This window comes from Ipomoea nil, unplaced genomic scaffold (genome assembly GCF_001879475.1).
Source record: "Ipomoea nil cultivar Tokyo-kokei standard unplaced genomic scaffold, Asagao_1.1 scaffold1932, whole genome shotgun sequence".
NCBI lineage: Eukaryota > Viridiplantae > Streptophyta > Magnoliopsida > Solanales > Convolvulaceae > Ipomoea > Ipomoea nil.
Genome location: NW_017618360.1, coordinates 3,213,764 through 3,284,849, shown reverse-complemented (window position 1 = coordinate 3,284,849; position 71,086 = coordinate 3,213,764). Strand labels below are relative to the sequence as shown.

General features: G+C 36.8%; 8 protein-coding genes across 11 annotated transcripts; 5 read left to right on the top strand and 3 right to left on the bottom strand.

Annotated features, from left to right (window-relative positions):
* The first annotated feature begins 6,306 nt into the window (after positions 1-6,306).
* LOC109193823 lies at positions 6,307-10,062 on the top strand. Its single transcript, XM_019344649.1, has 4 exons — positions 6,307-6,845; positions 7,830-8,535; positions 9,009-9,081; positions 9,629-10,062. Exons 1-4 carry the CDS (start codon positions 6,473-6,475, stop codon positions 9,749-9,751), a joined length of 1,275 nt encoding a protein of 424 aa, XP_019200194.1. The 5' UTR covers positions 6,307-6,472; the 3' UTR covers positions 9,752-10,062.
* A 5,749-nt stretch (positions 10,063-15,811) lies between these two features.
* Positions 15,812-17,502, top strand: LOC109193773 (peroxidase P7). Its single transcript, XM_019344582.1, has 4 exons — positions 15,812-16,106; positions 16,251-16,442; positions 16,582-16,747; positions 16,867-17,502. The coding sequence occupies exons 1-4, from the start codon at positions 15,888-15,890 to the stop codon at positions 17,256-17,258; spliced, it is 969 nt and encodes a 322-aa protein (XP_019200127.1). The 5' UTR covers positions 15,812-15,887; the 3' UTR covers positions 17,259-17,502.
* Positions 17,503-21,935: 4,433 nt separating this feature from the next.
* On the bottom strand, positions 21,936-23,199 carry LOC109193832 (LOB domain-containing protein 15-like). Of its 2 annotated transcripts, none has more exons than XM_019344659.1 (3): positions 23,055-23,199; positions 22,567-22,819; positions 21,936-22,439 (listed from the first exon to the last, which is right to left on the bottom strand). In XM_019344659.1, the coding sequence occupies exons 1-3, from the start codon at positions 23,066-23,068 to the stop codon at positions 22,056-22,058; spliced, it is 651 nt and encodes a 216-aa protein (XP_019200204.1). In that variant the 5' UTR covers positions 23,069-23,199; the 3' UTR covers positions 21,936-22,055. The 2 variants fall into 2 exon arrangements, with proteins under 2 accessions (XP_019200204.1, XP_019200206.1); XM_019344661.1 differs by lacking the exon at positions 23,055-23,199 and adding an exon at positions 22,904-23,003.
* A 5,456-nt stretch (positions 23,200-28,655) lies between these two features.
* LOC109193902 lies at positions 28,656-29,159 on the bottom strand. The gene has a single exon (XM_019344730.1). The coding sequence runs from the start codon at positions 29,157-29,159 to the stop codon at positions 28,656-28,658; it is 504 nt and encodes a 167-aa protein (XP_019200275.1).
* Positions 29,160-37,252: 8,093 nt separating this feature from the next.
* Positions 37,253-39,399, top strand: LOC109193966. Its single transcript, XM_019344802.1, has 7 exons — positions 37,253-37,578; positions 37,696-37,872; positions 38,307-38,394; positions 38,518-38,604; positions 38,853-38,897; positions 38,976-39,076; positions 39,158-39,399. Exons 1-7 carry the CDS (start codon positions 37,505-37,507, stop codon positions 39,186-39,188), a joined length of 603 nt encoding a protein of 200 aa, XP_019200347.1. The 5' UTR covers positions 37,253-37,504; the 3' UTR covers positions 39,189-39,399.
* A 1,080-nt stretch (positions 39,400-40,479) lies between these two features.
* Positions 40,480-43,161, top strand: LOC109193958 (CBL-interacting protein kinase 18-like). 2 transcript variants are annotated; one of them, XM_019344792.1, is made up of 2 exons: positions 40,480-40,611; positions 41,433-43,161. In XM_019344792.1, exon 2 carries the CDS (start codon positions 41,667-41,669, stop codon positions 43,020-43,022), a length of 1,356 nt encoding a protein of 451 aa, XP_019200337.1. In that variant the 5' UTR covers positions 40,480-40,611; positions 41,433-41,666; the 3' UTR covers positions 43,023-43,161. The 2 variants fall into 2 exon arrangements, with proteins under 2 accessions (XP_019200337.1, XP_019200338.1); XM_019344793.1 differs by having other exon boundaries at positions 40,508-40,611; positions 41,573-43,161.
* Positions 43,162-62,649: 19,488 nt separating this feature from the next.
* Positions 62,650-64,984, top strand: LOC109193955 (adenine/guanine permease AZG1-like). The gene is made up of 2 exons (XM_019344787.1): positions 62,650-63,451; positions 63,818-64,984. The coding sequence occupies exons 1-2, from the start codon at positions 62,707-62,709 to the stop codon at positions 64,822-64,824; spliced, it is 1,752 nt and encodes a 583-aa protein (XP_019200332.1). The 5' UTR covers positions 62,650-62,706; the 3' UTR covers positions 64,825-64,984.
* A 278-nt stretch (positions 64,985-65,262) lies between these two features.
* LOC109193954 (mini-chromosome maintenance complex-binding protein) lies at positions 65,263-70,046 on the bottom strand. 2 transcript variants are annotated; one of them, XM_019344785.1, is made up of 13 exons: positions 69,825-70,046; positions 69,268-69,381; positions 69,045-69,152; positions 68,771-68,911; positions 68,479-68,523; positions 68,227-68,343; positions 67,974-68,132; positions 67,291-67,365; positions 66,993-67,106; positions 66,667-66,869; positions 66,429-66,564; positions 66,108-66,335; positions 65,263-65,718 (listed from the first exon to the last, which is right to left on the bottom strand). In XM_019344785.1, the coding sequence occupies exons 1-13, from the start codon at positions 69,990-69,992 to the stop codon at positions 65,527-65,529; spliced, it is 1,800 nt and encodes a 599-aa protein (XP_019200330.1). In that variant the 5' UTR covers positions 69,993-70,046; the 3' UTR covers positions 65,263-65,526. The 2 variants fall into 2 exon arrangements, with proteins under 2 accessions (XP_019200330.1, XP_019200331.1); XM_019344786.1 differs by lacking the exon at positions 69,825-70,046 and adding an exon at positions 69,460-69,493.
* Positions 70,047-71,086: the final 1,040 nt, after the last annotated feature.

Here is a 71,086-nt window from a genome sequence, read left to right as displayed (position 1 = left end):
CTCGACCGAGGGACTCGGCAAGAAAAGATAGGAAACAAGGGCCCAGACCCTTAGACGTTTCCGAGAAAAAGCCAAAAGGAGTCGCCTCGACTGAGGGACTCGGCGAGTATTGAGAGAAACGACGGGGCACTGACCCTAAACTATTTCTGAGATAGAAAAAGCCTAATGGGTCGCCTCGACCGAGGGACTCGGCAAGAAAAGATAGGAAACAAGGGCCCAGACCCTTAGACATTTCCGAGGAAAAGCCTACAGGAGTCGCCTCGACTGAGGGACTCGGCGAGTATTGAGAGAAACGACGGGGCACTGACCCTAAACTGTTTCTGAGATAGAAAAAGCCTAATGGGTCGCCTCGACCGAGGGACTCGGCAAGAAAAGATAGGAAACAAGGGCCCAGACCCTTAGACGTTTCCGAGGAAAAGCCTACAGGAGTCGCCTCGACTGAGGGACTCGGCGAGTATTGAGAGAAACGACGGGGCACTGACCCTAAACTGTTTCTGAGATAGAAAAAGCCTAATGGGTCGCCTAGACCGAGGGACTCGGCAAGAAAAGATAGGAAACAAGGGCCCAGACCCTTAGACGTTTCCGAGAAAAAGCCAAAAGGAGTCGCCTCGACTGAGGGACTCGGCGAGTATTGAGAGAAACGACGGGGCACTGACCCTAAACTGTTTCTGAGATAGAAAAAGCCTAATGGGTCGCCTCGACCGAGGGACTCGGCAAGAAAAGATAGGAAACAAGGGCCCAGACCCTTAGACGTTTCCGAGAAAAAGCCTACAGGAGTCGCCTCGACTGAGGGACTCGACGAGTATTGAGAGAAACGACGGGGCACTGACCCTAAACTGTTTCTGAGATAGAAAAAGCCTAATGGGTCGCCTCGACCGAGGGACTCGGCAAGAAAGGATAGGAAACAAGGGCACTGACCCTTAGTCGTTTCCGAGAAAAAGCCAAAAGGAGTCGCCTCGACTGAGGGACTCGGCGAGTATATAAAGAAACAACGGAGCACTGACCCTGACCCGTTTCTAAGAGAAGAAAAAGCCTACAGGGGTCGCCTCGACTGAGGGACTCGGCGAGTATTGAGAGAAACGACGGGGCACTGACCCTAAACTATTTCTGAGATAGAAAAAGCCTAATGGGTCGCCTCGACCGAGGGACTCGGCAAGAAAGGATAGGAAACAAGGGCACTGACCCTTAGTCGTTTCCGAGAAAAAGCCAAAAGGAGTCGCCTCGACTGAGGGACTCGGCGAGAAAAGAGAAAAGAAACAAGGGTTCCGACCCTTAGACGTTTCTAGAGAAAAGAGAAAAGAAACAAGGGTTCCGACCCTTAGACGTTTCTAGAAGAAAGAGAAGGGAAACCGGGGCACTGTCCCTTAGACATTTCTTAAAAGGAAAAGAAGATATCACCGAAGAGTCGCCTCAACTGAGGGACTCGGCGAATAAAGAAGGAATCAAGGGTCCGAACCCTTAGAAGTTTATTAGAGAAAGAAAAAGTTACAGCCAAGATTCACTTCGATGGCTAAAGAGAAAGGGGCTCAGAGCCAGAAGGTCACATCCACTGAAGCAGTCGGTCATACGGCAGACAAAGAGAAGTCATGAGAATGGAGTCGTGTAGAATGTTGAATAAAGAGTCGGCAAAAATCGAGGGGGCAAATAAAGGAAATTTTGTGGCAAGACAATATACTTTTCCATGCCCTGCTAAGCACAAGACATAGAAAAGTGAGGGACTAGTTGATGGGGTGTGAACCCTGTGGGCTCGGGGCCCAAGAAGAAAAGAGATAAAGCCCAGACAAAGAAGGGAAGCCCAAGAAGAAAATGGAGTAAGCCCAAAAAAGATACGGGCCAAGCCGAGGAGTCGGCTCGACCCGAGTGTGGGATCAGCACGGGTAGGGGGTCGGTCTAACTAGCCGTTATTCCTACATTATCTACCCTTAAAGTCCTATTTACTACCCCACCATTCCTAACCTCCCACTTATTACCCCATCTTATTACCCCATTATTATGATTATCCATAACCCCCTAATTATCACCCATCACTACCCTACTAAATGTCCAACGGACACTTTTGGGATGGGCTAGCTATAAAAAGGAGGGGAAGACAAGAAGAAAGGGGTCACTCACTCATACATACATGAGAGCACTCTTCCTACACTACTCTGCCAAGCACTCTTCCTACACACTTGAAGACCACATACTACTCTCCCACAACTACTCGCCCAAGAAGGCCTCATTCCACAATATACAAGGTAGACTCTACCACTCTTCCATGCAAGAAGAAGGCTCCATATGAAGAGACTCCACCACCATTCCATCAAGATGCATACTCCATATCTCGGTATCAAAGATAGCTTTATCCTTACATAAGACTCTATATACAAAATAGCCATACAACATGTACAAAGACACCTACAAAATACATAGTGGAATTAGGCTTGGCACCGCCCAAAAAGGCCCGTGGTTTTCACCTTTCGGTTTCCACGTAAAAATCATCGAGTCATATTTCTTCTATTTTAGTAGCCTTATTATGAAAGGTGAATCCACCAACCACAGGTTGTGTTGGACCTCCTTGGGCCCGAAAACCCAAAAACCAACATCTTCAATAATAATAATATATACACATTATATATTGGAGTTATAAATTAGTTAAAATATAAATATCAAATTTATAAAAATATTTTACATTATTATTATTTACAATAATTTAAATATTTAACATCTAACTAAATTTGAAATTATAATATAAAGTATTAATATTGGGTACCTAATTTTGCATATCTAAATTAGTATGTGCACACGGCCGTTACACGGCCGTTTTGCTCATGGATATAGCACACGATTGTCTGTGCGTGATGCCTAAGGACTCAAATATGGTGTGTAGGCGACGGTACTCACCCCCTAAATCAGACTGGATGGCTTTGATAGAACGGAAAAATCGCCGTTCTACCATTGCCCGAAACAAATTAAATATTTTATAGATATCTGATTTTAACCGTAAGGTGTAAAACCAGAAAAAACGAGTACAGTCGTCTACAAATAAAACGAAATAACGGTAGCCCGAATTTGAAATAACTGGAGAGGGACCCCAGATATCTGTATACAACAAATCTAAAACTTCAGAACTTGAAGTATACACTCTATCTAAGGGAAAACGGGAGGATTTTCCTCGTTGACAAGCGGAACAAATTTCTAACACCGGAGCTTTATTTGACGCGACCGGACAGTGTTTAAGAACCCGTTGGAGAGCCTGTTTATGAGGGTGACCCAGACGTTGATGCCACACTGTGGGAGACGCTTTGGCTGTTAGAAACGCAACATGAGGTCGTGGCACCAATAGCTTATACAGCCCGTTTACCGCGGAGCCTTTAAGGAGTATGTCCCGTGTAGTGCAATCCTTCACAAAAAACACGTATTTATGAAATTAAAAAAAAAACGTTGTTTTCGTTAGTGAAACGGTAAACGGATAACAAGGATAATGACATATTTGGAACAAATAAGACATATTTAACAATTTAGAATTTGATGGGATTGCTGTACAACCAACGCGGGAGATATTCAAACCTGCCCCATTGCCCACTTTCAGCACAACACCACCAGTGTACTGTTCGAATTGCCCAATCATGGTTTCATCAAGCGACGCATGAGTGGTAGCGCCGGTGTCCGGAAACCAGACCTCCGGCTGGGCAGTTTCTGCTGCCGGTGGAGTACCTGCAACGGCGACGTGGGCGTGTGGCGACGGCGGAGGCTCGGTGTAGCGCCGGTTGCAGAAGACGGCGGTGTGGCCGTGACTCCTGCAGATCTGGCAGCGAGGGCTGCCACGGCCACGACCGCCGGAGTTCCGGCCTCCTCGCCCACGGCCGCGATTGTTGCTGCTGTGCCGGCCACCTCGTCCAGCGCCCCCACTCGACTGGCCACCACGGCCAGCGTACATGGCGACTGGAGCGCCATTCCCGGACTCCATCGAGAACTCATCTCCCTGGATGAATTCCTGGGCTTGCAGAAGGTCGCCGAGCTGAGATAGCGTTACCGGTGTGCCGGTCACGGTGAGTGCACTCGCCATGGCCCGGAATTCCGGGCGAAGACCCCTCAATACGTAGAGCACCTGTTCGTCTAGCGTGAGTCGATGGCCAGCGAGGGACAAGGCTTCAACGAGCATCTTTGCCTTCCCGAGATACTCCGAGGCCGTCATGCTGCCTTGCCGGAGTGTTTGAAATTGGCCGAGCAGATTAAGACACCTAGCTCGTGTGGAGGACGCCAGCGAGTCATTGATGGAGAGCCAGACCTCGCGTGACGTTTCCCGGCCAACCGCCAATGGCATGACCTCGTCGGATAACGACGAGATCAGAAGAGACATAATCAGCTGGTCCTGTTGAACCCATGCCGCATGCTCCGGGTTGATTTCGGAAGATGCGACCGCGGTGGTGCTGGAGCCGGCTGCCTGTGTCGTCGCCGGGAGGAACTCCGGTGGACAGATATGGCTGCCGTCAATATAGCCTAAAAGGCCTTGGCCACGTAGAAAGGGGATAATCTGAGTGCGCCAGAACAAGAAATTTCGGTTGTTTAATTTAATTGAAACAAAGTGATGCGCTGCGGTAAGGGAATTCCCGGTTGTGTGTGGTGGAGGGGTGGTGGTTACGGTTCATTCAGAGGAGTTTTTCGACATGTTTAGGTGGTGGAGAAAAAACAGGGTAGGATTCCTAGCCTGACGCTAACTGATACCAAGTGAAACAACGCAAATTACATTAGACTGGAAAACAGATTACACGATAGAATCCTATAGGAAAGCTATCACTGATAGCTCCTATCTAATAGCTAAGACTAGTCAACAACAATAATAACCATAAACAAATAAACCATATAATATAACATTACTAACATCAATAATCAATTTTAAAATGTGATCATGATCCAGAAAATGAGAAAAGGAATATGCGCAATAGTTATGTTGTGGGACTGTGTTCACCATGCGCATAGTGAAGACGGAATAGATCCATAATTTCTATAATGTAGATTCATAACATCTATACTGTAGATTCATAATTTCTATACTGTATATTCATAATTTCTACAGTATAAAAATTATGAATCTACAGCATAGAAATTATGTATCTACCCCTGTGTTTACCATACAGAATCATAACATCTATACTGTAGATTCATAATTTCTATACCGTACTATAGGTTCATAATTTCTATACTGTATATTCATAATTTCTACACTATAAAAATTATGGATCTACAGCATAGAAATTATGTATCTACCTCTGTGTTTACCATGCAGATTCATAACATCTATACTGTAGATTCATAATTTCTATACCGTACTATAAATTCCTCTTTTTTATACTGTAGATTCATAATTTCTACCGTATAAAAATTATAAATTTACAGCATAGAAATTATAGATCTACTTATGTGTTCACGTCTCCATAGCATAATTTGCGGCAAATTATGCCCTGGACCCGTGTCCACAGTGAATTGTAGACATAGGCTCAAAACGACGTCGTTTTTCAAAAAAAAAAAAAACGCGTCATTTAGTTTAAAAAAAAAAAAAAAAATCGCGTGCGTTTTGCCGTTAACGCCGTTATTATTATTTTTTTTTTTGTATTATGAATGTACAGTTATGCCGTTATGAATGTACAGGTATGTCGTTATGAATGTACAGTTATGCAATTATGAAATTATGAACACAGAGCTCTAACATTATGAACTTACAATTATGAACATATATAGTGATAAAATTATGACCATGGAGCTTTAAAATTGTGAATATAGAGCTTCGAAGATTATGAATGTACAGTTATGGAGTTATGAATCTACAGTTATGAAGTTATGAATCTACAGTTATGAGATTATGAATCTACAGTTATGGAATTATGAATGTACAGTTATTGATCGAATTATGAACAAAGAGCTCTAACATTTTGAACTTACAATTATGAACATATACTGATAAAATTATGAACATAGAGCTCTAAAATTGTGAACATAGAGCTTCGAAAATTATGAATGTACAGTTATGGGGTTATGAATGTACAGTTATGGAGTTATGAACGTACAGTTATGTAGTTATGAATGTACAGTTATTAATAATATAGTAATAAAATTATGAACATATACTCATATAACGAAGTGATTTGAATTTTTTTTTTTTTTTTTAAATCCAGCAAGCATGCTGGACACGGATCTAACGCATAACGATTGATAATTTGCCGAATACGCGGAGTAACAGGTTAACGGGCCTTGTGACAATCCCAAATTGAAGTGAGCAGAGACCCGAAGCCCAGCGAAGTAGCTAACGACATTACAGACAAGTGGCAATCGCGAATCCTCTACGAGTTTCTTTTATGCCCCCAATTATTTTTCCCGCCAGGAGCTTTAGCTTCTTCAACAATCATCTTCAGCTTCAACTGTCTCTCCACAGAGTTACTACTACAGTACTATACACACACTCTCGCTCGCTAAATCACTACTTAGATCAACCATGGATGCTCGAAGGAATCCGAATTCTCGGAGAGGTGATCCGAATTCTAGAGCCTCGGAGACGGAGAGGCCGCCCTTCTTAGACCTCTCCAACTTCAATCTCACACCGATCGAGACTCTACGCAAGCTCTGCTGCTCCACCACCACCGCCCCCTCCTCGGCCGGGACCTCCTCCAACTTCCACGGCGCCCTTCCGAAATCCCCAATTTCAGTCTCGAAATCCGGTTCCAAATCTTCGCAACCCCGCAATGATAACTCAACTGATGCAAAATCAGACACTAGCGTCGGATCCTCCAGTTTCGTCCAAGCTCGAAACGCCAGTAGATTTGGCATCTCTACCACGGTTCGCGTTCATCCTTCTCCTACGTCTTCAGGTACCTCTTTGTACGCACTGTGTTTTTTAAATTTGTTTGGGTCAATTTAGGTTGAGTTGAGCATTTGAAGGCGTTGTTATCATATTATTTATTGAAATGAGACGTTTATATGAAAAGCAAAATAGTATGCATATGTGATTAGAATGAGCACATCTCTATCTCTGCTTGCTGGTGATTGATTGTCAGGAAACTACCTTTTATGTTCAGTTTGAGATCATTGTTCTCATATTACTTGCAAAACAAAATAGTGTATGAAAATGTGATGGGAATGAGCACATCTCTATTTACCCTTGCTGGTGATTGATTGCCAGGGAGCTACCTTTTATGTTCAATTTGAAATCGTTGTTCTCATATTATTTATTGAACTGAGACATTTATATGCAAAACAAAATAGTGTATGTAAATGTGATGGGAATGAGCACATCTCTAATTCTACTTGCTGGTGATTGATTGTCAGGGAGCTACCTTTTATGTTCAATTTGAAATCGGTTGCTTATATCAGTTTATCTGTTTATGTTTAAGTCTTGTATATCTTTATTTTTTTTCCTTTTGATTTTAGGATATGCAAGTGCAAATGGATGTATGTGATTTTGGGTCAGCTTCTCAGCTTTGTTCTGGATACAAAATACTTTGTACTGAATGTTAGTCTTAATTGATTAATGCATCTTGGAAGAAAAGTAATGTGCAGGCACTGAATCCAATTTGTGTTTCTATTCTATCACATTCATCACTTAACTTTGATTTTCCCCTCCATTGTTCACAAAAGGTGGTTCTGGATTCTGAAGGGCATTGTTATTTTTATAGTGGTAAAAATGATGCCATTGGCATTTGAGTTCCCAAAAGTTTTTTGTTTTTTATATTGCATCCAAGATCTTTTAATTGATCTCTGATGTTTGTATTTGTCTCATTTATGAGGCAAGATTGCTTTTGCATTAGAGTAATGAGTACTTTTTTTTAAATCTCCTGTAAATGGTGAACTTGCAGCTTATGGTCAAAGAGCTACCACCAGAAAGTCTAATAGGGAAACAAAAGCTACAGTTCTTCCCTGTAGTTCTACTCTTCTTGAAAATAAAAAGGGGAAAGGAGAGGTTGTTGCCAAGCCTGTTACTTGCTTGCCTCCCAGGAGTAACAAGGAGAAGGGAAAGGTTACTAGCAAGCCTCTCAATTGCCCGCATCCTGAGAATAAGAAGGATGAGAGTGAGCAGGTTGACAAACTCGCTAGGAGCTTGCTCTCAGATGGTAACAAGGGTAAAGGGAAAGGGATTGTTGAGACTGTTAGTCTTTTGCCTGCAAAGAATAAGAAAGATAGAGGGAAGGAAAGTTTTGAGTCTCTAAGTTCCTCACCTCCCAAGAATAACAAGGATACAGGGAATGTAATTTCGAGTATTAGCAGTTCTTGTGAGAATAAGAATAAAGGGGATGATAATGTGGAGCATATTCATCAACTGTCAACTGAGAAAAAGAAAAATAAGGGCAAGGAAAGTTTTGAGTCTCTCAGTTCCCCACCTCTGAAGAGTAAGGATAGAGGAAACATAATTGTGAACATTGGCAGTTCTTGTGAGAAAACAATGGGCAAAGAGATATCTGATGTTTCCTTGAAAAGTCCGCCTCCACAGAAGATAAGGGGGAAAAGAAAAGCAGATACATTTGTTTTTAGTTGCCCTCCTTTGCCAAAGACAAGGAATTCTAGGTCTGCTCTACGTCCTATTTATTTTATTATTTGAACTTAAATGAAACTACACCATGCCGAAATTATGTGTGGTGTGTGTTTTTGTTACAACACTCTCTTTGCTAGAATTTGTACATAAATTATAGTTTTTAATTATTAATTTTTCACCTAATTAGACTTTTACATGTAATTTCAATAGCTTGATCAATGTTTTATATTATAGAGCTTAAGCATGTGTTCTTAGTTCCAAATAGTTTTTCTCTTTCTTCCAACCCAAAACACAAGGCTTTTATGCATCTTCCAAAGTTGTGGAAGAAAGATGCTGGCAGTCTGACATTTGCTTTGAGATTAATTGTTTCTAGGCCTTTAAACCAATGGACTTGACAATCAATGAGTGGGAATTGGTCACTCAAAGCAGAACATTTAAAAAAAAACATTTCTGAACTTTCCATCATTCCAATACTGATGCCCTCTATGATAATTTTCGTGAATAGGAACAAATGCAATGAAGTTGGTGATGTTGAGTTGCCAGGATCAAGGACTGTTCCAAATAAAAAGCAGACCAAGGTTTGCAAATAACCCTCCCTTTTGGTGAACATGATAAAGTTGATTCCCGTTTGTTTTTATATATTAGTAATTGGTGGTTTACAGTGCTTTTTTGAATAGGTAATTGTTGGTTAATGGTGTTCTGGAATTTTAGCTTTTTTTACCATATTTGCTCTGAATGATTATTAATCTTTTTGGAGTAATGTTGCCTAAAATTGACTACACACCTCTTGTACAAGATTCTAAATGGTCTCTGTTCATGTCCAGCAGAGATCATTGAGTTGGTATGTTTTGGCTATATATTGTAGGAAATCTTGTTTTGTTTTTACTTGCATTTTAATCCAAGATGTGTACTGTTAGAGAATGTATCAACCCATCTAAAAAGGCTAAACTGTAAATGACTTGCATCTGTGTGTATTCCTTTTGGAGTGGCCTAACAGATGAAGCATAAAATAAAAATGAAAGCGAACTGTATGCCGTGTGCCATATGTTATATGATGCCATGAGTTAACAACCAAACTTGTTATGTTTTATGAAGCAGTGTGCTAACAACCGAACTTCTTTGCAGAAGAGGCGTTCAGAGGACCAGTATAGGTTGCCAGAAGAATTTGTAGAGGAAAAGAGGGCTTATTTTAAAGAGATTGATGATTTCGAACTGCTAGAGGAGGAAGCATCAGACTCATCAGACTGATGGTTTGGATTAGAACAGAAGGGTATGATGGTAGGCAAGACGCAGGTGCAATCTAACCCGTTAACATGTCCTGCATAGTTATGAACGAGTACTTTCTAAACCAGGCTGATGCTTGCAATACTCTAGAAAAGTATAAAAGTTGATGGTAAGACTTGTATAAAGTTGACGTGTAATAGTGCTAGGCCTCAAAGGCATAAGTCCCACTCGAGTGCTTTTTCTGCAGAAGAAAAGTAGCCTTAAACTTCCTTGTCTACGTTGGTTGGTAAATAATAATAAAGTATTTGTGTAAAAATTCACAATTCAAAGATTGGGAAAATTTGTTTTCTTCACTTGGCAGCAAGTGAAGGGTGAAAAGCCTGAAAGCTCAATACATCATGGTCTGTCTTTATCCAAAGCATTTGGAAAATTTCTATCTTCTTTAATCTCTGTTTTCTTTGTGATTTAACAGGTATATTGGATCACTGGATGTGGAAGTTTTTACTGGATGGCTGTAAATATTATATTATTATATGACAAATATTTGGTTAACAACTTGGGAATGTTGAAATGCAGTATTAATGGATACTGGTTTTGGTCTTGTGGAGTTGACAGACTACACGGCAAGGCGATAGGACTTTGGGTAACTAAAATTTACTCACGTGAATTTCTTATGTCACTGATTACTCTTAAGAAAAATAGATGAGATTCATTCAAAATAAGGTAGGCAGGCAGTGTCAAATTTGGAAGGCTTGTCAAACCCAGAATAATCTTTATTATCGACATCATACTTTTACTTCAATTATTACTATATTAATATTAATATTACTACCACATTCACTAATTTTAATATTTTTAAAGTTTTTGAAGCAAAGTTGAGCATTGCAGTGTGTTTGTTGATTAAAGTTTTGTTCTTCGTAAGAGTGGCAAGGATTTTATTATACTATCTAGGAATCTACTAATTATTTTTCATGAGAAAAAAGTTATACACTTCCACATAGTGAAGTTTATGGCCCTATTTGGTAAATAATTAACCTATCAATTAATTTTGACTTATTTTATCGCTATTAGATATTTGACTTAGTTAAACAATCAATATGATTATTTGATTAATTAGCTTTTTTGTAACAACTTATTGTTTCAAAATGCTAAAATTTAAAAAGTTGTAGCCATTTTGTATGTAATTAGTTAAAGCTAACAGTTAATTTACCAAATATTTTTTTACAATCAGCTAATGCTATTAATTAGTTAAACTCATTAATCCAATCAGCTAATAGTTATCCGCTAATAGTAATTACCAAACACCCCCTATGTCTGGATTTTATATTATATACCTATAAATTGATAAGTTTAAATTTGAGTCAGTATTCTTTTGGAGAGTAGTGGAGAAAATAAATCACAAGATATACTTCAATTGGATGATATGTTTCCAAATGTTTATATATTAGTGATCATAACAAAATTATATTTAAACTATGTATCTTGTGATTACGTAAAACTTATTAAAGTTTATAAATTTATTTACTATATGACTATTAGTAAAACAAAAAATTATGAATTTATTTAGATCTATTAACCTGTTGAGTTGTGCTCTAAGTTATATATATCTAAATTCATGAATCTTAGGAGTTGTACTTGGGGACTATATATTCAAATTCATGTATCTAGCCTAATGAGGGATATGATGTTTGCCCAATTAAGTTTTCAAGCAGATAAAACCAAATGAGACAAGATTTTCCAAAGGGATAATAATTGCATGAAATGACCATGCATTGAAATTTCTACGTTGCTCACCAACCTCTAGAAAATTTGGTCGCCCCAATTTTTGATCTGAAGTGAAATTGAAGACCATGTCAATATATAGTTGGAACTACTGAATTACTCATTATGTCTTTCTTTATTATATTATATTCCCTTTTGGTCAATGCTTCTTTCATTCAATTCCTTCTTAATTCACCAATACTGTTTGGTATTCTGCTGTGACTTAGCATACAAGTTTTTGACATTTTAAACATATATGATTAAACAACGATCGATAACAGAATGAGTCAATTTACAAAGCTCTCTTAACGCTTTCGTAAAAAATATAAACTATAAGTTTAATATAAAATTAGTTGTAATTATGGGAACATCAAAACTTCCAAATGATATTTCAATATAATCTGCTTGGGTGACAAGAGAAATCTGCAAGTTGCAATCACTATACAATGATTTGCACTGAATAAATTTTATTTTTGTGTAATGATATACAAATCACACCAGAAAGATAAACCACATTAGAAAATCTGTTCTTATATCTTCTTATGGAGTACCATCCAACTCCCCTCATTGAATGCACCATTTAATGTTCTAACTACATATTGTAATCAATTATTTGCTTTTATTAAGTTTTCAACTTCAATCACGCATTGATTTGAAAGCTCAAGGGACATTTTCTAATGTTAAAGACTTTGGAATTCTGGAAAAATAAAAATAAAAAAAATTATGTGAGACAAAACACGAAATTCGAATTTAGCTACGAAATCTTTACAAGAGAACATAAAAACTTGTTATTTTGTGAATATTATTGAAGATGTTTAGTTAAGATTTTTGTAATCTTTCCACTTAGTTTATTTTTCTTTTCCTAGCCAACCTGAATGTCAAAAAATAAATAAATAAATAAAAAATCAACCAGCAAGCTAGCTCTTCAACTATACTTGAGTAGTAATGGGACATTCCTATTAAGTACTACTTCTCTAAGGGCAAGTAAAATGTGTAATTAGCAATTAAACATTAGTTAAGATTGTCGTTGACAATACAACTTATTTATGTACGAAGTAATTATATTACTTTGTCCGAAGAAAACGCTGCCGTGAATGCTGACTTTATCATATAAAAAGCATTATGTTTAGGTGATGAATTGAAGCTTTTGACTATTGCTTCCACCAGGCCACATATCCTTCTTTTGTTAATTAAATGGAATTAGCTTTGTATTTTCCTTCTCCCAGTTTTCTAATTTAGGTTTTATTTTAATGCGTATTATTCATTAGATTTCATGAAGTAATCAAAGAAAGTTTAAGAAATAATATATACTAATTAGCCTTAAAGTCAACATTTATATTAAGTCGCTAATTAATGATTTGTGATTCAAAAAATGATTTGTGATTCAGATCGCACTACTGGAAATTATGGAATTTCCGACCACCTGAAAGTGATTTTAAATCAAGTCAAAACCTTGTTCCGATCATTTTTGGTATCCAGAAAAACCTTTGTTGCTATTTCTGACCATTTTTTACTTTCGACTTGATTTAAGATCACTTTCAGGTGGTCGGAAATTCAACAATTTCCAGCAGTGAGAATGAAAAGAGGTTGATACCCATTAAATAAGATCTCAACTAAGTGACTATTTTGTGTACAAATATTAATGGGGTCCACTTCTGAATTAGGTCGGGTCAAAGTGTATTCGGGTTCTTTGTTGTTAGACAGATAGATTAATATATTGTACGCTAACTATGTTACCAAACAGGGCCTATATGATGGTAGAGTCAGATAAATAACAACATAGAAATAGTGGACAAAGAAATAATTAGAATGCCCATATTTGAAAATTAAATTTAGAATTATCACTATTCATAGAATAAGCTTCAAAATCATGGGATTGGAGAGTTAAAAAGAATATTGGGAACCTTCTAATGTGAATGTAAAATTAAGGAATATATTCTGCTGTAACTATGAAAGCTGGCAAGAATGTTCAAAATCAGATAAGATTGTTGAAGTAATTATCTTAACTTTAGGATATAGGGTGTAACCCTAAAGTCAGAAAAATGGTACAAGTAAAATGACATGTTAACTACATAAAGCCATAAAGCTTGCAAGAAGACTTTGAAAGTTTAGCTTTAGCACAATAATTAGGTGTAGTAGTACTGTATTTGAAAGATTATTTCTTTAATTTAATTATTTCTTGCAGTTCCCACGGTTTTCATGCAGATAATTAATATATTGAATGGAAATCTCAGTTGATCGTGTAGTTGGCTGGATATTTATAAGGTTTCAAGTTCGACTTTGAGTTAAAGTTGACTATATATTGGCCTTCTAGGATTTGAGCTAGTAAGCTATAAACAACTTATAATGGTTTACTTTATTGTGGTCCTTTGTTAATTAGGATTACAATGTGAACTTTAGTCAAAGTATACTTCTGAGTAGTGTCATGTTGCGTGTTTTTTCATAAATCAAAGATAATTTATTGATTAATTAAAAAGGTTTCCTTAAGAAACCAGCAACGTTTTGGGTTGTTTTGTAAATTATTAATGTAGATAAAACACTATTTACTGGCACTTGAGTAATCAAGTTGACATTGTAATTTCTAATTTAATTAAAATGTTTCAAGATTTTAACTCAAATTTAAAAACAAAATTATTTTCCTTTCTGAATTCATCACCTATTGTTATTTTTTTTTTATTTTATTTTTGTTAATCATGGTAATAAAATTATTTATAATCATTGTTCCCAAATTATTAATTTGGCATGTCTCTAGCTTGAAGATATACATATAAGGTCTTCTTGTAGGGTCGGTAGTACTAAAAAAAAAGATTAGTTTCGTTGTAAACTTGTGAGTGTAAAAATTTTTTTTAAAAAAAATTAAAAATATTATTATTTTAAAAAAAAAAATCAAAAAGAAAAAGAGCAGCACTCAATTCGTTCAAATCATTAGTCAATCATCGGCTACATTTGTATTTTTTAAAATTTTTTTATTTCTCTTCATAATAATGTAGGAAACCCCCCATCTAGCTAGCTAGTAGTCACTTTCTCCTTTATTGACACTCAAATCTATACCAAATCTATTGATAGAAATATTACTGTGTACACTTTTATTACCAAAGATGAACAAGTTGATTGTAACAATTTAATATTTCTAAACAAATTAACAATTGTTTTCAAAAAAAAAAAAAAAAAAAAAAAAAAAAAAAAAAAAAAAACAATTAACAACCTTGCAAAGGGTAGACAACGGCCTTATAAATTAAAGAATTAGGAAAGTTGGTTTGGTAATTACAAGGCTCTAAGTTTGACGTCATGTAAGAAATATTTATTGGTCTTTTTTATTTGAATTGGTCAACTATTCACAAGGGGTAATTGAGTAGGTAGTGTAGCATGATTCTCGTTAAACAAAGTTATAAGTTAGGGTGTGTTTGGTTGGCAGATTTAGCACTCAGGAATGGGGATGAAAGTGATTGTTATTGTTTGGTTGACTGATTTTTAAAACACTATTATGGGTTTGGCCCTATTAATGGAAAAACTCATTCTCTTATTTTATAAGGGTTTCATCCTTAGCCTAATCATTATCAATTCACCATACTACCAAACATGTAAAATATTTTCACCAAAACCCATTACCATTACCAAATATTTGATACCCATCCAATTCTGATTCCCATGTGCGAACCAAACACACCCTTAGATTCTTGCTAACAACGTAGTCTCTCGGTTGAGTTGTTGCATTGGATTTTTCCATTGCAATTTGCATGTATTATACATGATGAGCTGATTGCGAGTTTCTCCTAGTGCAAGATTTTTCTAAATGTACATCATCAAGTAGTGATGGGCTGATTGTGAGTTTCTCTTCTTGTGTACAATCTATGTTAATTCATCTCTTTATGTTACTTTATTGGTTATAGTTACAGGATCAACGGGTTTAACCCAAAATCAGTAGTGGCCCAAACACAAGACACCACAAATGTTATATACCACGTAGTGCTGAAAATTTCCCATCATATAGATCAAAAGACAATTAATCATATAGTGTAAGGCAATCACTTTCGCAACCACTGTTCACAGTCTCGATTTGGCTTAATAATCAAACAAACCATACGCGTCTATCCTCAACTTCACAACATAAACCGTCCACCAACACACAACAATTGTCGTAATTTAATGTTGCTTAGACCCATTCTTTTCAACGTCGTACAAAATTATATTAACCAAATCAAATTAACCCCATGCAATACTATATCTGCGTTAGGTAACCTACCTAGCCTAGCCAAGCAAATCCCCAGAGAAACAAACTTCAACACCGTACCCCCTCTCACTTCTCCTCCTATATATACCCGTGTCCGACACACTTATCGTCACCCCACTTCTTCTCCCAAACAACCTCGTAGCTTATAAGGTTGTCAGAGAAGGTTCAATGGCGGTTTCTGTTAAGGATAATAACATTACTGCTGTTTTGTTGTGTGTTTTGGTGCTTGTTGGGGGCTGTTCCGCTCAGCTTTCGCCTGGGTTTTACTCGAAATCATGCCCAAAGCTTTTCCAGACAGTCAACTCTGTTGTGCGCTCTGCAATCCAGAAAGAGGCTCGCATGGGCGCCTCTCTCCTTCGCCTCTTCTTCCATGACTGCTTTGTCAACGTAATTTCTTCTTTCTCTACTCGCTCAAATCAAGAAGGTCTTGTTGATCGTTATTAAGTTAACAGTACAGTTTGACTAAATTGGTCAGGATTGCTCTTATTATATATATAAAAAAAAAATTGTACTTATATATGGATGTTACAGGGGTGTGATGGGTCAATTCTCTTGGACGATACGTCTTCCTTCACCGGAGAGAAAAGGGCGGCCCCCAACTTCCAGTCGGCTCGTGGATTTGAGGTCATTGACCAAATCAAGTCTGCTGTCGAGAAAGTTTGTCCCGGAGTTGTGTCGTGTGCTGACATTTTAGCTATTGCTTCTCGTGACTCAACTGTTACAGTAAGTTTGTAACAATAAATTAGTTGTATAGTCTATATGTATAGACTAGCTAATAGTACATGAATGCTTAATACAATTTATTTTAGAAGGTCGGGGTATGTAATCGAGTCTAATTATGTTCGTGATTATTTATATGCAGCTTGGAGGGCCTAGTTGGAATGTGAAACTTGGGAGAAGAGATGCTAGGACTGCAAGCCAAGCTGCAGCCAACAACAGCATTCCTCCTCCCACTTCTAACCTCAATCGCCTCATCTCCAGCTTCAGTGCCGTTGGCCTCTCGACCAACGACATGGTTGTTTTATCAGGTCGAGATAATACCTAATTCACGTAAAACAAATACATAAAACGTGACATAATTACTTTAAAGTCAAATTCTTTGACCCCAAAATTAATATAGAATCTACTAATACATATCCATTTTCAGGCTCACACACAATTGGACAGGCCCGGTGCACGAACTTCAGGGCAAGAATATACAACGAGTCAAACATAGACTCATCCTTTGCCCAATCCAGGAAGGGCAACTGCCCTAGAGCAAGTGGGTCCGGGGACAACAACTTGGCCCCACTCGACCTCCAAACCCCAATAAAGTTTGACAACAACTACTACGTCAACCTCGTTAACAAAAAGGGTCTTCTCCACTCTGACCAGCAGCTCTTCAATGGCGTCTCAACAGACTCAACTGTGAGAGGGTACAGCACAAACCCAACAAAATTCAGCTCAGATTTCGCAGCCGCCATGATCAAGATGGGTGATATCAAACCCCTCACTGGGAACAATGGAGAGATCAGGAAGAACTGCAGGAGAAGGAACTAATTAATTAATATAATATATTAATCCTATTATAATTACTATAATTGTCTGTAATGGAGATTTCTGAAGCTTTAGTTTGATTTTCTTGTGTTATGTTAAGAACTATTGAGGTGCATTGGAAGTGTTGACAGCAAGGTCAGAGGATAGTTTTTCTTGAGTTAAAGTGTTAAGTGTGTGATAGTTAATGGTGTGATGAAGGTTTTCTATATATAAAAATCCTTAATAAAAGTCCCCATATTTCTTCAATTTTAGTGCGAGTATTTTTTGTACTGAGTACAACTACGTATGTTATTTATATTGTATTCAGTATTACTAAGCATTTGTCGCTATAGTGCATCGTGCAATCAAATATATCATACATAGTTGTACTTGATAATTGCTAATATAATAAAAATTCACTTTATATCATATATTAATAAATTATAAGTACGAAATATTTCAATACTCAACAATCTTAATTCAGATAAAAAAAAAATGCCGATGCCAAGTTGACCATATAAGTGTCGCGATATTCAATATATGTTAAATTAAGTAAAGAATAAGAGACCAGGACTATGTAGTCTAATGGTACCCAGATTAGACTTCCATTTAGAAGATTGTGAGTTTGAGCCTCAGTGAAAGCGTTATTGGTTCTTTGGTTCTAGTGATGGCTCTTCTAAGAAGTACTGACAGAGGATGAGGGGTCCAAGTTATTTGACCAACCATAGCACATTCAAAACCACATTGTTTTTAGGTAGCATAGTTAACGAAATTCACATTTTATATCGTATAGTATAATTATGATGCACATGCATGGTAATATTTATATATATTAAGTTTGCTTTTAATGAATATATAAAAAGAACATTATAGCCTTACTATATAGTGAATTGAAATGAATATGATGTACTTAGATTTAGTATTTATGTAGATTTAAGTTTATGAACATATAAAACAAATATTATAAATATATTATAGCATGAATATTATTAGACATAATATATAACTTAATATAAAATGAAATCGTTTTGAACTAAGGTTCACGATATAATTTCCGCACATTAGTACCACAACATAAAATGTAAAAATTGAAGAAATACTGCCCGTTTCAGGCCCAATAAGGTGTAATGGGCTCAGGACTTAGAAGACCCATGTATCCAGCCCAATTTCTTATATGAGCCCAATTTGAGCTGTGTCATAAGATCAATCATTATTCCATGAATCATGAGCCCAATTTGTTAAATGGAATTAGCTGTGTATTTTTTTTATTTTTTTTTTTGGTTGAGAAATTAGCTTTGTATGTTTTTTCTCAATAATTATTGCGTGGATCGTGGACCACGGTCTAAAAATGACGTCATTTCGCACAATATTTTTTTAACCCACTACAATATACATTTTTATAATTTAAATGTATGTTATTCTAAAGCATAATGTACATTATTCTAACTCATGAAGTACATTATCTTACCACATAAGTTTCAATATTTTAACACATAATATATATTATTCTAACACATAAAGTACTTTATTGTATTCTAAAACATAAAGTACATTATTCTAACACATAATGTACATTATTTTAACACATAATATACATTATTCTAACTCATAAAATTTAACGATGTCATTTTAGACAATAGTTGACACAGCTTTCTGGACCCTTTTTGCCATCAACATACAAACATACATGTCTTTGTCAGAGAAAAAATCCCGCCTAGACAAAAGTCAAATAATAATCATTTCTACTTCCCAAAGATCCCTATCATATTACATTTAATCAACACCATTAATCAATATTTTAAAAACGACTTGATGAGGTAAATAATAATAATAATAATAATAATAATAATAATAATAATAATGTCTGGAATTTGAACCTACACACACACACACATATATATATATATATATATATATATATATAATACGAGTAACTAATAATGTCTTTGAAAAAGTTGTCCTTAGAACCTAACGATATTCAAATAAATTAGTCTTATTTCTTCGAGTGGAACATAGCGATATTCAAATAATTTAGTCTTATTCCATAAAATATAGATGTCAATACGGTATTAAAAAAAAAAAAAAAAGTAAATAGAGATTAGTCTAGCGGGACTTAACGTTGTTGGTTCATCGTTCGATTTAAAATTATGACTTCTGGAGGTAGTAGTGTGGGGTCGGAATCCTACTGGAAACATGTATGAGAAAAAAATGTTTAAGGATAATAGAATGTCTAAATTATAGAATCTCTTGTGCGCACATAAAGACTAGAATCTGATCGGTAGACTGATTACGTGACTCACGATTTACATTCGCACAGTCTCTTAGAATGAGTCCTGCGAGTTTAGAATTAATTCCGCGAAGCTCTAATCATCTATGTTAAAATAAATAAATAAATAGTGATTAGGGTCTGAGTAATAATTCTGGCTGAGCTGGAAGATAGCGTTATTGTCGCCGAGCTCTACAGTCTACTGCCTAAACTTCACGTGGGATTAGTGTAATTAAGGCTAGCTTGCTGCAACATATATATATATATATATATATATATATATATATATATATATTAGTGAACAAATGAAAATCACTCATTAGTAATATGAATGCACACAAAGTACTCTTTTCATGGGGAAGAGTTGCAGCACCCTATATATATGTGTGTTGTTTTTTTTTTTTTTTTTTTTTCTTAATTTTCATTCTTTAATTATTTAACTTAATTAGATTGACTGATGAGATTAGTTCGCACGTTCTTATGTGATTGCTTGTTATCATCTAATATTAATTATATATATTGTGATATAAAATTGCAATGGAATGTTACTAGGCAGTTGCATCTACTTGCTGTCTCATAAGAGTGGCCAAAGATGAGATTTTGGGGCAAGTAAAGGCATAAAGTAGGTTAATATTTGTATTAATTAAAGAAATTGTGAAATGAAAAACAAGAAGAAATGAATGGGAAGTTGTGTAAAGATAAGTAAGATGCCACATTTTTAAGTAACCATGACTTTAGACCAAATTCCATCAATTCTTGCACTATTATTAGTTTTTTTTTCTTCTTTTGGACACTTGAAAATGACATCATATATATATATATATATATATATATATATATATATATATATATATATATATATATATATAACCTGCGAACTGCGAACTTGTGAAGGATTGCACTGCAATTACTACATGATTACACTACTATTGCTCCTATACATGCTATGGAGGACCTTGCAGTGCAATCGTATCCGATTGGGGTGCAATCATGTAGTAAGTGCGGTGTAATTATTCACAAGTAGTTCGCAGTTCGCAGATTAAGGTTGATTCTCACCATATATATATATATATATATATATATATATATATATAAAATAGCTACAACATTATTATTAGTGGAAGTGGTGCAACCTACCTAGCTACAACTATTAGGCACTCTTGTTTTCTCTTTAATAGGTATGCACTTGGTAATACATACTAGGTAGATCTTGTTTAACGAATTTGATCGAGAAAATATTGGCAAAAATTGATAGACTTAATTAAGAAGGTGTTGGTAAGGAATAATTGAACTTATGATATTTTATTACAAGAATCATGTTCTACCTATTTTGTCACCCATTTCAAGCGTATATAATTTTTCACGTACCTTAATATAATGTTGTTTAATGAATTATTAGTTAAACTCTACTTAACGCAACATGATTGATGAGTTATACTCAAATATAATTAAAGTGATAGTGAAAGGAATGAAGTTCCCAATAAGCTATTATTTTACATTATTAAAGATTGCTTTGCTTCTTCATAGTAAAGTTGAACTCCACACGCCAAGGAAACCCTAAATATATACAAATATGAATAATTAACAAGCTGGCAAGTTTTTTCCACCAAAAAAAAAAACTGGCAAGACTATTGACTATCTAACAAAATATATAATTCACCTCTACAAATTAAACCTTTTTATTTAATTTTTGGGCAACGAGTGAAACACATCTCACTATCTAAAAGTGTGTATTGATTAAACTTTGTATTCGTGTAATAATTGTAAACCACACAAAATATATAAACTGTAGGAAGACCATGTATAACAAATTCGGCCAGAGATAATTAATATTCACAATAGTAAAACTCCTAACCTTAGATACGAGAATCATGTTTAACTCATTTAGCCATTTCGGGATTGCACACTTGCTTTACACATACACAAATTTACCTAAAATGATGATGAGCAACCTTAATATTTGCTTCAAATGTTTACATTTTGAGCTTGTTCGGACTCCAAGAAAATAAAGAAGAGGCAACAAAGAATGGAGGAGATTAGAGAAACATAATATTTTCATTATTGTATGACGATATTTACTATGTCTCATATATAGTATCTAAAAGCCTAACTAATATAACATTTCATACTAATTCACAATTAATGCAGTACCAATTAAACACCCCATATTAATTCTTCCATTTTAGATTTATCCGACGTATTCATACCAATAAATTCAAGTTTTAATTATTTAAACATTAAAAGGGGCATTTTGTTCCACCTTCCCCTCGCTGAATTGTAGGCATGCATAACCTTTAATTTAGTTAAAGATGAACCAGCCCCTCCCACTAAACCGCACCCCAGGTTTTTTTAAAAAAAAAGGCATTTTAAACAACACATATATATAACGAAATATAACGTTTAATCTTCATGTACTTAAAAATAATGAAACATTGTTTATGGTACCAACGATCAATTTATTACCTGTAATTATAATATATATATATATATATAAATTCCGTCATAAATATATATAAGTTAAATAAATCAGAATGAAAGGTCCATAATTAATTAATTCACCCAAAATACGATATATTCTCACTGGAAACGATGCCAAAATCGGCGGCAGAGGAAGAAGACGGTGGCGGAGTGTAGAATGAAGAGGAGGAGGGCGGCGGTGCAGCAACAGAAACAACACCGGAAGTAAGAAGTGAAGATGCATTTGCATGGTGATGATGAGAAGAAGGAATAATGGTATTAATGTCATTATTGGTGCCTTCCCCAAACTTGTACCTCATAATCTCTGTCTTCACTGCATTAAGCTCAGCTTGTAAAGCTTGTACCTTCTGCTGTAATGCCGAAATTGCCCCCATGCACCCATAAACTGGATCTCTTAGCCTCACATTTGCTTCATATACTAAACTGTTCGCCGTCTCTGCCCTTTGCCTCTCTGGAACCTCCTGCAAATATAATAATGCACAAATTAAATTCATCTATATATATATATATATATATATATATATATATATATATATATATATATATATATTAGGGTTTTATATATACTTGTAGTGTACGTATAGGTACCATTAGCATCTTGGAAACGTTGCTAGCTCCGAAAACTTTGTGGACGGAGGCGAATTTGTGGGGTTCGTGGGGGGAAAAGTAGGGCGAAAAGGGACATTCTTGAGTGCAGCGACGGCGCAGAAGCTTACAGGCGGCGCAAGGAGTGATGGTGTTTAGGGTTCCGCCGGGAGGCGGCGGTGGCGGCCTTCTTCCCATCTGAGACAAGTCATCGTGCTCCCGCTTTATCTTCTTCCCTATCTCCTCGTATCTCTCCCTATACATCATTACAATCACAATCACAATAAATAAATAAATAAATAAATGAAGAAATAATTATACAAACACCATATATACGCACGTATAACAACAAGCAATACTTCAAAGCGATGATCAAACAAATTATCAAAGTAAAGAAAAACAAGTTATTTAGTTTTATAATCTCATCCCATATTTTATATATATGGGTGTGGGGTGGGGGGATTCATTATATGTTGAAGATGATGGGTTACCTTTCTCTGGACATTCAGGCATATATGCTGTATGTATATGTGGAGGGTGTATGAGGTTTTGAAGAGAGAGAAAGAGGGAAGGGGTTGAGGGGAGAAAGACAGAAAATATAGGTATGTTGGGATGGGGGTGGTGGCATGGAAAGAGAGTGCTTAAAAGGCAAGGAATACAAGAAAAGGATGGTCTGGTCCATTATTGTTTAGTATTACTAAATGTGATAAATTAAAATTACTGAAAGCAAATAAGGAACATCTACCTAGGTATATTGATATGAATTGAAATTAATGTCCGGGTGGAATCCAGCATTATACCATCAAAATGTGTGTGTAAGTATATAGAAATAAAATTGTCCGATCGCTATTAATTATAATCCGGGTGGAATCCAGCATTATACCATCAAAATGTGTGTGTAAGTATATAGAAATAAAATTGTCCGATCGCTATTAATTATAATTTGTAGCGTAATGTTAAATATGTAATGATATTGACACAAAACAGCAAATACAGACCCATCTAAGAATATGTTGCCTTTAAATAATGTATTAGTTTGTGTTCCTTCCAAGTTTATGTTGCTAAACCTATACCATGTATGTAATGTGAGATGTTTTGTTGGAATTTATATTATTTTTTTATCAGACCATAAGGTGTCATGAATAAGTCCTAATTTTTAAGTCTGTATCATACTCAGACTAATCCTCATTCACATCGGGCCAGCCCAATTAAGGGACAAAGTGGTGGCAAGATTGATTTTTAATTTCCATACGAGAGGGGGTGGAATTTATATTATTCAAACTATATAATGTGAGATATTTTAAAGCTATGTTTGATACCTATATAATGTGAGATTGTTTTACGTGGGATGTGTAATTTTTTTTTTAAATTAAAATGTCATATTTTCTATACACTTATAATATAAAAGGTAAAAATTTGTGTGGATCCGTTAGACGGGTCGGTCAATATGAAAATGTATACTTATACCCGAAAGTGTAATACTAATCAGGAATAAATCGTTTATTAGCTATAAAATAAAGTGTGAATACTTTTGATAAAAATTGTAATATAATACTATTATATTTTGATTTTAAAATATTACATTTTTTAAAAAAGTATTACACTTTCTCTTATGAATAAAAACACGTACTTTATTCATGATTAGTATTGTATTTTTAGTATAAATATTATATTTTTATCGTGTTTCAACCCGTCTCACGTATCCGTTTGCGGCCTCATAGGGAGGTCTTTCCTTATAAAAATAATTTTTTTAATTATACTTTTTCATAAATGCGCTGCTGTGATTAGGATTAAAATAATTTAGGGAACAACGCATTTCGCACAACTGACACAAGTAATTGTCATTATATTCTTGTTAATTGTTATAATTAATTATTTTTGTAAATATTCACGATTTAGTATAAGATCTCCATCTCCTGTTTTTTACTTAATTTATGTCATTCAATTCCGTTTTCTGTATCTATCGCCCAACTACTCTTTTTCTCTTAATCAATCACACCTATTAATCTATTATTATATATCCAACAGTGTCGAAAAAAAAAAAAAATATATATATATATATATATATATATATATATATATATATTTGGGTGGGTAGATAGAGAACACAAGAAATTCGAGCATGTATTTGATTCTCTTTCTTACAAGCTAAGGTTTTAATACATGAAAGGTTTTAATCATCATGTATTAGCAACTAACATAATTCTGGTTGAATTGAAAGGACTCATCCATCATTAATCAAATGTTAATAGTTCGATCTTTAAATCTTCAAGTTAATCGTCTTATCCAAAAGAAATGTCTACAATTTAGACGTTGAGTCCAATCAGGTGAGAACCTGCGGACAAAGTGTGTGTGTGTGTGTGTCTATAATCAGGTGAGGTGAGAACCTGGAGACAAATTCAAACAATTGATCGGGTAGAATTAACGGTTGAAAATAAATAAAATTTTGTAATATTTATGAAATTGATCCGCTCATTTTCTACTTGATTTTTCATACATCGGGTCTTGTAGATTAATAATTGAATTTTTCCACAAGTTCTCACATGATAAGTGATTCTCATATGATTAGGATTATATATATATATATATATATATATATATATATATATGTTCATAATCAGATGAGAATCATGCTAACTGATCAAGTGTTTATTATATTAATTATAATATAATAAAACTAATACATTAAACATAAAAGCCTTTGCTAGTCGATTGGCATACTAGTTAAGTAGACCTACATGAATTGGTGTGCTAGTCTATTCGCAAACGGCTTGCATCAACCTTTAATTTGCTAGTCTACCGGTTCTTAGACAGCCAAATTAAAGTTTTTTTTTTAAAAAAAAAAAAATTCCAAAATTTGTGAGAATATCTTGCTATTGGTACTCCAAGATAGGGATATCTATAATCTATCGGCATTCCAAATTCAAAGTCTACTATTTGGTGATATTATCAATGTAATTTTTTTTGAACATCACATATAAAATCCAAATACTTGAATAAGACTTTATCTTTGAAATATGAATCAAAACAAATAAAATATGTTGGTACCGTTGGTAGAAAACACCAATAATAATCAAAAAAATAAGATTATTATTTTCTGGAAAGAAGGGAAGAAAAGATGAAGAAATTTGGCTAGTGTTTGGTGTTGGGTTTTTGCAAGAGTCAAGTGAGCACTCTTTCCTTAAAACCTTATTTGCCACCTCCCAAAGATGCTAGAAGCGTTGTGGCCTAGGCTTCCCAGGATAAAACTTGCTATGATCCAATGTTTGAGCATTCAAACAAAGGATCCGGCGAGCAAGACAAGCTCTGAACACAGTAGGCAAAGAAAGTGAGTAGAAGCAGAATTTTGAGGCTGGAAAACAATGTTTTGTGTATAGTGGTAGTGCTGTAGTGTATAAAAATCTGTTTCTCACTACCTCTCTTATATAGGGGTGAAGGAGCCAAAAGCTTTTAATGAGGCACTTTAAGGCACCCCCACTACACCCTGTAACAGCAACATTTACCATGGGTTTCAATTCAAAAATAAAGATTGAAATTAATTCAAAGAATTAATTCCGTAACAGTAAGAATTGAACCCAACGGTCACAGAAAGCAGTACAGGTTCGTGTAGGCCGAAACTTCCAGTCAGTTTCGGCCTTGGTGCCTTGTCTCGTCTCGGCCTCCTTTGGCCGAGACCACAGTTTCGATGGCAGTTCCGGAGTTTGGCATAGTTAGAATTTAACCCGACTCAAATCGAAAGTGGACCCCACTGATAATTGTACCACAAAATAGCCACTTAACATGTCTTTTTATGCCATTTTTTAAGCTATTTTTTCCAACAAAATATCAATAAACACTATAAAAATATCAATATATTTTTAAAAACTCTTTAAAAGTATTTTTCTCAAGTAAGATACTTATGCAGGATGTTGTATAGCCCCCATCAATGCCATTTGTAGTTTACTGTACGAGGATTCAATTAATTTGATTTTTTGTTTTATTTTATTATTATTAATTTTTTTTTTTTTTTAGAATTTCCTTCTTATATCTTACAATGCCATGTGAATCATCATTAATGTGGTTGACTTTTTTCACCCTGTGGGCTGTGGCTGTGGAGTGCAGAGATAGAGATTCTGTGTTAATAATTCCTTAATCACACAAATTAAACATGTGATCTTGCTTCTTTATCATTAGCACCGCCAAATTAATTCTTCCACCACTTACCATTACTCTTTATAATTATGAATATATTGTTTTTGAACATATAATTCTATAATTATGAACATAGAGTTGTGAACATAATTATGAACATATAATTCTGTAATTATGAATATAGAGATTCAATAATTGTGAATATAAAATTCAAAAATTATGAATATATAATTTTATAATTATAAACATATAATTCAGTAATTACGAATATAGAGTTCAATAATTGTGAATATATAATTTAATAATTATTAATATGAAATTCAAAAATTATGAATATATAATGATGTGAATAATTATTCGGAGTGTATATCGTATGTATAAAGCAAGTATGAGAATCATATGAATATAAAATCAAAGAACTCTTTTATTCAATGTTGTTTTTGAATGTTTAGAGAGACTATAGAGGATTCTATGTTCTCAGTGGAGAGGAGGATCCCCCCCCCCCCCCTAACAAAAAATGAAGGGTCAAGTGCCCTTAAATAGGTGCAATCAAGACGGGTTTGACATTGACCCGTTGATCTTGATCCGAACTGTTTGCCTCGACCCGAATAGGAGCACGGAGTGTACAGGGAGCCTTAATTATGAACATATAATTCAGTAATTATGAACATAGAGCCGTGTCCACCTTACTCCAGAGCATAACGATTGTTACATATCACTTACCGCATGTTTTGTTCACGGAACCGACTTTGAAAGAATAAAAATGCTATTTCACTATTAGGTTAGCCCTATTAATATGAGTCGCCCTAACTCAGCCCGTTATAGTTCCGACTTCCGACTTCCGAGTCCATGTTGATTTTATCAAGCCCACTTAACATCCTTAAATTGAACTCAAATGTTTAATTACGTTAAATAACGTGGATCATATTTTGTATACTGTTAAATAATATACATTCAAATGTACATTATATTATATAATATACATTCAGAATACAAATAATGTACATTTAATATATTAAAAATGTACTTTTTACTATAGTCCATGCAGCACTTTGTGGACTATAATCGACACAATAATTTGCCGTTAAATAATAACCAAATTAAAACAAGGTACGGATCAGAGCGCAAGTCCGCAACATCACTTTCCAGGGTCCCTAAAACCTATTGCTTTCATGCTTAGGGTCTTCCAACAATAATGCAAGAATGGACCATTTTTAAAATTATATTCGATCGAAGACTACCGATACAAGTAATACATTAAAAATAAAATATATCCAAATATAATTAACTTAATAATACTAAATTTGTTATACAATAAAAAAACATACAATATATTTAAAATAAATATGTATATCAGTGATTTATTTTATAATGCAACACATGATTAGCACTATATCGAGTGCAAATTATCCCAAATTCTGCGTGGTGCACTCTTGATAGTAACGTAACACTATGTCACTATCCATATTAATTAAAATCATATAGTATGTAATTTGTTAATTTTTTTTTTTTAAATACAATTTTATTAAAATACCACTCAAAACACTATAAAAATCCAAATCCAAATGAGGCATTTAAAACTGTGTTTAATAATCAAGTCCATACTCGAAACAAATGAATTGAAATAGTAAGGCCAGAAACAAAGGGACCTTACTATTCGAGTGATTGAGTGAAAAAAACTTAACTAGTCAAAGACGATGGGGATCCCCTTGTCTCTCACCAGCCTTTGAGAAGTAAGGCCCCTCACTCCATCTTTGGTTGTACTATTTTAACCTTATTAATAAAGTAATATATGCTCATATGTAATTTAAAAGAACAAAATGCAATCACATTTAGTATGGTTACACCGAGTAGTGTAAAAACAAGTATTTTACAACACTCGATACAACCTAGATAATATACATGCGGATCGGACCTCCATTATATTATTCTCATAATCATATTATCTATATTTTATTAAGTCAAACTGAAGAACCACCACGACCGACCACCGACAGAAGTGCTCTCTTCATGTTCTTTACATAGTAAAACCTTCCGAAGCCGCCCTTAGAACTCCGACTCCGGCCACGGGAGAACAGAGGTGAAGGTGGAAAATCGCCGGCGGGGGTGGAAGAAGACCGGGCTAATTTCCCGGGGAAATTGGAGAGAAAAAGCTTGGTCTTCGAGGGTTGTTTTTGCATGGATTTGGGGTGGGCGGCGGCGGCGGAGCTATGGAACGAAGGCGGAGGAGTGAGCGGAGGATTGAAGATGCAAGAATCGGGAAGGGCGTGTTTGGGCGTTCCCGGCTGTGATTCCCAGTGGAACGGAATGGAGCCGGAACATCCTGCGCGGTAGTAGAATCTCAACGAGGAATCTCCGCCGCCGCCGCCTTTGGCTTTCTCCTTCGATAACAGCCTTGAGAAAAACTTGTCATCTGGCTTTATTATAAGAAATTCTTGTTCGCCATGGCTACCAGAACTGAACATTTTTTTTTTTTTTTTTTTGGTGTTTTGGGTATACTTTCAATTCTCTCTCAATCCGCAAGTCAACTACAATACATACCCCCAGTTCAAGATCTATGGAGGAGCAAGAAGTGAGAAGGGAACAGTATTTATTTATGGATTGATTGATGACACACCATGCAAATATTTTATATATTCTTATTGCCTGTTGGAATTGGCTACTGGCTAGCAGGAGGCTATTCCTAACTTTTATATATATATATATATGGAAGGGTTCAGGTGCGGATGATACTTCTCGTGCGGTTGTGCAGTTAGACGCACTTTAAACATTAACATGACGCATCTTAAATATAAAAATCATCACGCACCTTAAGCACACAAACAAAGTACTTTAAGAACTCAAATCACTCACATTAGGTACATAAACCACGCACCTTAAGCACAAAATTCACGCATTTAAGATTTTAAAATGACTCACATTAAGCAAAAACTCACGCACATTAAGCATAAAACACATGCACATTAAGCATTAAACTGACGCACTTTAAGTATTACTCACACACCTTAAATTTCAACAACTACTGACATTAATCACTAACCCCACGCACATTAAACACAAACCCCACGCACCTTAAGCAAAAACCTCACGCACCCTAAGTTTCAACAACTACTGACATTAATCACTAACCTCACGCACCTTATGCACAACCCTCACGCACCTTAAGCACAAACTACACGCACCTTAAGTACAAACCACACACATATTAACCACAAAACTCACGCACATTAAATCCAAACACAAACACCTTAAATTTACCTAGATGCAAAAATTATCAAAATGTCACCGTATTTTTTAATTTAATTTTGGTAATCTAAACGTTGATTTAAGCAAAATTAATGGTTCTTGCCCCTGGCACCCTCAACCGCACAGGAACCCCCCTCAGCTCAACCGTACAGGAACCCCTTTATATATATATATATATATATATATATATATATATATATATATAGAGAGAGAGAGAGAGAGAGAGTCATCATAAGTTATTATTATGGTTAGAGTGTCTATGTGTATTGGGTAAACTCTGCATTGTGATCTTAGCAGGTAAATTAAGAAGATTAATAAACTTGTAGTATCGCACAAACACATGACCTCCTATTTGAGAGAGTCACTCTGTGCCACTAGATCACAGTACAAAATTTTTTTTGAACACAAAATCTCTAGATCACAAAGTTATTCACATGTTATTTGAATATATAACGTAGGTAGTAATTCCGAACATTTCAATGATGATGTCTTTGTCATTCGAAGAACGAATCTTTTAGGTATAAAGCCACTCTCGTTCTAGGCATATATAGTACATATATGACATTTGAAAAAGTTATAGACTTACTAGTCTTAATTAGGATATGGTCCGCGCGAGTTTAAACTATGGACCGGCTTAAAGTGTGATTAAATAATTGATAATAGGCAAATTACGTTGTGCAGTATTAATCTATTTTGTAAATTAAATTTTCTTAAATATTCATTTTTAGTATATTATAAGTTCATTTTAATGTACTTTTAGTATATTTCTTGTAGGTTCATTTTGAATGTATTTCAAATCAAAATAAAATATATTGTAATTTATTAAAAATGATCTTATAGTTTATTAAAAATCAACATGTATCGAAGTCAATATTGTTATGTGGACCCTATTCTACATTATAAGCATCGGTGACCGTGAAAGGAATTATGGGCTTGGTATAAGAGGACGTGATCAACCTCGTGGATTGGATTGCAATTATATAGCGTACAATGATTACCATAAGTATTGTAAATCTTGATCCAGATTATGTACTTCCAGTTAATAGATTATGTACATTCAATCAACATTATGTATTTGCTATATTACATAATATTTGAACGTGGTAGATAAATAAATTGAAGGTATATCATATGTTAAACGTGGATACATATATGTTAATAGCAAATTAAATACATATACCAATAAGACTTGGTTTGCCTAGTGAGGAGGAGCTAGTATTTATGCAAGAGGAAATAGATCCGATTATAAATCTACATAACTTGATTTTAAGAAACTTATCATAATTCAACTCATTTATAATAAATTCTTCATTTTATTTTTTATTTTTTTGGTGAAAGTAATAAATTCTCATGTATCATCATACCGACAAGTAATAAATCGATTTCAAATTAATTATAATTGTTGCAATACCAAAACTCTCTAACCATGGTTACGTTGATCAGTACATGCAGTGGGCGGTTGGCAGATCGATTTAGTTAGTTTCCTTTCTTTTCATGGATTTAATGTAAATTCTAATTTAGGCAACAAACGTTCAGTTGCAGGTGAGGATAAAGTAACACGTAAGCAATTGTTATACGGTGGATCATGGTTTTAAAACGGCGTAATTTTATAAGTAAAGAAACAACGGTCGTTATATTTAACAAATATTATATTTCTGATATGTTCAAAATAAAATGAAACTATAGTGTATCTAAAAATGAAGCTGAATAACTTCTCTCACATATTTATGTGCATGTATTTATATTATCAAATGAAATTGTAATTAAATTGAAATGATGTTTTACTACTTTAGTTGTGTTGAAATTAAACTGCAGTATGTATAAAATGAAACCGAATAACATGTCTCACATATTATATTGTGTGTATATCGTCAAATTAAACTGTACGTAGTTGAATTGAAATGATACTTTAATTTTGCTTAAATAAAATCACAATATGTATAAAAAAGAAATTGAATAACATGTTTTTCACATATTGAATGTATATTGTCAAATAAACTATAGTTATATCAAAATGATACTTTAGTTGTGTTGTAATAAAATTACAGTGTATATAAAATGAAATTGAATAATAATTCCACATATTTGAGTCTATACTATCCAATGAAACCGGAGTTGAATTAGAATTATAATTTAGTCGTGTTTTGTAATAAAACTACAGTGTGTATAAAATGAACTTCAATAACAGGTCTCAATGTAATAAGCGTACTGGATGTATAATATCAAATGAAACTGTAGTTAGAACAAAATGAAACTTTAGTTATGCTGAAATGAAACTGAACCGATTATACAAACAGAATTAATTATACAGAATGAGTGTCATTTTAGACCATGGTCCAGAGTAAAATTTGCCACAAGCAAGCTTGAGGTTGGTATGGTGGATGACTCCATCACCATTTTTGGAAAGTATTAATTTCCACGTTTGGTGAAGTGACAACTAATATCATTTTTAACTAATATCATGATGAAACCAACCCTAGTTCAACTAATATCATTTTTATCTATCTCTTTAACTATATAGTATAGGGCGGATGATTTTATATGTGACGGGTGTATCCTTTCAGAGCATTCAAGTTTTGTGGATGATGGAAAATATAATTCCCCTTCAGATAATATTTTAAGTGAAGATAGGGCGAGTGTCTCTTGGTGGTGTTACGTTTCAAGAGTTCTAGAGAGATGATTAGTTGATTTTTTGCGAGGTATGGTATTCCAGTCATTCAAATAAAAAATAAATGATGATATATAGATAAACTCTTATTTACATAAAAGTTTTTAGTCATTACCCGAAAAAGGATGCTTTTGATGGAACGCGCCTTATGACCCTAGTCACTAAATAACAACAGAAAAAGTAAATCAACCTAGGTTGTCCATACCCATAGGTGCTTGTAACCTTTTAGCCGACAAACAAGTACAAGAATGTAAATTGAGTTAATACCCAAAATCGTCCTCGACTATAGTGGTTTTTCTCAATTTCATCCTAAACAACTTTGGTGACCTAATATCGTCCCACACTTTTGTGTTTCGCTCAATTTAGTCCCAGACTTTTGTGTTTTTGCTCAATTTAGTCCCTCATTTGTTATTTTGTCTATTTGGTGTTAAATAAATAGACAATTCAGTAATTTTAATAATATTGACATCTCTTTACTCATAGACATGTGAATTGCGAAATCTTTTTTTTTTTTTTTTTTTTACGAATTACTCCTAAAACTGTGAATATAAAATTTGATTCGCAGGTCCGGGAGTAATTCTGGGTGTAATTCGTACAAGAAAGAGGAATTTCGCACTTCACAAGTTGAAAGTAAAGAGAGATCAATATTGACATTACTGAATTGTCCCTTTATTTAACACCAATTTGACGGAATAACAAATGAAAGGACTAAATTGAGCGAAACACAAAAGTCTGGGACGATATTAGGTCACTAAAATCGTTTAGGACGAAATTGAGAAAAACCACTATAGTTGAGGACGATTTTGGGTATTAACTCAATGTAAATTAAACCATTAATTTATGTTGTTCATAACTGACACGCTCAAATCAAGATGTCTAATAAGCAAATTTCATGTGGAGTCAAACTTTGAACTTTGTGATTATTTATTTATTTACGCCCGAGGGACCAATAGGTCCTAAGATTAGTAGATACGTCGCCACAAGCATTCTTCTCAAGAAGCGCCCTAATTCCCTCGGGAGGGTGATCAAGGACCAACGTTCCTAGTAGCTAGCTTGTCCCATATTAGTCATGTGGTCTGCACATTGGTTACCTTTCCGGAGCACATAGGTGATATTAATATCTCCCACCTACCTCAAAATGGCTTTGCAATCAGTTATCAAGGTTTGAACTTCTGGGCAGGACTCAGAGTCTCCTTTAATGGCCTAGACCATCGTTTCAGAGTCTGTCTCCACCACAATCCTACTCAATCCACGGTTTTTAACAATGATATGCCCCTCTATGAGGTCCCATAGCTCCGCAATGAAATTTGTCATGAATCCTACCTTTGAACTTTGTGATTATTATTAAGTCAATTATTTGACAAACTCAATATATATGATAACTTGATTAATAAAATATTTGATACGAATAATATTTTCTTAAAAACTATGGGGGTTTGCATGTTTAAGATTAAGGACATTTCTTCAAAGTCTTGTTGTATTAACTATTTAAGGTTATACCTTATACGGAGTACTTAAAACACGACCAATAATAGATTGGTTTCCTACTCATCGTTAAGCACCATATAGGTAGTACCCACACAAAAAAAAGATCACAAATGGGATATATACAGAGAGACACGAATGCGATAATCTAGAAAAAATTGTATTTGTAGATTACTAAAAGATGTTTTAATTTGACATAAATACATTCGAAAATATTTTTAATTACAAAAACGATTACAAAACGTTTATGGTAGTTTCTCTAAAATTTTAAGAATAAATTGTTAAAAACATAAATATACTTTGTTTTAAAAATTCTCGTACTTGCAACAGAAAATTTAATTTATAGGCACATGCAAATCCAGAAAATTCATGTGACCGCCCATCATCACATGGTTATCCTCATAAGAGTATTACGTTCTTCAGTCCAACGTGCACATGAAAGCTTTAACGTCATCGTTTAAACAATCTGTTAATCCCATTGACTTCATTCCTCTACAACGAACATGCACACACAATGACATCAATGAAAACAGATGATGACGATTGGTACGGTGTTTACATTTTGTATGTAAATAATATTAAAATTTGAGCGTGTAATTGAATATAGTTGCCGATTTAGTTCCTAATAACAATAAAATTATCGCCCAACAACAAAAAAAGATGATGACATGTTTGGTAAATGGCGGTTAGCTGTTAGCTGATTGAGTTAATTAGAAGATATAACTAGTTGTTAACATTAATTGATTGTAGAAATGTGTTTGGTAAATTAGCTGTTTGATATTTTTTTTAAAAAAAAAAGTTAATTGAAAAAGTTGCTTTGAGCAATTTTTTGAATTTTAGCATTTTGGAGTTACAAAAAACTAATTAACCAAACACTTACGTTGATTTTTTTAACCAAGTCAAACAATTAATAGTGGTCAAATAAATCAAAATTATCCGATAGACTAACTATTTTACCAAACAGGGCTGATATAAGACATGAAATTGAAGTTGAGAAAACAAATTAAAAGACGTGTGGGATGTAGGGATATCAATGAGTCAAGGTGGTTTGGGGAGGGCTACATTCACCATATGACATACCTTATATACTTTCTCTATCTATTCCACCCTCGACCAGAATTGGGTGAACTTTTTCAAAACCTACATTATGTCACCGGGTGCGATTGCCTATTACGGGTAACTATCACTTATTAGTTATACTAAAACATCCTTTCAAAAAAAAAAAGTTATACGTACTAAAACATAAAACAATAGAAATATTCAAATATATAATATTTTTTTGTTAGACCGCGAGGTGTCTTGAGTATACCATAATTATAGGAGAGCAATAGATATCTTTAAGCCCGTACCATACATAGACTAATCTCAGTTGACAAAAGTTATTAAATCTTGAGGTGAGGTTCTAGGCAAGCTTTGTATATAGAATCCGAATTCAACCCGACTTACCGGATGTTTAATTTTTAAGACCCACCAGGCCCACCCTATCACATACAGCAAATTATATCGTGCACCAGGGTGCACAATGCATTGTGTGCCCTAAGAGTTTATGTGTATTATGTTAACAGTTTATGTATATTACGTTAGGAGTTTATGTGTATTACGTTAAGAGTTTATGTATATTATGTTAAGAGTTCATGTGTATTATGTTAAGACTTTATGTGTATTATGTATTATGTTAAGATTATGTATATTATGTTAGGAGTTTGTGTATTCTACTATACAATTATGTACATACGAAACGGGAAATTTTTAGGGCGCACAATGCATTGTGCGCCCTGGTGCACGATATAACAATTGACCACATACTATCAAAAAAAAAAAAAAAACCCTCATCAATGCGATATGGATTCGGGTGGATATACGCATGGTAGACTGAAATTGACATCGTAATGTTAATATTCCAAAAAATGTGATCAAATGAGTAGAGTATGATTTTCGTATATGAAGATCACAAGTTTGATTTTTGTTGACATTCTATGGATTAAAACCGTCACGCATGATTTTTTTTTTTTCTCTTTGTCAGACTATGAGGTGTCCTAAGCCCGCACCATACTCAGACTAATCTCATTCGCACCGGACTAACCCAATTAAATGGCAAAGTGTTGGCCAGATTGGTTTTTCTATACGAGAAATGATTTGAACTCTCGACCTCTCTTAAGGGATGAGAGTACATGGTCACTCACGTCACCAGAACTGGTTATCACATATGATTTTTCTACAATAATTTGTGTCATGAAATAAATGAGGGGAGTGGTTTAGGGGATTTGCAAATAAGTTAGGGAATTTGCATATAAGTTGGGTGTTACATAGAGCTATAGGATGAATTGTGGGCAATATTTCTGGGATTGAATTGTGGGCGTTAGGGTTGTTACTCCACCACTCGTGATTGAATCTATGATAACTTATTTTGAATTGTAATCTAGATATCATTACACTACATAGTAGTTAACATCTCTTTCGTAATTTTAATGTATGGAGTTATAGAAATATATTTGTCTTTCGTCTTTAAAAAAAAAATATTTGTCTTTCGTATTCTCCTTTGTTGTCGTTGAAAAAAAAAAGAAAAGAAATAAGGTTCAAATTGGCCACTGAACGTAACCCAAAAATGCAATTAGGCCACTGAACGAAAAAAATGTGCAATTAGGCCACTAAACACTCTAAATGTATGCAATTTCACCTGATAGCAGGTTACCATCAATTTTAGCAGGTTACCTGCTTACATGGCAGCTGAGTTGGTATTTTTAATAATTTTTAAATAATGTTTAATAAAGTTTAATAATAAAGTTTTTTTTTTAAAAAAAAAAATAGTTAAAACAATTTTTTTTTAAAAAAAAATTATTTATTTATTTATTTTTCAATTCTTTTTTAAATTTATTATTAAAAGTTATTAAAATTATTTACAAATTATTAAAAATGTCAACTAAGCTGCCACGTAAGCAGGTAACCTGCTAAAATTGATGGTAACCTGCTATCTGGTGAAATTGCATACATTTGGAGTGTTTAGTGGCCTAATTGCACCTTTTTAGATGTTCAGTGGTCTAATTACATCTTTTTTTCGTTCAGTGACCTAATTGTATTTTTAGGTAACGTTCAGTGACCAATTCGAACCTTATTCCAAAAAAATATATATATTACGTGCAATACGAGAAGGAATGTAGAGAAATTAGGATCCTTTTGTCCGCCACGTGTCGCCTCTTCACAAGTCCGTACATTCTACTCTTCGCGGGAAATCTTTTGGGCTTTTTTTACAAAAGGCGCTTCCCCTCCAATAATCGAGCCCCCGCGCGCACATTTTGTCACAGTAATGGCGCATATTAGCTCAATGGAAGTGCAAAACCCAGACATAAATAGCGTCAAGATCATTCAAGAACTTCTAGAGACAGCTTCAAAGTTCAAAGTGACGGCAATTCAATGGCTTACCCCAGGAAAAGAATCCACGCTATACCCATTCGTCGTGGCCCAGACGGCAGTGCTTTTCAAAAATGGTTTTTAATTTTCTTTTGGTTGTTGGATTGAATGATTGATATTAATCAGTGCTGGGAATTAAATTCTGGATTCATGATTGGTGGTGTGTATTTATAAATGGGCTATTTGTGTTGCAGTGAAAGCTGTGGCCTTTCAGTGCCAATTGCTCTGGCTGACATGCATGAATGCGGGGCGGGAAGGGTTGTCAAGAAGGCCAAAACTCAATGCGGGATCAAAACCAGGAAAGAACCGAGTAAAAATGGCGAAGAAATGAGGTTTCAAGACCAACCCAGATCGGCATTTCGGTTATTTATGTACGCCATCTTTCCATTCCTTTCATAGTTTCATATGCATTTCCGCTAACGCCTGTACATGTTTAACGTGTGTCTGTCAAGTGAGATGCCAATAACATGTTTGATAAAATGCTTCTAACACGGAATCCCATGATTTCTAGGCTGATTGTGTTCATGGTTGGTGTTTGTGAGTTGTATTAATGTGTGTGCATTATCTATTTCTTTTGGAAATTTTGTTTTTTTTTGAGTGAAGAGGGAAACTATCCGAGGGATAATTTAGTGCGTGATCCTAGACGGCTAATGACCACAAAAATATAAATTAACTTAGTTTGTCCATAGCTGATCAACTGAAACCAAGAAGTCCAATAGGCTGTTCCGAGAGATAAAACTTTATTATTATTATTGTTATTTGGGAAATTTTGAAGCTTAATTCTGTTGCTAATGGGTTGGTGTAGGGAGGAGTTTGTGAAGAAATGCAAGGATGGGAATGAAATTGATGTTGATAGGGGAGGGTTTGAAACATGGAGATGCATGTCAAAAAAGGTATTATATTCATTCTTCTGTGTTTAAACAACTTAGAATTATATGGTTATATTTCTCTTATCTTAAATAACCAATGATGTTTCTTTTTTGTATTGTTCTATTCTTTGTTTGATTCACTCTTAGGAGAGGCAACCCTATGAGCTTCAAGCTCAAAAGATCTGTTCAGCTTACTGGGAATGTTTAATCATCGAGGAGATTAATATGCCACTGGTATAGATACATATCCATTCTCACTCTACTTTTCAATCATCACACAAATCATCAAACCCATTGAAATTTTATATTTTTCCATGTACACTGTTCAAGCAAATAGTTGCTGGCTTGTTGTCCTAGTCTCACTCTCGCTTCTCATTCCGAAAGTTCATGTTTTTCTTTAGTATAAGCAAGAAGAATACGATCCCATATATGTTGAGTTTAAGATTCAAACATGAGTTCTCTAATTGAATATCCAATTTTAGGTGGATGATGAGGCTGATTCAGCCGAGGTTGGCAAGTATGATAAGGTATATATATCTTTATTCTTTGAAGTGTCAATCCATGTATATATTCTTTCAAATTGCTTATGTTCTAAAAGATTACAGAGCTATAAAGATTGCATGTGTTCTGAAGATTACGACGATTCTGGTGAATTCTTGAACTTTTATTCAGATGAAAGTGAAGGCCTCAACTCCCATGTAAAATGGTATGTAGCATTTCTCCTTCTACACATATCTTCAGATTTATCCCTGCAAGAAATGCAGTTAAACTTGGCTTTCTGAAACAGGAGATTGAAGAACGCTTGGTTGTTTCGTTGAGAAATCCGATTCAGAGTGTCATTCTCAAAATGGCAGATTTATCAGTTTTGAAGAGAGTTTAAGCAGTGGAAACTATGGAATGGGGAAGTCATTTTGGCTGTTGTAAGTAGTAGTTAGAAAGAGATGGGACATTTAACTTGGCATAAAGCCTTCATTTTGATGTATTTTGTACAGGAATTGAACGATGTGTTCTGTCTGGTTTCGTTGATTACTAAGTATTAACTGCAGGCAATTAATGATGCTGCTATATTAAACATGTGATAAGCCTAATGCCAGATCAGAATGGCTTTTTTGGTTGGTTTGGTTTAGAGAAAAATTAAAAGAAGTTAAGACTAAATCGGGTAATTTACTAATTTTGAATCATTTTGTTTAATAATAATTGATTGTATCATTTTGAAATTTATGTAAAAGGCATTAAGTTAGTTGGCAAGCTTTTTTGTGCTTTACATAGAGCAACGGTCATTATCAATAATAAAAAAAAAACATAGAGCAACGGTCAAGAAAAAAAAAAAAAGACTGAGAAAGCAATAAAGGTTCCTCATTCCTATAGCAAAGTTTGAGTAATTTCAGTCGAATAGTTGACTTGATAATTATAAAATTATAAATTTAGCGTCTCATGAAAGTTGTCAATTGCTTTTCTTGGTTTAAGCTTGTCAATTATGAACAATATAAGTTAATTTATCTCAATGTATTTCTTTGTCAAAGGTGAGTTTCACCTAGAATGTACATTTGAGTAGCTATTCTAAATTTTTTATAAATTAAAAAAAAAAAATTCTACCGTTTCACTATACACAAATATAAATTTTAAAAAACATTTGACTTTTTTTGTAACTGAAAAAAAAATTTTATTAAACGAAACATTCTTAATACAATCATGCAGTAACGGTACTACTAACACTAATGTTGTAATATGTAATATAACTTATTTTACCGTATTTCTATCATGTATAATTCGACATAAGATTTCTAGAATTTTTCATACGTTATATTTGTACAAAAACAAAAACAAATTTTGTGAACATGAAAAACTCTGCCGCCATTACTCAAAAATATGAATTGACCAAAAGATTTCACCATTTTTCGGACCAACAGAAACAGTTTTAGCCAGATAGGAAATGAAATTGAATGAGGCAGAGAAATCTATGGGTACTTCGCTGTCATTACAGTGATGAGTACGTACCCGAATAGCGATTGATTGGATATGCGTTACCCATTGCCTTTTGATTACAGATTTACAGGATTCGCTGGGGCTTATAAACCTGCTTTGTAACGTTTCACAGGAATATGTAATAAATTCACGTTGCCCATTCTCACTTTCCTCCCCTCCATTCCTCTCTCTCTCTCTCTCTCTCTCTATATATATATATATATGTCTTTGAGCTTCGGATCCATCGGAGCTCTTCTGCACCTCTAACGCTTTCAAGTATTCTTCTCTCACACCCATCTCTGTTTCCTTTCGTCTTTTGTTTTTTGCAATTTTTGTAAATTATGTTGCTTGGTAATGGCTGTCATAGATGGGTGATGAATTGTTTGATTTTTGCTGTGTTTGTGTAGTGTACGTTTGTATATGAGTAATGGGTGCGAGAAAGTTTGGATCTTTTTGTGAATTATGTACGTGAATCATTTTGTTTTGTCGGATGAATCTTTGGTTTCAAATTTTAAAAATGCCGGTTTGCCTGCATTTCTGGTTCTCTTTTGATTGTTGTTTTGTCTTTGTATTGTTTTCCTTATGCTAATCAATTATGGGTTTCAATCATTTGACATGCATTCCAATTGCAAGATGCACTTTAGAGAGTCTGGAATTTGAAACCAAAGATTCATATTTAGATCTTTCTTCTTTTTTTTTTTTTTTCCTTTTAAATTCCTAGAGTGACGAGAGAAAATCACAGTCATTGTTGAGAGCCTGCACCATGTAAACTTCGCCTTATGACCCTAACTGCCAAATGACCACAAAAAGATAAATCAACTTAGATTGCCCATAGTTGATCAGCTGAAACCAAGAAGGCCGATAGGCTGCCGCAGGGAGTAACCTTGTAGTTCCTAAGTGAACTGACCAACTTGGTTTGGTTGCCTCAAAAATGTAAAAGGGGGTTGTGGGGTGGGAGGAGGTGGGGTGTTGGGGGGGGGGGGAGTTATAATGAAGCCAAAATTTGCAACTTTAAGAGATGTTTGGGTGAGTTGAGTTGATTATCATTGTATCTTGCATTATAGGAATCTAACATAAACTCTCTTGTGTTCTTCTAGGTCCATTGCCTCTTCACTATCACATATTGATTTGCATGAGAATGTGGAAAGATGGGAATTATTGCTCATTCTTATCTCAGCAAATTACTTGAGGTTGTTTGTCCATAAACCTGAAAGCACGGTTTTTGTTCTCGAACCAGCTGAACTAGTTCGTGCTTCCTATTGGGCTGACGCTTGACATTCTTTGTGATAGTTGAGAACAGTACGAGTAGTTGTGTTGTAGTTCTTGAGGAAATGGAAATGAAAACGGAGAACAGAAGGAACATTTTGATGCAGAAATACGAGGTTGGAAGAGTGCTGGGCCAAGGCAATTTCGCTAAGGTTTACCATGGTAGGGATCTGAAATCTGGACAGAGTGTAGCAATTAAGGTAATTAACAAAGAGAAGGTTATGATAACCGACATGGTGAATCAGACCAAACGGGAGATATCTGTCATGGGATTGATCAAACATCCGAACGTGGTGCAGCTGTACGAGGTAATGGCCACCAAGTCGAAGATTTTCCTCGTGTTGGAGTATGTAAAAGGCGGGGAGCTTTTCAACAAGGTCGCGAAAGGGAGGCTGGTGGAGAGCGTGGCGAGGAAGTACTTTCAGCAGCTGATTGATGCTGTGGAATTCTGCCACAACCGAGGCGTTTATCATCGCGATTTGAAACTGGAAAACCTGCTCCTAGACGAGGATGGGAACTTGAAGGTGTCTGACTTTGGATTGAGTGCTTTGGCCGAGTCTAAACAGCAAGACGACTTGCTTCACACCACGTGTGGAACCCCGGCCTACGTTGCACCCGAGGTGATTAGTAGGAAAGGGTACAACGGTGAGAAGGCTGACATTTGGTCGTGTGGGGTGATTTTGTTCGTTTTGCTTGCTGGGTATCTCCCATTTCATAGCTCCAACCTTATGGAGATGTACAGGAGAATAACCAAGGCCGAATATAGATGCCCGAGCTGGTTCCCACAAGAAGTGAGAAGATTGCTGTCAAAGATTCTTGATCCAAACCCCCACACTAGGCTATCTATAGCCAAAATCAAGCAACACTCGTGGTTCAAAGGAGGTTTAGAAGCGATGACTCTCCAAATCCCAAACCCTGTTGTTCTTGATCATGATCACGCCCCAGAGGAAAAACAAGAAATGGCAATGGCAATGGCAAAACATCCTGCTACATACCTAAACGCGTTCGAGATCATCTCTCTCTCAACTGGCTTTGACCTGTCCGGTTTCTTTGTGAGCCTCGACCAAAAGGAGGAAGTGCAATTCACATCTGTGCAGCCTAGATCAGCTATCATGGGGAAGTTTGACGAAATTGCTAGGGATCTGAAGCTGGAAGTGACACGAGAGGGAGGAGGGACGAGAATGGTGCTGAAAGGATCACACGAGGGTGGTGGTGACAACGAAGTAGGATTTGGGGCTCTCTCCATTGATGTTGCAGTTTATGAAATAACATCGTCGTTCTATTCGGTCGAGATGAAACGATCAAGTGGTAGCGTGATGGAGTATCAGAACATGCTGAGACAACAGATCAGACCAGCCCTCAAAGAAATCGTTTGGTCTTGGCAAGGAGAGCAAGATAATTGTAGCGCAATCGCTTTGTAAGTTGATTGTTCTGTGCCCTTGTTTGTCCTAGGCAGCAGTTTGGACTTTGGAGTGTTACTATATATACTTATGACTATTATTATTACTATATATATGTTGCATTTGCCATGTTCTGATATAAAAACTTCATGTTCTGGAACATCTCCTTTCTGGTTTTTCTTTGTACTTCAGTTCAGTACCACCTTGTTTGTTTTGTTTTGTTTTGTTTTTTTTTTTTTTTTTGGGTATGGTTTAGGAAAAAAAGAAAAAACAGAAAAGTATACAAGAATCAGGTTGTTTAGAACTCTTCTTTTACTTTATTCTTGTTCTTTATCATGATAGCTTTCAGTGTCTTTGCTGATGCACTTGTTTCTGATCAATCCCATCAGGCCATCACCCCTGGGACCAATATATTCTGGGCATTTTTTTTTTTTTTAATATGATCTTTAAGTTGAACATTATTGGTGGTTTGTTTATAAAGCGACTGCGAACTCAAAAAAGAAAAAACGTTATGCACTAAATCTTGTATCGTTCGTGCGGTTAAGTGAGCAAACACTTCATATATAATAAATAGCATCATTCTTACCTCCTCCCAAATGCTCCGTAATTAAGGTCGAGATATAAGAACCCGATTGAGGATTTAACTTTTTGGGAGAAGGATAATTGTCAGTTAGTCACCCTCTAACTTTTTCTTTATTAAGATTAGGAAAAAAAACCACTTTTTCTTTATTAAGATTAGGAAAAAAAACAGAAAAAGGAAAGTCAATTGAACTTGCTATTGGTGGCCATATTCTTAGTTTAACTTCTAAAAATAAGTAAAAAAGTATGAAATATGCCCCTAAGTCGAGGGAACAATACACTTTTAACAAAGAGGATAGCAATGTGAACAAAATTAGTGGGTTGGTTTGTGTGGGGGTCAAGATAGTCACACAGTTCACACTACATGGACATAATGTCGCCATGTCGGCCATATTGGTAGAGCCACAATTCTTGAAAGTGGAACAACTGTGTATGCATTTTATTAAAGTGTTGGGATAATTATCTTCGACTTAGTAAATTAGGTCTAGTTGAATACATTATTCTTTAACGATTGGACAACTTACCATCTGAAAATCTACTATGATCTCAATGAATGCCTTAGACAAGATTACTAGCAGCTCAGTTATTTATAGGGGTGAAATTTAAAAACAATAATCTAGTTATTATGATTTATCTCATCCTAGATGCTCCTGCCGCTTAGCTCACTGGTTCTTAGACAGTAGGGAGACCAAGGTTCAAATCTCAACAGCCACAGTGTGGTAATTATGCCCAAAGGAGCAAATTTCTTGTGCGCACCAGTATTTAATCATGTCGAGAAGTTTGCTTAGTATTGCCAAGTCTAATTACTCTGTCCGAATGACAACTACAACTCGAGTTGAGCTACCCAAATTAAACTACTTTGCGATATTACATTACTTTTCTGTCCCATTTTACATGTCCTACTTACTATTCATTGGTCAAACTAACTCTTTCGTCTTTGTTTATTTTCTTTAGTATTTTTTACTTATTTTTAAATTTAATTTTTTTGTGTTTAATAGTACTTTGAGTGTAGTTTCTAAATATATAAATTTTGTATACTAATTCTAAACTTAATATATTATGAAAAATTAAATTAAAAATAACTTCAGTTAAGCCTCGTTAACCGAACCAGACACATACTAAGACTACGTTGGGATTGGATAAGTCATCATAACTAAATTAACTCTTGTATAGTTTAACTTGTCATCTAATCAAGTTTATACTTTTGTCAATCTTGATGGGTTATTTACCCTATTTGTCAATATATACATCTAATTTTAAGATAAAAATATAGTATAGTATTTCTTCATTCGTCCCTCTCTTATAAATAAATCAAATTAAATTGTGAGAAATTCGAGTCAGTTGACCAATTATTTTTCAATTTATTTAAAAAATTTGTTTAATAAAAACACACACATATATACACACTAGATACTATTAAATTAATGATATCAATAGTACCCGATACACTTAAATATATTATATATAATTGTATTTGATACATATCTATCTTATAAAATGGAAGCTGGTTTGGATTAGAAAAACAGAATATGAACTTTCCAAGTGAAGTAGCATCACAAGATGCAATGTAGACTAGAAAGTGGTAATAAGGGCTTTACATATGTTGGATATTTAGAAAAATGTCGTAGAGATGTGTGGATACTACGTTTTTTATAGGCTGTATAGAATTATAGGAATATTCTGTGACGTGTACAGGACACTGCCTTAAAAGCTTAATGCCGGAGACTGTGCGGTCTTTTTCCGGACGCTTTCGACTGGCTAACACAGAAGAGCTCACGTATTCTTTGCACTTTAGAGATACGTAGCAACTGAGCGTTTAAGCTTATTTTTCCAGTGTAATTCGAGAGGTCTGGGAAGACAGGTATTTATAGTAGTGAGAATACCTGACTTCCCAGTATCAGCCACAATCAACCGAAAAAATAGACGGAAAAACGCAAAGAGAGGAACGCTAATCGCGTTCGTAATCGCCCACTAACGTGCACAAATCTCTCTGACTTTATTATTAGTGCGTAGACTAAGAATAATTCTGTGGAGTAGCGAAAAAGTAGGACAAAATATAACTGCCGCGTAAAACTTCGACCACACCGCGACACGCGGCCGAGGCGGGCGGGCGGCGGCGGCGGCGCGCGCGGGGACTTCTCCTTTCCCTCCCTTGAAAAGATTTCAAAGACTCCAAAAGGAGTGGCATTTAAATGATGGGAAAGTAGTCCCTAAGAAACCAATGTGGGACAAGTAGCAAGGCAAAAACTCCAAAACTCCAACATCCTTGAATGTATTCTCCAACAATCCCCCACACATTCAAGAGGTGTGGAAAAAGGATGTTTCAGTACAATCCCGAAGGCTGAACTTAATATCAGTGTGTAAACTTGAACTGACACGTAGTGACCTGAGTAACTTACTTCCCAAGAGTGAACCAAGTCTTGAACTCTTTGAGAAGTGGGTAGTTTTGAACTCTGGTTCACACATCAACACTTCAGGATGTCCTCCATGTAGGTACATAAGTCTTTTCATGGCTTCGTTTGACCACTACAGTGGTGTCCACCTTGAATTCCTTATCTCTTATTTTAAGCCCATTTCCCTTGACGTGTCAAGGATAGCTTTTCGGTTTAGTCCTTTTGTTAGGGGATCTGCAATATTCCTCTCGGACTTCACATACTCTAGTGTGAGTACTCCATTCACAATTAACTGTCTTACAGACTCGTGTCTGACCCTTATGTGTCTTCTCTTTCCATTGTAGGAACTGTTTTTCGCTACACATATGGCAGTTTGTGAGTCACAATGAACAGATACTAATGGAGTAGAATTCCCCCACAATGGCACGTCTGCCAGTAGGTTTCTCAGCCATTCAGCCTCTTGCCCAGCCAGGTCAAGGGCTATGAACTCAGCTTCCATTGTTGACCTGGCTATACATGATTGCTTCGTGGATCTCCACGACACAGCAGCTCCTCCCATGGTAAACACATACCCACTGGTGGAGCTTACATCATCACTATCATTGACCCAGTTTGCATCACAATATCCCTCCAGGACATTCGGAAACCCACTGTACTGCAGGCCCCACTCAAAATAGCGCAGTACTCGTTTCAGGGCATGCGAGTGAACCTCACTTGGATTGTGAGTGTACCGACTGAGTCTATTGACTGCAAGAGCGATGTCGGGTCTGGTATAGTTCATTAAGAACATCAGACTTCCTATTAATTTCGTATAATTTTCTTGTGCCACTCCTGCTCCAGTGTGTTTTTGTAGTTTGACACTGGAGTCATACGGCGTTGGAGCCGGGTTCACTTCATAACTGTCAAATTTCTTTAACAGTTTTTCTGTATAGTGACTTTGTGATAGCTTGTAGTTATTTTCACTTTGTATGACTTTTACTCCAAGTATTACATCAGCCTTCCCCAAGTCTTTCATGTCAAATTTTTCAGAAAGTGACCTCTTGGTCTTCTCTATTGCTTCGACATTGGGGCTGAAGATTAGCATGTCATCTACATAGATGCAGATGAGTACCACGCTAGACTCAACTTCTTTTGAGTATAGACAAGCATCTGATCTGTTTACCACGTAACCCAGATCCAGTAGTGTGGTGTGAAATTTTTCATACCACTGTTTTGGAGCTTGTTTTAATCCGTAGAGGGATTTCACTAATCTACAGACCTTTCTTTCTTGTCCTGGTTCTACACACCCAGGAGGTTGGTCCATGTAGATTTCTTCTTCTAGGTCTCCATTTAGGAAGGCTGTTTTGACATCCATTTGATGGACTGTCCACTTGTGTGCTGCGGCTAGCGCAAATAGCACTCTTATTGTTGCTATTTTTGTCACAGGTGAGTAGGTACAGAAGTAGTCTTCCCCAAACTTCTGTCTGTAGCCCTTGGCTACTAGTCTCGCCTTAAACCTTTCTATTGACCCATCGGGTCTTAGTTTCCTTTTAAAGATCCACTTGCATCCAATCGGCTTAGCTCCTTTGGGAAGTTCTACTATTTCCCAAGTGTGGTTAGACTTTATTGAGTCTAGTTCACTTTGAACGGCTTCTTTCCAGAATACCGCATCAACTGAGCGCATGGCCACGTCGTAGGTCTTTGGTTCTTCTTCTAGAACCAGCTGACACACGAACTGTTCAGAAAGTTCATTTACGTCTTTCAGCTCAGTTATGTACGTTATAAAATCCGACCCAAACGTTGTTTCGGTTTGTTGTCTTTTGCTCCTCCTGAGTTGTTCAGGCTCACTCTCCACTTGTGAGTAAGGAAGCGAAAGTGATTCATTCACATTAGGGGTCTTTAAAGGAAAGATAGTTTCAAAGAACTCAGCTTCCCTGGCTTCACATATAGCCCGGTTTTCTAACTGCATGAACCGATAGGCTGCACTATTCTCTGCATACCCAACAAAGACTGCATCTACAGTCTTAGACCCAACACTGGGTCTTTTGAATGAGGGTAGCCCCACTTTCGCTAGGCACCCCCACACTCTGAAGTATTTCAGACTCGGGGAGTATCCTTTCCACATCTCATACGGCGTATTGTCGTACCCCTTGTGGGGTATTCTATTTAGAATATGATTAGCTGTAAGTGCAGCTTCTCCCCAAAGTGCATTAGGAGCACCTGAACTTACCAGAAATGCACTTATCATTTCTTTGATAGTTCGGTTTTTTCTCTCGGCTACGCCATTCTGTTGTGGCGTATAAGGGGCTGTAACTTCATGGATTATTCCATGTTTTTCACATAATGATTTAAAAGATGCAGATTCATATTCACCTCCCCTATCTGAACGCAATCTTTTTATTCTCATACTTAGTTGATTTTCTACTTCATTTTTGAAAATCACAAATTTATCTTCGGCTTCATCCTTAGTTCTTAGCAGATATATTTTACAAAAGCGAGTAAAATCATCAATAAAAGATATGTAGTATCTTTTCCCACCTTTAGATTCTGTGTTTCTAAAGTCTGCTAAGTCAGAATGAATTAATTCTAAGGCACATGTTGTGTTATGCTTGACTAAAGAAAAAGGTTTCTTAATGAACTTTGCTTCAGCACAAGTCTCACATTGCGTTATGGTTTCATTTGACACATTAGATAGCAAGTTCATATTCTTTAGTCTATTCATGCATTTAACACCAATATGTCCTAGTCTAGCATGCCACATGTCAAACGAAATCGCAATATACGCAGAACTGCCAGAACCACTGGCCACATTATTCATGTTGATTGCAGTGTTTTTGTATGAAATAAAAGGTAACACAAAAAGACCCCCACGCATGTAACCTTTCCCCAGATAATCCCCCCTACGAGTCATTATCATTTTATCAGACTCAAACACTAACTTAATCCCGGCCCTCACCAATAAAGGTCCCGAGACTAAGTTCCTTCGCAGGGAGGGTACATACATTACATTGTTTAAGAACAATTTTTTTCCTGAACATAGATTTATTTCTATGGTACCACTACCTCTTACCTCAGCCATGCTATCATTGCCCATAAAAACTTGTTCACCTTGTCCTCATGCAATTGCTTGAAAACTTTTGAAAAGGTTCTTATTTGAGCAGAAGTGGCGCGATGCTCCAGTGTCCACGATCCACTCTTCGGAGTCTTCTATCACATTGGCTTCAAGTGTTACAACTGCTGCCACCACTTCTTGGTCTTCCACCACATTTGCTTGACTTTTTGAGCCTCCCTGGTTCTCCTTTTGTTCAAATCCACCCTTCTTATGGTAGCACTGTGCTGCACGATGGCCATGCTTGCCACAGACATAGCAGCCACCTGGTTTTCCTGTTTTTTGATTCTTGTTCGCCTTGAATCGTTTGGTGTTGTTTGCCTTCATTCCTTTCTGCCAACTTTTATTTTGACCATTGTGTGCAGGTTTTGACCTATCACTTGTTTCGATTACATTAGCCTTTAAATTATCAGGAAATGAATTCGATTTTTGCCTTAGGCGAAATGCCTCTTCAATGTTGATGTGATTCACCATTTCTTCCCATGTGCTTAGTTTAGGTTCATGTTTCATTTTATTTTGAAATTCTGACCAGGATTCAGGTAACTTCTCAACCAGAGAATAAGTTTGTAAAGTATCACTTACCGGAATCCCCTCGGTGATCAGATCCCCAACTAGATTTTCGAACTCATGTACTTGAGCAATAATAGGCTTACCATCAACCATTTTGTAGTTTAACCAACTGGCGACAGCGTACTTCTTCCTTCCTGCATCATCTGACCCGTACTTCTTTTGTAGCAAGTCCCAGATTGCCTTCGCAGACTTGTGAGGCACATAGATGTCTAGAAGTGAGTCAGACATATATTGAAGTAGAATGCCCCTTACCATTTTGTTATCTCGCTCGAATTTGCTTCGACTGTCTTGAGTTGTTTCAGAAGATTTTGCAGACGCCGACGCAGCAGATGCCGACGCAGTCGCAGAAGCTTTCGGATCTGGAGTTGCTTCTCCCGTCGATGTGGTCTCGAGGTCATCTGTAGCAGGTGTAGTTGGAGTTGCCGCAGCAGGAATTGCATCGTTGGTGAGTACATAATCAACTTCGTGTGTCTCGAAGTGCACCATCATCTTCACTGCCCACCTGCGGTAATTGATACCGTTCAGTGGTTCAATTTTTGTAAGTTCAGCAGCGGGCTTGGATAGGAGGGACAACATTTTCATGATTAAGCTTTTAACTGTTGGATATTTAGAAAAATGTCGTAGAGATGTGTGGATACTACGTTTTTTATAGGCTGTATAGAATTATAGGAATATTCTGTGACGTGTACAGGACACTGCCTTAAAAGCTTAATGCCGGAGACTGTGCGGTCTTTTTCCGGACGCTTTCGACTGGCTAACACAGAAGAGCTCACGTATTCTTTGCACTTTAGAGATACGTAGCAACTGAGCGTTTAAGCTTATTTTTCCAGTGTAATTCGAGAGGTCTGGGAAGACAGGTATTTATAGTAGTGAGAATACTTGACTTCCCAGTATCAGCCACAATCAACCGAAAAAATAGACGGAAAAACGCAAAGAGAGGAACGCTAATCGCGTTCGTAATCGCCCACTAACGCGCACAAATCTCTCTGACTTTATTATTAGTGCGTAGACTAAGAATAATTCTGTGGAGTAGCGAAAAAGTAGGACAAAATATAACTGCCGCGTAAAACTTCGACCCCACCCCACCACACCGCGACGCGCGTGCGAACCGAGCCGAGCGGGCGGGCGACGGCGGCGGCGCGCACGGGGACTTCTCCTTTCCCTCCCTTGAAAAGATTTCAAAGACTCCAAAAGGAGTGGCATTTAAATGATGGGAAAGTAGTCCCTAAGAAACCAATGTGGGACAAGTAGCAAGGCAAAAACTCCAAAACTCCAACATCCTTGAATGTATTCTCCAACAACATACATAATCACATGATCTGTGTGGGGTCGTGCATATTCACCATCAGGTATGCATAAATGTACCATATATACAGTGTTAAAAAATGCACATTAGGTGTGGGGAGGTGTGATGCATTTTTTTTTTTTTGGTGTGGTGCGTTTTGTGATGCATTTATACATACTTGATGGTGAATTCGCACCGGCCGCACGATATGTATATAACACAACTTTATAGGTAGTATATGTTCTATACTTTCTCTAACTATTGCTTCACAAAGAGTCAATTTTCCACTACCGGAGTTCGATCATGTGACCTCCTCTCAAAGGGAACCACAGAAGCTGATGATGCGTGTATTCTAAATACAGGAGCTGTGGGAGGACTGTTTTGCTTAGAAGCCTATATGCCGTCAACGTAGGCAGATATTCACTTAAAGCTTAACTGAATTTCCTGAGTTGCATAACAGATTAAGTCACTAATTGACTCAATCTCCTACTTGCACCACAGCCACCCAATCAGTGTTGCAAAAATCCCGCCTAGACACCGAGTAATCGGCGCATAGGCGCTAGGCGCCCCTAGGCCGTGGCGATTTCTCCCCTAGGCTCCCGCCTAGGAGACCGGTCGTCTAGGCGCCCGCCTAGCGCCTAATTCGGCCGCCTAGCACCTAACTTGGCCGATTACGCCGAGTTAACTCGTCAATTTCTGTTGAGTTAGCCGAGTTAACCCGGCCGACTCGACTAATTACGCCGAGTTAACTCGTCAATTTCTGTCGCGTTAGCCGAGTTAACCCGTCGGACTCGACCTTGCTAATTTTTTTTCATTTATATGACATATATATATATATATATATATATATATATATATATATATATATATGTATGTATGTATGTATAATATGACATATGCACCTACACACGTGCACTGTTTTTTCATTTTTTCAGTTAGCCGCCTAGACCGCTTAGACCCCGCCTAGGCCGTCTAGGCGCTAGGCGCTACTCTACCGCCCGACTAGCGCCTAGCGCCTATTGCAACCATGCACCCAATAATACAATATATTATAATATATTGTATTTAGAGAAAATACTTACGGTATCATCTGAGCACAAAGTGCTTGGCTGCATACGTTAATTATATATATTGGAATTGAGAATTATATATATATAGGAGTTTGTTCAAGTAAGAATATTGTGTCAAGTGAAAAGTGTGGGTGAAGGCTAACTATTGCTTTAAGAGATCAAAATGACTAAAAAATAAATATAAAAATAGTGACATTTTCAAAGATAGACGGGCACGATTCATATAAAATATATTCGTCATAAGTGACAAATTGCAAAAAGCCAAACAGAAGGTGGTACCATTCAAAGTCGTTTTAACTTTGTGATAGGGATAAGCATTTATCTATTTATCCTTTGCTCTCACTTTTTTTTAAAAAATATTTTTTTCCTTTATTTTCTGATAATTTATTTTTGATTTTTTTTTAAATTTACCACATGACTGGCATCACTTGAATCTAATCATGGAGTTAATTTCACTACTTATTATCAAACAATATAAGTCAATTACGAAACTTAAACAAAATTGTAATCCAAGAATGACTATACAATTTCAAGAAACTTGATATATTTAATTTTGCCTAACGAGAAAATTCGTAACTACTATTTGAGGATGTGTACAGAGTAAACCCTAACCTGGAGTAATAGCACATAAATTACATTAAAAAAAATTTATGCGTCATGTTTGACTAATATGGTGATGAGAAATTTTATTAAACAAGGTTTAAGTTCTCAAACACTAGTTTCAAGTCGTGTATTTTAAAATAAAATTTGATGAAAGATAACCGACGTTAAATGAGGTATTTTAACCGACGTTAAAATCGTTTTCTGTAGTAGTGAGGACAAGTCGCATTTTTCATGTCGTTGTTATGACGTACATTGTTTTGCCATGAATAGAGGCACATATGTGATTGGAGAAGATATCTTTATTATATAAAAGGTTATTATTATTTCTTATATATTATTATGATGGTGAAACTCTCCCTTTCAGTTCACACGTCTTCATCACTAATTCGTATGTATGCATATAAAGTCACGTTCTATAGTTTTATATCTATAAAATCTACATCGAATTGTGCAATAATTATATGGTCAGAATTAATTATTATAAAAATTATATTTTTTATTTTTTATTCTAAGGATTACAGACACCCTATAAAATCAATGACTAACCACACAACTCTTTTCGTATCTTGAAAGATATCGTATTCATCATTAAAAAAAAAAAAAAAAAAAAAAAAAAAAAAAAAAGAAGAAGAAGATATAATTATAATTTTTTAACAAAAATATCATCACATTTTTCTTTAAAAAAAATATACTTTGTAATAATAAATATAATATCTTTTCGACAATGTAAGATGTGATATAACATTACACTTTCAAATTGTGATTTTATTGAAAATAATATTGATCCAAATTTCAAAGTTCAACAAAATATAGGATAATGTCAAATCAGAAAAAGACATAATTTCACATTCATATGTTTATGCTTGAAGTACCTGTCTATTTTCTTTTTATTTCTCCACGCTAAACCCTACAGATTAAATGAAGTTAATAATAGCGCGGGATATATATGAATTGAATCAATATGACTCACGCTTGAGTCCATAATCAGGTGATAACTATTAACTAACCTTAATTTGTGAATTGCGAACTTGTGAAGGATTACACCGAATTTACTATATAATTGCACCGCACCCAGATACGATTGCACCGCACCCAGATACGATTGCACCGCAAGGTCCTTCAGGCATGTCTGGGAGCCATATATTATGTTTTGTGCATCAAATTGTTTCTCATATATTCATGAGGAAGGTAGTTCTCATAAGAACATCACCCTAATATCCACTACTGGAAATTATTGAATTTCCGACCACCTGAAAGTGATCTTAAATCAAGTTGAAAGCAACATTGCTGGAAATTATAGAATTTTCGACCACCTGAAAATGATCTTAAATCAAGTTGAAAGCCTTGTTCCGACCACTTTTGGTATCCAGAAAAACCTTTGTTGCTATTTCCGACCACTTTTTGCTTTTGAATTGATTTAAGATCACTTTCAGGTGGTCGGAAATTCCATAATTTCCAACAGTGCAAAAAGTGATCGGAAATAGCAACAAGGGTTTTTCCGAATACCAAAAGTGATCGGAACAAGGCTTTCGACTTGATTTAAGATCACTTTCAAGTGGTCGGAAATTTCAGAATTTCCAGTAATGATCATTAGTTATCCGTTGCATAATTTGGTTCTCATAACCTGTCAAATAATGGGTGATGTTCTATGAGAACCACCCTAAAGTAAAATAATCATCAATTTGGCTTACGCTGGGGAGGAGAAATTGTGACAAAACCCGTCAAGGTTGAACTCCACTATTTCAACGTAACCTGCATACAAAAATATATGGATTCATATTATAATTGGAGAAGGCTAACTCGATAACTGATAACATATATTCACACCAATAACAAATTGAAGAGCCATGCATGTGAACGAACACGTACAAATTGCTTAATAAATATAATCATTAATAATATTCTTACAATATTTGACTTTTTAAAAAATATCAAGACATATAAAGAGTTGACTTGTTAAATAAATTAAATATCAGACTAATTTCTCTAAGAACATATAAAGAGTTGACATGTGATTATGTGAATAGTTTTTTAAATTTTAACGTTTCAAAATAATAAAGTGTTACAAAAAGTTAACTAATCAAATACTCATATTAGTCGTTTAATTAATTCAAACAATTAATAGTATTTAAAGGAGTTAAAATTGACTGATAAAATAACTATGTTACCAAATATGGCCAATATATACTTTACTGTCTGTTATTGATGAAGATTTTTTTGAATTAGCAAAATGTAAACTAATCTTGACGTGATTACTACGAATAATTCCGAAAACGATATTTTTGTGGCTTTGCATATTTTTCTCCAAATGAATGTGTGAACGGAAGTCGCATCTTTGCTTAGAAAAGTGATAACAGAAAAAGGACACATACAAGTGCTTCCGTGAAGGACTTTTACAAGTTATATTATTATTATTATTATTATTATTATTATTATTGTTGTTGTTGTTGTTGTTGTTGTTATTATTATTATTATAGTAGGCGCCCCATGCCTACAACATACATAGCAATGTGGGTTTGCATTTTTTTGGAGGCAACCCACATATTGGGCCTGCAGGTAGGCCGGGTAGACGGCTCATGCGCACAACATACATAGTCATGTAGGTTTGCGTTACTCTAGAGGCAACCCAGGCCACATGCGCATACTGAGCCTACAAAGTAGGGTAGGCGGCCCACGCACACAACATATATTATATATAGCCATGTGGGTTTGCGTTGCTCTGGAGGTAACCCACATGTACGTATTGGGTCTACAAGGGAGGGTAGGTCAGGCGACCTATGCGCACAATATACATAATCATGTGGGTTTGCGTTGCCCTGGAGGTAACCCACATGCGCGTATTGGGTCTGGAAGGGAGGGTAGGCGACCCATGCGTACAATATACATAACCATGTGAGTTTGCGTTGCTATGGAGGCAATCCACATGCGCGTACTGGACCTACAGGGCAGGGTAGGCAGCCCATGCACGTACACAACATACATAGTTGTGTGGGCTTTGTGATACTTTGGAAGCAACCCACATGCACAGGGCAAGGTAGGCAACCCGCTATCGTACAAGAAACAATGCAATAGAGCAGCCATACTAGAATAATCATCGTTAACACATATCTCGATTCTCAGAGGTTGACGTATTATTATCCCTCTTCTCAGTGGTTGACATTTCTTTGTCAAATACTATTTGCTCTATAGTTGTAACTTTTTTTAATCTTTACCTCATCAAGATAATCCAACTGCAATAATAGTCACTGTCAAATCATCTGGTATATATCATAACGTAATGTGGATGCTCAATAATTTATTTAGTCTGCATATAACACATAAATATATAGGTACGTGAAATCATTCTCGACCATATCAATTTTTGTGTAGTATAAAAATTTTTCAAGATTAATAAATTGTTACCAAGTATTAATTTTTTATTAGGTAAATAATATGTCACACTACATCATTTGTATTAAATTTAATATGATGTATTCTAATTATTTTTTAATCATAAAATTATTTCCATAATTTTCTATGTGCTTTAGTGGGTAGATATTTTAGGTATTGTCATGCTGTCAACTATTGTTGAATTAACGGCTAAAAGATGTGTAATTAAGATTCTTCCTTTCAATGTATGAACGCAGATATAGATACCTAATCCATATGGAATCTGTGTTCTTCATCCTTAAACATCACTCTCCTTAAAATAAAAATCCTTAAACAAGCATCCAAACAAGCCTCAACCTCAAATTCATCAATCAATTCTGCAAATTACATCGATATTCACATTTACAAATGAGGCTAATCTAATCTAATTTCAATTAGATCTATTGATTTTATTAGAGGTATTCATTCAATTAATAACCAAATTAAAATTTTAAATACTTTACCCATTAACTGAACCAATTAACTGAAATATTTTAGTTCAATTTAAAAATCTTTTTTTTTTTTTTGAGAAGAAAAGATTAATGCATTAAATCACGTGATAGGTGCGGTACAAGAAAAGGAGGTGGGACATCAAACCACTCTCCACAACCTGCAGTAGAACATGCCTCTCTAGCAATCGTATGAGCGACATAGTTCGCAGATCGTTTAACAAAACAGAATCTAACATCATCTATCATAGATGCTAATTCTTTAACATCATCTACTAAAAAACCGAAAGTAGAATCAAAAGAAGTTGCCTGTAGGGAATAAAATACATTCTAAGAATCCATCTCCACATCCACACTTCCCATACCTGTGTCCTTCAACCAGCTCAGTGCCTCCCTTAAACATATTGTCTCTGCCTCATTCACTGTATAAATCCCTTCCAAATACACATTCTTTGCAGCTAAAAATAAGCCTGAATGATCTCTGAGCACCCACCCCAACCCCATAGAATTGGAGTCCGGTAACACAGAAGCATCCGTGTTAAGTTTAATGCGTCCCGCCTCAGGCCGTTTCCACCCTTCATCCCCTGCCGCTGATTGTTCTGCCTGGCCGTGGGTATTCACACTCATCCAACTAGACCAGAAACTGAGTGCCCGGTGAACCACCAATTCCACATTAAAAGCAACACTGTTCCAGACACATTCATTACGGCTCTGCCACACACCCCAACAGATCATAGCAAACTTTGCCACTAGATCACCATGCAAACGAGACAATAAAACAAAAAACCAATCAATTACATTACCATGAGCATCCCCCACTGTCGGCACACCCGCTAAAGTCCAGACACGTGCTAATGCGCTGCATTCCACAAACATATGACACATCAAAGCGCAGTGAATATTCTTTGCCCGTAAAGCATCATTAGTAGGCAAAAAAGAAGAAGCCAACTGCCAGCAAAAGTGCTTGACCTTTGGCGGTACATGTAAGTTCCAAATCCGAGACCACGGCCGGGCATCCAACATCTCACCCTTCAACCGTCTGTAACACGACTTTACAGAATATTCACCCCTCCCAATACCAGTACCATGAATCCCTTGGCCTTCGCACAGAAATTGGTATGTTCAGAATCAAGCTGGCATCCCGGGCGTTAAAGACACTTCGCACCCGTTGCACATCCCAACCTGTATTTTGAGCATTAAACAAAGAAGACACTGGTGAGTTAAAGGTCTCCTCATCTACTGGTGTAGTGATGAAAGGCTCATCCACACATGGTAACCATGCATGCTTACCAATCACCGTATCGTGGCCATCTCCAATACTCCTCCTGCACCCATCTCGAATCACTCGCTGGACCTCAAGCAAACCCCTCCAAATAAAAGACGGGTTGCTGCCTTCCACCGCCTGATCATAAGTGCTGTTCGGATAATACCGTGCTTTATAAACCCGGGCCACTATTGAGTTTGGTCATGTGACCAACCTCCACGCCTGTTTCCCCAGTAATGCCAAATTTGTCTCATGCAAAGAACGAAAACCCATTCCCCCAACTGCTTTCGGGGCTGTTAAACCCTGCCAAGATCTCCACCGTATGCCTTTTCCACTCCCCACAGTTCCCGTCCACCAGTACTCATTCATCAATGTCTCAATATCTTTACAGGTTCCCCTTGGTAGCAGGAAAACCATCATTGCATAGCTAGGCATTGCCTGAATGACATTCTTAAGCAGCACCTCCCTCCCAGCCTTCGACAAGAACCTTGCATTCCATGTTCTCACCTTGGCCAGAATCCTGTCCTTCAGAAACCCCAATATCTGTTTTTTCCTTCGTCCCACTATTGACGGCAGTCCTAGATATTTCCCCACTGTATCCCCTTCGATCACCCCCAACATCTGAGTGACCATACTCCGCTAGGCAGGTTTAACATTGCTGGAAAAGCATACCACGGATTTTTCAAAACTAATCTTCTGTCCGGATGCTTTTGAATAGGTGTCTAGCACATATCTCATACACGCAGTCTCATCCTCATTTGCCCGCAGAAACAAGAAACAATCATCCGCAAAAAGCAAATGAGATATCGGTGGCGCTCCCCGGGTAACTCGGATCCCATGCAAACGGCCCATACTCATATACCTGTCTATCATAACACTCAGCCCTTCCACCACCAGCAGGAACAGATAAGGTGATAATGGATCACCCTGACGTAACCCCCGCCCCGGCAAGATAGGCCCCAGTTGCCGCTGCTCATACAGTATGTGATACCTGACTGTTCGGACAGACTCCATCAGTATATCAATCCATTTCCTTCCAAAACCCATTTTCAGCATTACCGCCTCAAGAAAAGCCCATTCGACACGATCATATGCTTTACTCATGTCTACTTTTAACGCTACCACCCCCTCCTTCCCCTGTGTCTTCCGTCGGAGATAATGGTGAGCTTCATATGCTAGCATTATGTTATCAGTGATCAAACGGCCCGGCACAAACGCACTCTGTGCATGCGATATAATCCCCTCCAGTAATGGTTTCAACCGGTTAGCACAAACCTTGGCCGCTATCTTATACACTACGTTACAAAGCGTTATCGGGCGCAGGTCCTTCATCGACTCCGGTACCGGTTTCTTTGGGATCAGCACGACATATGTATCATTTGCCTTCTTCGGTAAAACAGTACTCTGGAAATAGTCTCTACAAAAACCAGTTACTGACTCTCCTACAATATCCCGGTAATGCTGGAAAAAACCCGGACCCAACCCATCTGGTCCCGGCGACTTATCTGGATGCATTTGAAAAACAGCCTTTCTCACCTCATCCATGCTCACAGGGCACAATAATCGGGTATTCTGCTGGGCACTAATTTTTGGTTGTATCGCATTAATGATTTCAGACATCTCCCCCTGCTCAGATTCAAACAACTTCCCGAAGTACTCTTGCATCACATTACCAATCTCATCCTTAGTCCGTACCCAGTTCCCATCATCATCCTTCAACTTATTAATCCTATTCCGCCGTTTCCTTGTTTTCACCGAGTTGTGAAAAAATTTACTATTTAAATCCCCATTCTTATACCAATGTTCCTTTGCCCTTTGTTTCCAGTAGAGATGTTGTTGATTTAGCAAAAATAACATCTCCCGTTCAACAATAGCATATGCAACTAGACTTTCATCATCATCCCGTGGCCTCAAAATCTCCATATCCCGCCTGCATAAATCAATACGCCGCTGAAAGTCCTTATTGTAGGACCTCCCCCAGCGCCATAAATCCCTTCCGCAAGACTCAATCCGTTCCAACACTTCAAGACCCGTCGTACGACCCCAACTCTGAGCCACAATCTCTCTACACCTCTCCTCCCGCAGCCACATATTGTCAAATAGAAACCTCCTACACCGTGCAGTTTGAACCACAGCTACTGGTATAAGTAGTATCGGCATGTGATCACTGTACGGACAAGCCATCGACATAGCTGTTGCCCCCTCAAACATTGACAACCAACTATCCGAGACTAGTATCCTGTCCAACTTCTCCTCCACCATATTACTCGTTCCCCTGCGCCTTTTCCATGTAAACTGGTAGCCCTCAAACGGGAAATCCTGTAACCCACAATCTGCAACCGCTTCACAGAAACCATTAATCAGCCATGGGGGGGTGCGGGGCCCGCCCCCGTTTTTCTGCTTGGCTCATGAGATCGTTATAATCTCCCATCACAACCCAGGGCATAGTACTCAAACCTGCAAGCTGGCGCAATAATTGCCATGATTCCCGTCTCCTTGTTCTTTGTGAAAAACCATAAAACCCCGTATAACGCCACACCGGGCTACCAACATCTAAACATATAGTAGTATCAATATAATTATCACAATAACCCGTTACCTGGAGATCCACCGAGCTCAACCACATCATTGCAAGACCCCCACTATGTCCAACCGCATCTACCACGAACACATTATCATATCCCAATTGGACCCGCACAACCTCCATCCTCTGAGTATCCACAAACGTCTCCATCAAAAAAATCACCCTTGGCCGCTTCGTGCGAACTAAGTCCGCCAGTACCTGAATTGCCGTTTGGTTGCCAAGCCCCCGGCAATTCCATGCCATTAGACTCATAATCCTCGGCGGGCTTGCGTCGCAAGACCCGCCTCCCGGCCGTTTTTTGTCACTGTATTCTCAGTTTCCATTGCATTAGTTATGATCACATCTTCCTGCCCATGCCCCTCAACACGTTTCCGTTTTGCATCAGAAGCTGCCAAGTCTGGACCGTCCACCACAGTTTGTTCCAATTGTTCTGCCAACATTCCAGGAGCTACCCAACCCCTTCTGTCCTCATCCAACTCCGGCGCTACCAGCTGGCCTGCCATAGGAGCAGTCCGTCGTGCACCTGCTCGCAGCCCCGCATTATATGGCTTATCAGCATTCACGTCTGCCCCATGTTCTATCCTTAGACAGACCCTATCCCCATGTCCGATCACCCCACAAAGAAAACAAAAGGTTGGTAATCGCTCGTACCTGAAATCAACAATCGCCCACGTTCCATTGTCTTTCTTCAGCTTCATCTGTTTTTTAAGTGGCTTGGTGATGTCAATGGCTACTCAAACTCGGTAATATGTTCGCATAGAACCCCCAAAATTCTTGTCATCAGTTGTAATCAACGTGCCCAGAAAAGAGCCAATCGCAGAGACCACCGCACTCGACCGGAGACCGGCCGGCAAATCATGTATCTGTATCCAGAACTCTGCATGGTTCAGAGGCGTAGTTTCCGGATCCTCCTCAGGTTCAACCTTCTTCATCACAAGCAAATTCTGCTCATACGTCCAAGGACCATCCCGCAAAACCCTTACCAAATCCGTCTCGTGATAGAACCGAATTAGGAAGCGTTGTGGCTGTAATTGCCGCATAGTTACCCCCATTGCAGGCTGCCAAACTGACGCCATTGTGTCCTGGAAAAACAAGAACTTCACCTGTTTATTTGTGATCAACCTTCCAACCGCGTAATAGCTTGCGCCCTGGGCTTCCCGCACGACCTGGACATTCGGCACCTGCAAAGCCGTGTCCTCATCATCTACATCCGCAAGTGTTAGATTCGCACATAGGCCTGCTATACTGCCTCCGTCATCCGTTGCCATGTTGAAAAACGCTACCGGAACCCTAAAGAGGTAGGGTTAGAGAGAACTCGCGAAACGTAGCGAGAGAAAAACGTAATTAAAAATACTTTTAAAAAAAATAGTCATACTTAAAAATCTTAAAATGTGTAAATTTATAATTTAACACAACAAAAATAGTCATTACATCAATACATAAATAATAGGTTTTGAAAAAACTAATCTAATAATATTATTTATGAATTATGTAATTCGGTTAACTGACACTTTCGAACCTAATTAACCGTTAAACGAAATTCTTAAAAATCCTTAACCATTAACCGAACCAAAATATTTCAGTTATAAAATGGTTAACCGAATTTTATCGATTAGATTGGTTAACTAATTTTTCACCGATTATATATGTACACCTCTAGATTTTATGATTAGAAAATGACCTAAGGTAGTCAAGGGCGGGCGAGCACAAGCACTCAGCTCAAAAAGTGCTCTAACCGAGAAGTACGATCGACAAATGCAAGGCATTTTGAGAACATGAATGTATAATTGACAGAAAAATTGAACTATGAATATTTTTTCCCAGGGAGTATTTATACATCTAATATGCCAATAAACGAATCCACAAATGCTTCTAACTATTACACAAGAATTTAGTAAGATAACCGTATTCATTTAAGCCCTCATTATTGGGAGAGAAATCCAGGAGTTAACTGCATTTAATTCATAACTGCTACATCATTTGGTAACTACTAACTAGCCCACTACTTCAAGCAATTCGATCTACCAAGAACATGTACTCTGTGGTCGGATGACTACATCTAGGCCCCGCCCATTACGGTCTAGAACAACTCTCTTAAAAAATATTATTTTGGTAATCAAACTTATTCTATTTAAACTCTATATATTATCAACTTTTGGATTCCTACTTTATGTAATTCGATCTACTTTTACTTATTTTAGCTAGGACTATTTTTGTATCTTTATAAAGTATCTCTCATAAATGCTGTTTTATTAATTATTGTAATGTGAAAATCATTTAAATAAAATAAAATAGATTGTCAAAGTTGGCCGTTGACCAGTCATCATATATATATATAATATTTGAGTATAGGGCACCCAAAATTATTTTAAGCCAAAGCGATCTGACAGAAAATTCATTCGCTAATCTATAATGGACTTGGAAGCCGGAGATAGAGCACCGGCAGCGGAGGCGGAGGCGGCTGCTGCGTCGGGCACAGAACAATCTCCGGTGAAGCGGCTGAATGCTTTCGTGGCGAAAAGCAGAGTCGGCAAGCGGTTCAAGCTCAATGAGCGGAACTCCACCTTCACGACGGAGCTCCGCGCCGGCACCGCCACTTTTCTCACCATGGCCTACATCCTCGCCGTGAACGCCTCCATATTGTCCGACTCCGGCGGCACGTGCTCCGTCTCCGACTGCGTTCCGCTCTGTTCCGATCCAACCGTCTCTCCCTCCAACTGCACCGGGAGCCCCAACCTCCGCCTAGTGCCGCCCGACGACTCCTGCAAGTTCAACCCGGTTAATCCGGGCTACGCCGCCTGTCTGGAAAAGACGCGGAAAGATCTCATCGTCGCCACCGCCGCCTCGTCGCTGATAGGGTGCTTGATCATGGGCGTATTCGCGAATCTGCCGCTGGCATTAGCGCCCGGAATGGGCACCAACGCCTACTTCGCCTACACCGTCGTCGGCTTCCATGGCTCCGGCAACGTTTCGTATCAAAGCGCGTTAGCCGCCGTTTTCATCGAAGGTCTCATCTTTCTCGCCATCTCCGCCGTCGGTTTGCGCGCCAAGCTTGCGAAACTGGTCCCTAAACCCGTCAGAATCGCTTCCTCCGCCGGTATTGGACTTTTCTTGGCCTTCATCGGCTTGCAGAACAACCAGGGAATCGGCTTAGTAGGTAAGAGAGATTAAAATACTAAATTCTTTATTAATTACACTATTAATTAGTTCTTAATTAATTTGCCAAAATCATTCCTCAGATCCAATTAAAACATGTGCTCCATTTCAACTAAAAATTTAAATCGACATATCAAATTTAAGCTTCATTTTAAACTTCATTTCAACTAAAAGTCTAAAAAAAACTGATAAATAAGTCTAAACTGATAGTTAGATTATATAATTATCAACCAAAATTTATGGAAATGATAATTGATAACTTAGGGAAGGACTGTATCCAAGAGTCCACTATTGAATATAACTCTAATACAGTTATTAATTAATTACAGTATAACTAATAAGAATATTTTTCAATATTTTTAATTAGGTTTCAGCCCTTCTACACTGGTGACGCTCGGAGCGTGCCCGAGCTCAGCACGTGCGGCTCTCGCGCCGGTGGTGACGTCAGCGAACGGCACCGTTTCTCTTCTCCCCGGCGGGAGCGTCTCCGGCGACATACTCTGTCTGCATGGCCGAATGGAGAGCCCGACGTTCTGGCTGGCGGTGGTGGGATTCGTGATTATAGCTTACTGTTTGGCTAAAAACGTGAAGGGCGCCATGATTTACGGCATCATTTTCGTGACGGGGGTTTCCTGGTTCAGAAACACAAGAGTTACCGCCTTTCCGGACACTCCTGCCGGGGACTCTGCGTTCAAGTACTTCAAGAAAGTCGTGGACGTTCACAAAATCGAGAGCACGGCGGGGGCCCTGAGCTTCAAGGACATCGGAAAAGGGTATTTCTGGGAAGCGCTGGTGACGTTTCTGTACGTGGACATCCTGGACACGACCGGGACTCTGTATTCCATGGCGCGTTTCGCCGGCTTCACCGACGGCGGCGGCAACTTCGAGGGGCAATACTTCGCGTTCATGTCCGACGCGTCGGCGATAGTGATAGGATCGCTGCTGGGAACGTCGCCGGTGACGGCGTTCATAGAGTCGTCGACTGGGATACGGGAAGGCGGGCGGACGGGGCTGACGGCGTTAACGGCGGGGTGTTATTTCTTCCTGGCGTTCTTCTTCACGCCGCTGCTGGCGTCGATTCCGGCGTGGGCGGTGGGGCCGCCTTTGATTCTGGTGGGTGTGTTGATGATGAAGGCGGTGGTGGAGGTTGACTGGGATGATATGCGGCAGGCGATTCCGGCGTTCGTGACGTTGATTTTGATGCCGTTGACTTACTCTATTGCGTATGGATTGATAGGCGGCATTGGCACTTTCATTGTGTTGCACTTGTGGGATTGGAGTTTGGGGTTGTTGAGGAATTTTGGGATAATTCAGGGGGCGAATAGCAATGTTTCTTCCTCGGATAATGGTGGGAAACAAACAAATTCTTCTTGAGTTGGTTATACTGATAGCTCATAACTTTTTTTCTTTATTCCATTAGAATAGTTTTTGCTTTATCCATTTTGTCATTGGCGGTCCAAATAGTTTGTGTAAATAAATTTCCACTGTTGTGTTATAAACTACACAAAAATATTAGTCAAATTTAAACTCATAATTTTTATATACAAAAATTATTTTTCACTCTTTTTACAATGACATTAGAACATCGAACTGATGTGAAGGAGAAAGACGAGTCGGAGTCGCCCACAAGAATAGTTTTTGCAGGGCCCGCAAAGAAAGAGAAAGAGAAAGGATAGACGTAGCCTTATGCGCCAACTGCGCTCTGTTGATGCTCTTATAAATGTTTTCTGGTATATCATTATTGCCTATAAGGCTATAATAAATAAGTGTAACAACCAGGAGTTGAAATGGACATGTATAAATGCTGCCATATGAATAAGGACACCATAAATGGGGCACAAATAATAAGATAAACATAAAACATACAATCTGAATACACCATTATGGAGCCCTCTGATCTGATGAAAAAGGGTCCAATCTGAGCAGAGCTTATAATTTAATAACCCTACAGACAGACAGCCAGAGAGGATTTAATGGATGCACTTCCAACAACCAAAAAAAACACACAATATTATCGTTTTTTTTTTTTACACAATTTTAGTACCTAACTAAAAGGTGTCTGAAACAAAAGAAACTTTACATGCGTCCATTGAGTCTCTCTTTGCGGAGTCTCTCCAACTCTTTGACCATTTGCCAGTGCTCAACCGACAAGCTGGTTTCACCGAAACTAAGAGATATCAAACGCCCCATTGTCAACAATCTGCTAAATTCTTGGCTGCCCAGGCTACGATCAGCTTGCCTGGCTGCAACCAAATCATCTTCCAACACCTGCAATAGTGTATTAAACACCACTATTATTTTTGTTTTTTTTTGACGAGAAAAACCCACAATTACACTACTTGAGGGAACACTACCTTGTGACCCTAGCCGGCAAAGGACAAACTAACCTAGACTGTATAAACCCATGATACCATGTAGAGTTTATGAACTTAATGAATGTATTGATATAAACCCAAGCAGGTATAAATAGTGTTCAGAGGAGAGAAGCTAGCAAGAAGTTACAACAACTAATCTACCATATACAGCTATTCAATAGGAGCTAAACTAGAACAAATAGAGATGGAATATGTCAGCCACATATGTCCTTAATATAGTTATCAAAATCCCTTTTGAGAGGGGAGAAGGTGGATGTTCAAAATAGCAGTATTAGTTCATACCTTCTGCATTTCCGGGGCAATGGTATGTGACAATGATTTCATTGTACCCAAGTACCAACGCCAACCACACAGCACATCAGTCTCAACTTCTTCATAGGAAGTTACTGAAGTTGGACGGAATGGCAAAACTATATCAGCTGGTAGTATGTTTGATTTTCCCTCGGAAAGAATTAGCAGTTGGGCATCAGTAGGCATCTCCATTTTGTAGTAGGTGAAGTCGTATTCCACCTGCAAGAAAATGAAGCAAAGGTCAGCACAGTATTGAAATCAGGGATGCAGAATCAAGTTGGAAATGCATGAAACTAGCATTATCTTGTGAACCTTTTGCACATCTAGCAAGTTCTTTAGTAGCCTGGTATTCTCAACCCCAGTTGAGTTGAGGGATCCAGATTGTAATTGTGTCTCATCAACGGTCAAATGAGTGCCATCAGCAAATTGCAGAACTCCTGTAACCAATCTGCAGTATTGACCATAATAACAAATCATTAGCCTGGTGCATCATTTATCAAATTCGCTAAAAATGGACAAATATGGTTGCTAGATGGTAAAATGCAAGTACCTGTTTGTTTGATAGTCTTTTTTTGGTGCAAGCAAAGCAGTGTTAAGATAATCAACTGTGAGAGGTATACACTGAGAGAATGGTAGAAGATTCTTTATGGCAAGGCAGAGTCGATGGCGAAAAACAGATGCAGTTTCATTGCTGAAACATGTGAGATTTAATGAAAGCTTTCCTACTGCAATTGGATCTACTCTAGCATGGACCTGCATCCACATAAAATATTCTTATCATGGTGTTGAAATAAAAAAGCATTAACAACATCAAATATGGAACCAGTCTATGCACTCATTACCACAAGTGGCCCTAAAAGTAAATTCTAGACATACCTGAGACAACAGGTGTAGTAACATGAATTCAGCTGCAACTCTATCATTTCCAAGAACAGATGTGAGATGCCCCAGCAGTGTTTCCCTTATCCCTTTCACCACATGAGATTTTAGCTGTGCAATCACCATAAGAATGCAAGAAAATTTGCTACTTAAAGTGGCCAATAGACTGAATAAAGTAGGAATTGAAAATTAGTTTGTGTTTTTTCCTAAAAGAGGGGGATTTGAACGCTGCTCTCTTGATAACAATTAAAATAACCATCAGTAATAGGGATAAGTAATTGCTGATTCCAACTACCTCTGTCCTGGGGAAACTTGAGACGAAATCTTGAACGTTAAGTTTCTGGTAAACAAAGCAATGTAGCCGAGGCACCTGCAAAATGCAGAGAACTGCTTAAAACATAGCTTTCAGCAGCACAGAGGATTTTCAATAACAGTATTAAGAAATAACACAAAACCCAAAATTTACTAATGACTAGAATATTGTTGAAGAAAGATCTTCAAACTTGCAGACACTTTATCCTTATTACAGTTCAGACTTTGAGTGATATCAAATGATCATGAATTCATGATTGATATATCTTTGTGGACATAGAATATGTAACTTTTTATGGTCTCTTCTTCAAGTATCAAGGTCATTGAATTTTCATTTGCAAGAACCCAAGATTTTTGCTACCATTTGATTGTCAGAGATGTACCCAAGCACATCAAGATAAAGATAAGAAAAATAGGATACTAGGTCTGTGTTACTGTTTGTGCAAGTGTTTCTTCCTTCAATGTAAGATTACAATAAACACTAATATAAGTTCAGAGCATCACAGAATAGGAAATACTGTCGAAAGCATAATTTTAATTTCTTTAACTAGGTCAACATTAGATAACAATTTCCTTCAAAAAAAAAAATAATCATAAGAAAAGAATAAATAGATTCATTGTCAGAGGTAAGGCTGAAAAGTAATGTTATGAATTATCAAACAAGACCTTGCTAGGTGGCAACTCAACCAATGCATCCTCACACAAGCTGCTTTCAACATTATTGTTATCTTCCTTTTCTTTAGAAAGATCTGTGTCAAAGGTGAGGACACCAATGAACTCAAAAATATCATTCAGCTTTAAATCAGACTCAGGAGAGTCATATATCTGCATAATTTGAACAACAATAAGCAAACTGGTGTTAAAACAGCGTGAAATGAAGTGAGGTAACAATTGTAGCTATAGAAACAAAGTAATTTACCTTCACCAGACAAGGAAAAGATCTTTCAAATTCTGCCCCCATATTTGTAGTAGTACAGATAGCCTTATTTAGGGTTTCTCCAGAATCTGTGGATGTGGAAGCAATTCCATCCTCTCTCTTGTAAAGAGAAGAGTTCAATTATTGGAGGCAATCAAACACACAAATTAGTTTTCAAAAAAAAAAAAACAAACACACACAAATTAGAATACAATTTTAAGGAAATTCCAGACACAAAAAGTAATTTTTGCTTACCATCTTTTTGGTGGATGGAGGGGAAGCATGAGACTCATCATTGGCCTGTTATCAAAATTCAATTGTTGGATTAGCATCAAACTGAAAATATTTCAAGGCATCCACTTGAAATATATTACATCACAGGACAGATAGACTCATAGAAGGGAATATATCATTGTGGAGCATCATTCAATACACACTGCAAATAGAAATGCTGCCTTATCCCATCACAGCATAACAGACCAGTAGATTCAGAAAACTACCAGTAGTGCAGAAAAGGATGAATGGGTTAAAACATAGAGAGACTTACTTCCATATCCACGTCATTCATTATTGGATCATCCTCCCTCTGGCGCTTCTCCCTCTGTAAATCTGTATAATAAGTAGATTTTTTAAGGGAATCCATTACAACTTCAGAAGAAGGCTCAGTCCATGGATTCTGCCCTGGGACCTGAACAAAGATGATAAATGCTTAGCTAATATCTAATAGACTAACTTAAAAACAAGCAGTTGAATTAATAGAATCAATTTAGGCTGCTTTTCTCATTAGCAGCTGAAATAACAAATAATGACATAGGACTCACAGGGACACAATACAACAAGCGACGCTCCCAAACTCGCATGTCAGGTGAATCACTCATTGGAAATTGAGAAACATCAGCAAACTTATTAGTTCTCCAAGCTTCCCCATCCTTTTAACAAAAGAAAGGGCAAAGTTAGTACTTCTCCATCAACTATAACAATACAGTAAAGAAAAAAGAGGCACTGGGTATACAAAGAGAAAGAAAGAGGACAAACAATTGATACCTTATATGCTCCAACATAAAATTCATTACCGAGCATGTCTTGGATCATTCCCCGGAATCGAACTAGAGTGCGGGGCTGAATCCACCTAATTGTAGAAGGATTAAGCATCGGTACCTATTCCATGAAAAGATAATAGCAAAGATTTAGTGACATTCCTTGCAAGTATAAAGAAGCTAAGAAATTTCTCATTACCATCACTAAGTGCACTACTCTAAATTAGACAGTGACCAGCATGATTACATAAAAATCATTGTTTTCCCCAAATTGAAGTCATAGATCATAAAGATGACAGCAAATATAAGTTGTTCAGAAGTAATTAGGATTTTTGTTTGAAAGTAAATACTCCAATAGTTAAGCTCCGTTTCCAATTTTAAAATTAAGAATCCGTATAAAATGAAATTCCAATAAGATGAATTCTTTGATTTTTTTCGGTCTTTGATACTCATTTGCTCTTGAGATCAAACAAACACAAGACCAAAGAACATAATAATCACTCCCTATAACAACAACGACGACAATAATGACTAGTCTTGCTTATAGAGACGGAAAATGAGAACCTGTGAGAGACCGCCATCGTCAAAAAGGAACTGCCGGAAAAGTTCAGTGGCGCCCCAATCCCGGCCGTCAAACGTGGAAGGATCAGAACCTGATGAAACGGCCTTGTCGAACGTCAATCTGACGGCTCCAAGTGGATTTGCAAGGCAATCGTATGGTAGCCCCACCATTCTCTCTCTCTCTCTCTCTCTCTCTCTCACTCTCTAGGGTTGATCGAGGACGCTGTTGGCGTCTCCCGCGCAAAGTTGCCGATAAGTAGGTTCTTTTTCCCGCCAACTTGGGAACCGGGTTTTCCCGCCAAATTCGGGCTTCCTCGTTACGGTGTTTGGACTAAACTCTATAAAAAGCCCCAAACAAAATAAATAAATAAACGGGCCGTTGGCAACGGTTTAGGCAAATTATAGATACTGGGCTTCAAGTTTTTAGATTAAGCCTTCTCCATTTTGACTTTTTGATACAAGAGTTAATATTGGTTCTATCTGGCATGCCTAGCTTACAAATGGCAAATTATGCATGGAACCGTATTCACCTTATAAGGTGAACACGATTTCAAAATTATCACAATTATAAATATAGAGTTTTATAATTATGAACATAAAGTCCTATAATTGTGAATAAAGAGTTCAAGAATTGTGAATATAAAGTTCAAAAATTATGAACATATAGTTTTATAATTATAAACATAAAGTTCAAGAATTATAAACATAGAGTTCTATGATTGTGAATGTAGAGTTCAATAATTGTGAATATGAAAATTAAAGTTCAAAAATTATGAACATAGAACCGTGTCCACCTTGATTCCACGGCATAACAATTGTTGAAATAGTTAAAAACTAAAAAGTTACTAGCTAATAAGTTAATTAATTGAAATTAAAATATTAGTTGAATTAATTGATAAATGATATATATATATATATATATATAGATATATATAAACTAAAATATTAAAATTTTGATTAATAAATTATATGGTATCATTTTTCTAAATTAATAATAATAAAAAAAAAACTTTAAAAGAATCAGTAGCTTATTTTGAAATGCTATGTAGCCATTCAAATTAAGTTATTTTGCATATTATTTTAACATCCTCATGTTTTATTAAGTAGCGCTTATACATTATTTATAGCTTAAAATATGTTATAAAATCTTGTTTGGCACACATAACTTATAAGCTAGTTTAAAGTTTGAATATTAAGAGCTAGTAGCTACTAGCTTATTTTGAAACACTACATATGTCTGTTTGGAGTACTTGACTAAAAGCTTA

What these genes read in the sequence shown, in the direction of transcription:
- LOC109193823 (XM_019344649.1), top strand. Translation starts at nt 6,473, where the DNA reads ATGGATGCTCGAAGGAATCCGAATTCTCGGAGAGGTGATCCGAATTCT. An exon ending in TCCTTCTCCTACGTCTTCAG is followed by an intron (nt 6,846 to 7,829) that starts GTACCTCTTTGT and finishes GTGAACTTGCAG; the next exon opens with CTTATGGTCAAAGAGCTACC. An exon ending in CCAAAGACAAGGAATTCTAG is followed by an intron (nt 8,536 to 9,008) that starts GTCTGCTCTACG and finishes TTTCGTGAATAG; the next exon opens with GAACAAATGCAATGAAGTTG.
- LOC109193773 (XM_019344582.1), top strand. Translation starts at nt 15,888, where the DNA reads ATGGCGGTTTCTGTTAAGGATAATAACATTACTGCTGTTTTGTTGTGT. An exon ending in TCCATGACTGCTTTGTCAAC is followed by an intron (nt 16,107 to 16,250) that starts GTAATTTCTTCT and finishes TGGATGTTACAG; the next exon opens with GGGTGTGATGGGTCAATTCT. An exon ending in CGACATGGTTGTTTTATCAG is followed by an intron (nt 16,748 to 16,866) that starts GTCGAGATAATA and finishes ATCCATTTTCAG; the next exon opens with GCTCACACACAATTGGACAG.
- LOC109193832 (XM_019344659.1), bottom strand. An exon ending in ACGTTTCCAAGATGCTAATG is followed by an intron (nt 22,440 to 22,566) that starts GTACCTATACGT and finishes TTATATTTGCAG; the next exon opens with GAGGTTCCAGAGAGGCAAAG.
- LOC109193902 (XM_019344730.1), bottom strand. Translation starts at nt 29,159, where the DNA reads ATGTTCAGTTCTGGTAGCCATGGCGAACAAGAATTTCTTATAATAAAG.
- LOC109193966 (XM_019344802.1), top strand. Translation starts at nt 37,505, where the DNA reads ATGGCTTACCCCAGGAAAAGAATCCACGCTATACCCATTCGTCGTGGC. An exon ending in AGGTTGGCAAGTATGATAAG is followed by an intron (nt 38,898 to 38,975) that starts GTATATATATCT and finishes AAAAGATTACAG; the next exon opens with AGCTATAAAGATTGCATGTG. An exon ending in CTCAACTCCCATGTAAAATG is followed by an intron (nt 39,077 to 39,157) that starts GTATGTAGCATT and finishes TTTCTGAAACAG; the next exon opens with GAGATTGAAGAACGCTTGGT.
- LOC109193958 (XM_019344792.1), top strand. Translation starts at nt 41,667, where the DNA reads ATGGAAATGAAAACGGAGAACAGAAGGAACATTTTGATGCAGAAATAC.
- LOC109193955 (XM_019344787.1), top strand. Translation starts at nt 62,707, where the DNA reads ATGGACTTGGAAGCCGGAGATAGAGCACCGGCAGCGGAGGCGGAGGCG. An exon ending in CCAGGGAATCGGCTTAGTAG is followed by an intron (nt 63,452 to 63,817) that starts GTAAGAGAGATT and finishes ATTTTTAATTAG; the next exon opens with GTTTCAGCCCTTCTACACTG.
- LOC109193954 (XM_019344785.1), bottom strand. Translation starts at nt 69,992, where the DNA reads ATGGTGGGGCTACCATACGATTGCCTTGCAAATCCACTTGGAGCCGTC. An exon ending in CTTTTCCTTGTCTGGTGAAG is followed by an intron (nt 68,133 to 68,226) that starts GTAAATTACTTT and finishes CAAATTATGCAG; the next exon opens with ATATATGACTCTCCTGAGTC. An exon ending in TACTACACCTGTTGTCTCAG is followed by an intron (nt 66,870 to 66,992) that starts GTATGTCTAGAA and finishes ATGTGGATGCAG; the next exon opens with GTCCATGCTAGAGTAGATCC.